At 37.6% G+C, this 72,089-nt stretch overlaps 1 protein-coding gene across 4 annotated transcripts; it reads right to left on the bottom strand.

The window, feature by feature from the left end:
* Nucleotides 1–20,415: 20,415 nt before the first annotated feature.
* On the bottom strand, nucleotides 20,416–47,284 carry LOC140884694 (uncharacterized). 4 transcript variants are annotated; one of them, XM_073291535.1, is made up of 20 exons: nucleotides 47,080–47,283; nucleotides 46,701–46,993; nucleotides 38,340–38,454; nucleotides 38,096–38,178; nucleotides 37,386–37,597; nucleotides 37,167–37,302; nucleotides 36,449–36,531; nucleotides 35,953–36,159; nucleotides 34,187–34,543; nucleotides 33,852–34,023; nucleotides 33,449–33,640; nucleotides 33,106–33,303; nucleotides 25,458–25,550; nucleotides 24,549–24,721; nucleotides 23,856–24,410; nucleotides 23,675–23,755; nucleotides 23,296–23,381; nucleotides 21,836–22,603; nucleotides 20,921–21,071; nucleotides 20,416–20,804 (listed from the first exon to the last, which is right to left on the bottom strand). In XM_073291535.1, the coding sequence occupies exons 1-20, from the start codon at nucleotides 47,198–47,200 to the stop codon at nucleotides 20,732–20,734; spliced, it is 4,149 nt and encodes a 1,382-aa protein (XP_073147636.1). In that variant the 5' UTR covers nucleotides 47,201–47,283; the 3' UTR covers nucleotides 20,416–20,731. The 4 variants fall into 4 exon arrangements, with proteins under 4 accessions (XP_073147636.1, XP_073147643.1, XP_073147651.1 ...); XM_073291542.1 differs by having other exon boundaries at nucleotides 21,836–22,588; XM_073291550.1 differs by lacking the exon at nucleotides 47,080–47,283 and having other exon boundaries at nucleotides 38,340–38,449; nucleotides 46,701–46,838.
* Between the last annotated feature and the right edge of the window lie 24,805 nt (nucleotides 47,285–72,089).

Genomic DNA, 72,089 nt, shown 5'->3' with positions numbered 1-72,089 from the left:
TGAAAATGGTGGAGAAGAGGGTGATGGAGGCGGCTAAGAGGTGAGGCGTGGGTTTGGGAGGGATTTAGGGTATAATATTTAGGATAATCTAGGTTAAATAATTAATAGATAATTAGGATAATTAAATACTCTAATTTTAAAATTTAAAATACATTCTAATTTGATAAAAATAAGTAAATCCCGAAATTAATATTAATGAGATTTTTAAAGCTTAATAAAAGTCATTAAAATGACTTATTTTGGGTAAAAACGGACATATAAATATACATATATATAAATACCATAATTTTCTTAAAATCTTACCTTAAAATAATATTTTAAGGCTCCTAAAAATCTCATAAAATATTTTGGTTGAAAACTAACATCTCGTCCGTCCACAGTCCCGCCTACGCGATCATAAAATAAACTTTCTCAAATAAATTCATAAATAACATCATACCGATTTAAATGCCGAAACAATATTTAAAACATGCCAATAAATCACATAATTCACATAATAACATATAAAATTAATTTAACACATTTTCACAATATTTTAAAATTATTAAATCTCCTAGTTATGCATGCGGATTTACGTAGCAAATTTCCGGACGTCACAGCTAGCATACTCATTATGGTTGCTCACAGTCTAGAGGAGTAAGATATGTGGCACCACCTCGATTGGAAGAGTCGGTGAGTCGTCACATGATCTCTTCCTCGGGATCCCAAAAGCACAGCAGCAATCCTTCGTTTATCAGATTTGATATCCCGGTTTAAAGACATGCATTTCATTACGTTGTTATTGATTGTGTTGTTGTCTTGAAAGCATGTTTATTGTTGTATTACTTGATATCTTGCTTTTACTGGAATTATCATTCTCACCGGTTTATCCGGCTGTTGCTTTGTTTTGTATGTGTACTTGGCAACAGTAAGGGCAGGATCAAGTCAGCATAGACCTGGTTAGCGTCAAGATCAAGAGATAGAAGTGAGACTCGTTTAGAAGTTGAATCAGCATGTCAATCTAGTTATGTTTTGCGAACATGTTTAGTCATTCAAACTTCTCGTATTTGTTTTGTAAGCAAGAATCGATGTAGGTACTATCGAATTGAATGTTTCTCTTCCCTAAACCTTTTTGGTATTGTTATTGGCTTGTAAAATACTTTTAATGCAAGTGTTCAGGTTTTGTTGAGTTTATTTCGGTGCCTCATTATTTCTGGGCGAGAGGACGGCGCGGGCGCTCTTTCTTAGAGCGCGGGCGCGCTGGTTTTTTGCGAAGCATCGGCGCGGGCGCGCTGGTTTTAGCGAAGCCTCGGCGCGGGCGCTCTGACATCAGCGCGGGCGCGCGAGCATTCTTTAAAAGAAAATAAAAAATAATTGGTTGCTTCTAATCTTGGTTCCTCGTTTACTTATCGGTTGTTTTGTCCGAGATTAGTTGATTAGAAACGAGGTCTCACAACTGTTCTATATCCTCTAACCAGTTTTCGCAATCAACAGAGTTCTCGGTTCCTTGTAACGTTGGCGGTTTGAAGGACTGAAATTGTTTCAACAGTGTTTCCATGGGAGTTGAAGTAGCACTCATTGTATCAGTAGAAGTACTACCCTGTCCTAGTTCAGGTGCTGTCACTCATACCTGTGGCACTGTCTGTGCAGCATTAGTCTGCTCTGGCGGATTCACTGCCAATGTCTGTCTAGGATTAGGTAGTGATGGGGAGGCATATCTGATAATCAAACAAATTGGTGCACAATTCATCAATATATCATATACACAATTCTGTCTCAGTCCCTCCTCTAATTATCACTTTCATGCGTCGTCAAGAGATCGAGTTCTGATTCATACTCATGCAATACATGACGTTATTCCGGTCAGATATTCAACTAGCATGTAATTCTGAAAACTGTACGACATATTCTTACCATTTGATCACATAATCATGCGATAATAAAATCTGAAAACAGTAAAGCATATACCATGCGAGCATGAAATCAATAAAATCAGAAAGACTTGATCTACCCCGCTCATCTATCTCAGTCCGAGAAACTTAAGCTTTGATACCACCTGTTGTGGGGCCTTGGGTTGCTAATCTCATCTTAGGGCGATAAACGTTTAATAATCAATTAATCATAAATTAAAATAATACTCAAACCAAGAACTAAATTTTTTTTAAAAGACTGCACCTCGCTTGATCAGTTAAATCCTACCGATCGAGCGAGCAAGAAAATCCATTTCTCGGGTTTGAGCATTATTTGGCCTCGCTCGATCGGTCAAACTCTACTGATCGAGCGAGCAAGAAAAATCAAAGTTTCTGTTTCAAAAAATAGAGGTCTCGCTCGATCGGTGAAATTCAACCGATCGAGCGGCACCTCTGTTTCCAAAAATTCTGTAGATTCTGTTTGCTGTCAAAACCAATACCAACACATATCAACTCAACCAAATCAATTCCAAAGCATGATATCTCAATGCCATACTATGTATCAACATATAAACCAAGCCTCAAGCATAATATACTAGGTTTTACAACAACTACAAGATCACAAACTAGCTAAAAGCATGAAGTTACATAACTTGTTCAAGTGTTCTTCAAAACATAACATGCTAAATTATTCCTAAACATGCTTTCAAGGCTTCTAAGTTCATCGTTCAGCTACAACAAACCAAGTTCACATGTCTAGACTCTCTCTCGAGCTACCCTCGTTGATTCTGGCTAGCTCTTGCCCCATCTGTTTCCATGCACACATACAAAACAAGACAACAGCCGGATAAACTCCGGTGAGAAATCATTCTCAGTATAATACACATATATAAGCGTTAAACAATTTCATAACAACTTTAAACATATCGACTCAAGAATAGAGTTAAAATAACGCATATATCAAGAATTTATTTATTTAAAATTGTTGCCATCAAGATTCGTAAACGATCTTGACATGGATATCCATCTATCGTAGTCGTCTGAATAGAAAACAAGGTTCATCAAACCTTGGAAAGAATCAATTCATATAACATATCATCTCATATCAAATAAAGATCCACTACCTGTGATGGATCAACAACATCAATCATAAAAAGATAAACAAGTATGTGATTTGGCGGAATAACTCAAGAAGCGTCATTCTCGAGTTTCAAATTCCTGACACTCGATGTCGCCTTATACCTTCCGTTTTTTTTTTGTTATTGAACGCTTCAAATCTGAAAACAATCATCAAGAACACATATCAAATTCTATCTGAACTCACAACTCAAACTTCATTCAAGTTTCACAATCAAATCAACTTCCAAAACCTTGATCAAAGTTTTCTCGGTTCAAAGACTACGATGTCGAAGCGATTAATTCCAATACCAATCTGAAATAAGATGATATACAAGCTAAAATATCAGCTATGAGCTCAATACATAGTCATCTCAATCACAAGACATCAAAACAACTTCAAATCATAACCCGGCGGCATAGTAACGGAAAATCGGTAACCGAAACAATATCGAATTCAATATATATCAATCCTCATTCACATAGCAACAATATATCATCAATAATCAGCATAGTCATAGGTGAGAATTTTGAAATACATTTTGAATATCATAACAATCACAAACGATATCCGTTCTTTAATCCGGTTGCGATATAACGATACACATAACGTCAAGAACACACAACCAAGCTCAAAATCTGATTCGTCCTAACATATATTTCGTACACAAGGAATCAAAGAGATTCTTACATCAAGTCGAAGCCCTCAAAGAGAGGATTTCAAAACTATGCTCGGAACTAAAATCGGACTATCGGATCAAAAGTTATCGGAAGTTGAAAGATCTAAAATAAATAGAAATGGAGATTCTCAGCTTCTTCTCTTATATTCTGAATATCTTCCACGTGAATATGCATCAATATCAAGGAAATTAAGATATATATCACATATTTGCACTTTAGTCCCTCACAACTTCAGTGATTTGCAATTCGGTCCTCAGCCCTTATTTTAATTCATTTTCAATCCTAAATAATTTAAGAATATTAGAATTTAAATCTGAAGGATTTGTTGAACACCTTGTGTTGTGTATTACTTTTGTTGGATTCCAAACCTATACTTTGATGTATCAACTACTTGTACGCATGTTTAGATCTTGTTCTTTGTATTTATACGTGTTCTAAACTTGTCAACCATGGATTGGAAGGATCATATTTTGCTGCTGAAAAACAGAGCAAAGGACTGCCCAGAGCTGAGCCTGATCTGCTCTTTTTGGCAGACCGGGCGCAACTCAAAATCCCCAACCCGAGAGTTGGGTTAGGGGGGGCGCTCGGTCGGTGTTTTTTGACCGACCGAGCGCACCCATATATGAATAAAAAAATTTGTTTGATCTTCTTCCTTACTTGGTTTAGTAATGATGTTTAATTACTAATTGCCCTAAGAATGAGATTAGAAACCCGAGGCCCCACAACATGTCGTATCAGAGCTAACGTTGCTCTTGGACCTAGATTGAACTGATGTGAGTGATCGGGGTAGATCGAGTCTATCTGATTGTTTATTTATTCTTGAAGCATGTTTATTATCTGAACTGATTTAAAGCTTTGAGAACTGCATGCTATCTGTTTATCTGATTTGGTTGGAAGCATGTTGGACTGAGACTGAATCAGAACTCGATCTCTTGAGAAGAAATTATCGTGCTAATCAGAGGAGGACTGAAACCGAATTTTTTATATCTGAGATTGAATTGTGTACTAATCTGTTTGATAATCAGATATGCCTTGAAGACTAGTGACTAGATAGACTGTCACAGTTCCTTTGCCAGAACAAGCAGTGATGGAACCGACAATGCCACAAGCAGTAGAAGCACCGAGAGTAGAACCGACAGTGCCACCGACAACAGAAATTCCTAGAAATGAACAAGGTAGTACTTCTAGACATATGGGGGATATGACTGCTACTCCGATGGAAACTCTGTTGAAACGCTTTCAGTCGTTTAAACCACCAACACTGAAAGGAACTGAAAATTTTGTGGAATGTGAGAGTTGACTCGAGGATATTGAAGAGTTATTTGAATCCCTTGACTATGCAGACGATCGTTGAGTCAAACTTGTTATACACCAACTACATGAAGTTGCAAAAGGTTGGTGGATAGCAACACGAAGAGCACTGGAGCATCGAGGTATGGTCATTACATGGTCTGTTTTTAAAACTGCTTTGTATCAACGATTCTTCCCAGTGTCTTATAGAAAAAAAAAAAGGAGCAGAATTTTCTAGCTTGCAGCAAGGGAAATTGAACATCAAAGAATATGTTGCCAAGTTCATGTAGCATCTGCTGAAATTTGCTCCCCATATAGCAGACAGTGATGAAGCTCAAGCTGACCAGTTCATTAACGGGTTGAATCCAGATGCTTTTACTCTCGTGAATGCGGGACGACCAAACAACTTTGCTGATGCTCATAATCGTGCAAAAGGGGCTGAAGCTGGGTTATTGAGACAACGAGGAGCACCGTTTGTGCCATCACCAGTGAGACAACCCCAGGAACAACCACAGATTCCACCACCGCCTCGATTTGAAGGAGGAGGTTCTAGCAGTGGTAAGAAAAATTTTTTTAAAGGGAAAACAAAACAGTTTAAGCGATCTGGAGGTAGTTCTTCAAGCTCGAATGGATCCAAACAGTTTAAAGCTGGACAAAAGTCTAGTGGGTCTGAGGTGTATTGCACCAAGTGTGGAGGTTGTCATGCCAGCGACCAGTGCCGAGGAGTATTTGGAAGTTTTCATATCTGTAACTAGACGAGACATTTTGTGAGAGTGTGCCCACAAAGAGGATCTGGAGGTTCACAAGGTGCGGGATCATCGAGACCAGTGGCTCAATCTGCATCTTATGTGCATTCTTTCCAACCCAAGACTCAGCAGCAAGGTAGATGAGGAGGAAGTCAGACAGTGAGTCAACCTCCGAGACAGCAAGCTTGAGTGTTTGCATTGACTGAGGAGCAGGCACATGCATCACCTGATGATGTGATAGCAGGTAATTGTTATCTTTGCGGTTATCCTGCTTATGTGCTATATGTTATAGGAGCTTCTCATACCTTTATTTCTGAACAATTTGTGTTATTGCATTCATTACCTGTCGTGTCATTATCTGCTATTGTATCTATTTATTCACCTTTGGGAAAAGGTATAGTATCCATGAAGTCAGTTAGAAACTGTTCTTTGCAATATGACGGTAATGAGATTGAAATAGACTGTATTGTGCTTGGTTTATCCGACTTTGATTGTATTATCAGCATAGACATGTTAACCAAGTACAGGACTACAGTTGATTGTGTTCAGAAGGTTGTACAGTTCAGACCTGAGATGGCTAATGACTGGAGATTTTATGGTAAAGGTTCAAAATCTCGTATTCCTTTGATATCTGTTCTATCCATGACACGTTTATTGCAGAAAGAAGCAGAGGGTTTTCTTGTATATGCAGTGGATGTGACGAAAATAGCCCGAAATTTGCTGATTTGTCAGTGGTTAGTGAATTTGCTGATGTCTTTCCTGATGAGATTCCAGGATTGCCACCATATCGCGAGATAGACTTCAGCATTGAACTGATTCCAGATACGCAACCTATTTCTAAAAGACCTTATCGAATGGCACCAGTTGAATTGAAAGAGTTGAAAGACCAATTGGAAGATTTATTGGCCAAAGGGTACATTAGACCGAGTGTCTCTCCTTGGGGTGCACCGGTACTTTTTGTACGAAAGAAGGATGGAACAATGAGATTGTGCATCGACTACCGACAACTGAGCAAGGCAACGGTAAAGAATCGTTATCCTTTACCTTGAATTGATGATTTATTTAATCAGTTGCAGGGTTCGTCGGTATATTCGAAAATTGATTTGAGATCCAGCTACCATCAATTGAGAGTAAGAGATGAAGATTTATCGAAAACTGCTTTTCGAACGAGGTATGGTCACTTTGAATTCATTGTAATGCCGTTTGGTTTGACGAATGCTCCAGCGGTATTTATGGATATTATGAATCGAGTGTTTCAGAAATATCTTGATGATTTTGTTATCATATTTATTGACAATATTCTGATCTATTCCAAGAACCTATGTGATCATGCTGACCATTTGAGAACAGTTCTGAAGACTTTGAGAGCCGAAAGACTATATGCCAAGCTATCTAAATGTGAATTTTGGTTGAAAAAGGTAGTATTTCTTGGTCATATTATATCCGAAGACGGTATTTCTGTTGATCTGAGTAAAGTTGAAGCAGTGATCAGTTGGCCTAGACCAACGTCTGTCCCAGAGATACAAAGTTTTATGGGTTTAGCAGGTTATTATCGTCGCTTTATTAAAGATTTCTTGAGTATTGCCAAACCTATTACCCAACTCACACAGAAAAATGCACCGTATATCTGGAATGAGGCTTGTGAAGATAGTTTCATTGAGTTAAAGATGAAGCTGACGAGTGCACAGTTTTGATTATTCCTTCAGGTACTGGTTATTTCACCGTTTATTGTGATGCTTCTCACAGGGGACTAGGATGTGTGCTGATGCAGCGAGATAATGTTGTTGCTTATGCTTCGAGATAGTTGAAGCCCCATGAGACGAGATATCCAATTCACGATCTTGAATTGGCAACCATCGTCTTTGCATTGAAGATATGGCGTCATTATTTGTACGGTGAGAAGTTTGAAATGTATTCTGATCATAAAATTTTGAAATATCTGTTTACGCAATCTGAATTGAACATGATACAACGAAGATGGTTAGATTTGTTGAAGGACTTTGATTGCGAAATCAAATATTATCCAGGGAAATTAAATGCTGCTGCAGATGCCCTAAGTCGGAAGGTATGTGCTTTATCCTTATCTACTGTAGGTGTATCTCATTTGATTGAAGATTGTTGCATTTCTGGATTAACATTTGAGATAGATATTAGGTCTATTCAAGTTTGTGCAATTCGAGCTGAGCCTGCATTGTTGATTCAAATTAAGGATGCACAAAAAAAGCCCAGGGTATTCAAAAATCAGTTGAAATGGTTAAGTCTAGACATCAATCTGAATATAAGGTCAGTGTGGGTGATATATTATATGTGAATAACCGACTTGTTGTTCCAAATGTTTCTGATCTGAAATAGCAGATATTTAAAGAAGAGCATTGCAGTAGATACAGTATTCATCCTGGTGGCAGGAAAATGTATAATGATTTGAAGAATTATTACTTGTGGAAACAGATAAAATCCGATGTCACTGAATACGCGTCTAGATATTTGAATTGTCAACAGGTGAAGGCAGAGAGAAAGAAGCCTGGTGGTCTGTTACAGAGTTTGTCAATTCCTGAATGGAAATGGGATCATATTTCTATGGACTTTGTGACGAAGTTACCACGATCATCCCGAGGTTGTGATGCGATTTGGGTGATCATTGATAGGTTGACGAAATCAGCTTGTTTTATTCCATACTGAATGACATATCGACATGATCAGATGGCAGAAATATATATCAGAGAAGTGGTAATACTGCATGGAGTGCCTAAATCTATTGTGTCTGATCATGACCCTAGATTTACTTCTCATTTCTGGCACAATTTGCAACAAGCTCTAGGTACTCATTTACATTTGAGTACCGCGTATCATCCTCAAACTGACAGACAGTCAGAACAAACAATTCAAACTCTTGAGGATATGCTTAGAGCTGAGTACTTGATTTTAGTACTAACTGGCAAGATTCATTACCAATTGTGGAGTTCTCTTACAACAACAGTTATCAGACTAGTATTGAGATGGCTTCATTCGAAGCTTTGTATAGTAAGAAGTGCAGATCACCGTTGTATTGGGATGATGTTACAGAGGTACCTGAGATTGGTCCTGATATGATTAGAGAAATGACTGATAAAGTGAAACTTATTCAGAAACGAATGAAGACAGCTCAAGACAGACAGACAAAGTATGCAAACGTGAGACGTCGACCTTTGAGTTTTGAGCAGGGAGACAGAGTATTTTTGAAGATCTCACCTTTCAGGGGTACTGTTAGATTTGGCAAGCGAGGAAAATTGTCTCCACGTTTAATTGAACCTTATGAGATTCTAGAGAAGATAGGCGATCTAGCTTATCGACTTGCATTGCCTCTAGTTTGATCTGGTATTCATGATGTTTTTCATGTATCGATGCTGAGGAAGTATCAGCCTGATTTATCTCATATTATCCAAGTCGATGAAGCAGAACTCAATGAAACTCTTAGCTATTTCGAGAAGCCGATTCAGATTCTCGATCGAAAAGAAAAACAACTCCGAACCAAAACCATTCCATTGGTGAAGATTCAATGGAGTTGGCATGAAGTTGAAGAAGCGACATGGAAAACTGAAGATGACATGAGACGAAGATTTCCCTATCTATTCCACTGATGTGAGTCTTATTTAGTATTTCTGTGATTTCTTTATCTTATGTGCGTACAGATTGCTTATGAATTCGAAGACGGACTCATGTCTTAGTGGGAGAGAAATGTAAGACCCGAGATTATTTGATTTAATCTGATATTATTTAATTTTAATCCTGGATTATTTAATTTGAAAATTTTTAGAGTTTAGATTCAAATTCTATTATTCTTAAATTATTTAGGATTGAAATTAAGTTTTGAGGGCTGATTTGCAAATAATGGAAACTTGAGGGGTCAAAGTGTAAATATGCCTAAATGGGTTGGAAATTTGTTATTTAATTGTCTTACAACGTGTACAACACTATCTTCTTCAGAAACTCAGCAGCTAAGGTCGAAACTTCAGCTTACAACCATTTTTGATATTTCAAACTTTGATATCTTGGGTTTCGATTGTCCGAATTTAATTCCAAAAATAGCGCCGCGATCCTCTCTTCAAGAGCTTTGATTTGATGTAAGTATCTTTATTTTCCAGCATGTATTGAGATGATGATGTTGGGAGAAATCAGAATTGAGCATGTATATATGTTCTTGAGTTTCTATGTGTTGTATATTCGAAACCGGATCGAAGAACGTATGCCATATTCAATTCTTATGATTTTTGTAGCATGTATTCAACCGGTAGCACTTATGATATGATGATAGATTGGTAAGATCTTGATCATTAGTTGCTGATATTATGTTGTTTATGCTGATTTGAGATTGCTATTCGAATTCGATATTGTTTCGGTTACCAATTTTCAGTCGTTACGCTGCCGGTTCATGAATTTGATCGAGTTTGAATATTGTTTGATTGAGATGAGTTTGATATGATGTCTTGCTGATATATTTTGTTGCGAACACTTCATTTCAGCATTTTTTAAGAGTTGACAACTCGAGATTGACGCTTTCGAACCGACGAAGAAGTTGAGCTAGGTTTGAAGTTGTTTGATTGTGAAGAGTGAATGATGATTGAGTTGGAAAATTGGTTAGAGTTTGATATATGTGTTGTTATTGTTGTGTTTCAGAATTGAAGTCGCAAGAACCAACAAAACGAGAAGGTATAAGACAACATCGAGTGTCAGGAATTTAATACTCAAGAATGATGCTTTTTGAGTTATTCCGCAAAAATCACATACTTGTTTATCATTTGTATTTATATTATTGATGTTGTCGATCCATTTCAGGTAGTGGATCTTTATTTGATATGATATGATATGAGATATGAATTGATTCTTATGCCACGGTCAGATGAACCTTATTTTCGAGTCTGATGAGACGACGATAGATGGATATCCATGTCAAGATCGTATACGAATCTTGATGGCAAAGAGTGTGATAGGAATCAATTCTTTATATATGCGTTTACTCTATTCTTGAGTTGAAATATTTAGAGTCGATACAAATTTATTTAACTCATGTATATGTTGATTATACTGAGAATTGTATTCTCATCGGATGTTTTCGGCTGTTGTCTTGTTTTGTATGTGTGCATGACGACAGATGGAGTAGGAGCTGGCCAAAGTCGACAAGGATAGCTCATGAGAGAAGATTAGATGTGGACTCGGGTTGTTTATAGCTAAATCGATGTGTACATAAATCCTAGCAAGCATGTTAGAAAACAATTGAGTTGGTATTCTTGAAGGATTTGTTGAACACCTTGTGTTGTGTATTACTTTTGTTGGATTCCAAACCTATAGTTTGATGTATCAACTACTTGTACGCATGTTTAGATCTTGTTCTTTGTATTTATACGTGTTCTAGACTTGTCAACCATGGATTGGAAGGATCATATTTTGCTGCTGAAAAACAGAGCAAAGGACTGCCCAGAGCTGAGCCCGATCTGCTCTTTTTGGCAGACTGGGCGCATCTCAAAATCCCCAACCAGAGAGTTGGGTTTGCGCGCGCGGGGGGGGGGGGGGGGGCGCGCTGTCGGCGTTTTTTGACCGACCGAACGCACCCATATATGAATAAAAAAAATTTGTTTGATCTTCTTCCTTACTTGGTTTATTAATGATGTTTAATTACTAATTGTTTTAAAAATGAGATTAGCAACCCGAGACCCCATATCCGCAGTGATATTAGCAGCTCCTGGGTGATATTTAATTTCACAGTCATAATCCTTCAGCAAATTCATCCAACGTCTCTGTCTCATGTTCAACTCAGCCTGAGTGAACAAATACTTGAGACTCTTATGATCTGTGAAGATTTCAAATTTGTCGACATACAGGTAATGGCGCTAGATCTTCAACGGAAAGATAATAGCTGCTAACTCCAAATCATGCACTGGATAATTGTCCTCATGAACTTTCAGCTGTCTAGAAGCGTATGCAATAACATGCTCATTCTGAGTCAGGACACAACTTAACCCTTGCAATGAAGCATCAATATATACCACATACCCTCTAGATCCAGATGGTAATGCCAAGAAAGGCTCATAAATTAACCGTCGACGAAGTTCACAGAAATTCTCTTCACATTCTGAGGACCACTCAAAAGCTCCACCCTTGCGAGTAAGTTGAGTCAGAGGTCAAGCTAGCTGCGAGAAATTCGCGATAAAGCGACGATAATATCCTGCCAAACCCAGAAAACTACGGATCTCAGCTATCATCGTTGGAAGGGACCAATTCAATACAAACTCGATCTTGCTCGGATCTACAGCAACTCCTTCCCTGGATATAATGTGGCCAAGAAATACCATCCGATCCAGCCATTATTCACACTTGCTCAACTTTGCGTATAATTGCTTCTCTCGAAGAGACTGCAACACAATCCTCAGATGATATGAATGTTCAGTCACGTCATATGAATACACCAGAATGTCTTCAATAAAGACAACCACAAATTTGTCTTGAAATTCTCAAAATACTCGATTTACGAAATCCATGAATACAACAGGTGCATTAGTCAACCCAAATGGCATCACCAAAAACTCATAATGCCCATACCTGGTCCTAAATGCAGTCTTGGATATCCTGATCTCTGACTCGCATCTGGTGATATCCAGATCTCAAGTCAATCTTGGAATAAACTGAAGTACCCTGCAACTGATCAAATAAATCATCTATACGAGGCAAAGGATATTTATTCTTGATGGTTACACGATTCAAGAATAATATCCTGCCAAACCCAGAAAACTACGGATCTCAGCTACCATCGTTGGAAGGGACCAATTCAATACAAACTCGATCTTGCTCGGATCTACAGCAACTCCTTCCCTGGATATAATGTGGCCAAGAAATACCATCCGATCCAGCCATTATTCACACTTACTCAACTTTGCGTATAATTGCTTCTCTTGAAGAGACTGCAACACAATCCTCAGATGATATGAATGTTCAGTCACGTCACATGAATACACCAGAATGTCTTCAATAAAGACAGCCACAAATTTGTCTTTAAATTCTCGAAATACTAGATTTACGAAATCCATGAATACAACAGGTGCATTAGTCAACCCAAATGGCATCACCAAAAACTCATAATGCCCATACCTGGTCCTAAATGCAGTCTTGGATATATTCTGATCTCTGACTCGCATCTGGTGATATCCAGATCTCAAGTCAATCTTGGAATAAACTGAAGTACCCTGCAACTGATCAAATAAATCATCTATACGAGGCAAAGGATATTTATTCTTGATGGTTACACGATTCAATTGTCGGTAGTCAATACACAGTCGCCAGGAACGTCACCTATTTCGAGAGCGTCGTATCGTCTGGCTCCATCAGAGATGCGTGAGTTGAAAAATTAGTTGCATGATATCTTGGATAAGGGATACATTCAGCCTAGTGTATCTCCGTGGGGAGCTTCTGTTCTCTTCTTGAAGAATAAAGATGGGTGGGGCGCTCGGTCGGCGTTTTTTGACCGACCGAGCGCACCCATATATGAATAAAAAAAAATTGTTGGATCTTCTTCCTTACTTGGTTTATTAATGATGTTTAATTACTAATTGTTTTAAGAATGAGATTAGCAACCCGAGGCCCCATATCCGCAGTGACATTAGCAGCTCCTGGGTGATATTTAATTTCACAGTCATAATCCTTCAGCAAATTCATCCAACGTCTCTGTCTCATGTTCAACTCAGCCTGAGTGAACAAATACTTGAGACTCTTATGATCTGTGAAGATTTCAAATTTGTCGACATACAGGTAATGGCGCCAGATCTTCAACGGAAAGATAATAGCTGCTAACTCCAAATCATGCACTGGATAATTGTCCTCATGAACTTTCAGCTGTCTAGAAGCGTATGCAATAACATGCTCATTCTGAGTCAGGACACAACTTAACCCTTGCAATGAAGCATCAGTATATACCACATACCCTCTAGATCCAGATGGTAATGCCAAGAAAGGCGCATAAATTAACCGTCGACGAAGTTCACAGAAATTCTCTTCACATTCTGAGGACCACTCAAAAGCTCCACCCTTGCGAGTAAGTTGAGTCAGAGGTCAAGCTAGCTGCGAGAAATTCGCGATAAAGCGACGATAATATCCTGCCAAACCCAGAAAACTACGGATCTCAGCTATCATCGTTGGAAGGGACCAATTCAATACAAACTCGATCTTGCTCGGATCTACAGCAACTTCTTCCCTGGATATAATGTGGCCAAGAAATACCATCCGATCCAGCCATTATTCACACTTGCTCAACTTTGCGTATAATTGCTTCTCTCGAAGAGACTGCAACACAATCCTCAGATGATATGAATGTTCAGTCACGTCATATGAATACACCAGAATGTCTTCAATAAAGACAACCACAAATTTGTCTTGAAATTCTCAAAATACTCGATTTACGAAATCCATGAATACAACAGGTGCATTAGTCAACCCAAATGGCATCACCAAAAACTCATAATGCCCATACCTGGTCCTAAATGCAGTCTTGGATATATCCTGATCTCTGACTCGCATCTGGTGATATCCAGATCTCAAGTCAATCTTGGAATAAACTGAAGTACCCTGCAACTGATCAAATAAATCATCTATACGAGGCAAAGGATATTTATTCTTGATGGTTACACGATTCAAGAATAATATCCTGCCAAACCCAGAAAACTACGGATCTCAACTACCATCGTTGGAAGGGACCAATTCAATACAAACTCGATCTTGCTCGGATCTACAGCAACTCCTTCCCTGGATATAATGTGGCCAAGAAATACCATCCGATCCAGCCATTATTCACACTTACTCAACTTTGCGTATAATTGCTTCTCTTGAAGAGACTGCAACACAATCCTCAGATGATATGAATGTTCAGTCATGTCACATGAATACACCAGAATGTCTTCAATAAAGACAGCCACAAATTTGTCTTGAAATTCTCGAAATACTAGATTTACGAAATCCATGAATACAACAGGTGCATTAGTCAACCCAAATGGCATCACCAAAAACTCATAATGCCCATACCTGATCCTAAATGCAGTCTTGGATATATTCTGATCTCTGACTCGCATCTGGTGATATCCAGATCTCAAGTCAATCTTGGAATAAACTGAAGTACCCTGCAACTGATCAAATAAATCATCTATACGAGGCAAAGGATATTTATTCTTGATGGTTACACGATTCAATTGTCGGTAGTCAATACACAGTCGCATAGACCCATCTTTATTCTTCAAGAAGAGAACAGAAGCTCCCCACGGAGATACACTAGGCCGAATGTATCCCTTATCCAAGATATCATGCAACTAATTTTTCAACTCACGCATCTCTGATGGAGCCAGACGATACGACGCTCTCGAAATAGGTGACGTTCCTGGCATTAGATCTATGCCAAACTCAACTTATAGAACATGAGGAAACCCCGGAATCTCATCAGAAAAAACATCAGGGAATTCATTCACAACCGAAATATCCCCTATACCAACGCTCTCAGTGGACAAATCAATCGCATAGATGAGGTATCCTTTTCCTCCAGATCAGAGCTCGACAAGCTCTCAAAGCTGATACTAGTGGCATCGGGGGTCGCGCTCCCTCACCATAAAAAAATCATCTATCACCACCAACCGGGTGAAACTGTACCAATATCTGGTAACAATCCACTGAAGCCAAGTACGTGGTCAACATATCAATTCTCAAAATGCAATCAAAATCCTTCATCGCTAATATCATGAGATTAGGTGTCAAAACATTACCTTCGAACTCTAAAGGACAATCCAATACTAGACGCTTAGCCAACGCGGACTGACCCGTTGGTGTATAAACAGAAAGTACTACATCTAGGGTAATGAAAAGTAACTTATGACGCTTAAAAAAACATGCAGATATGAAGAAATGAGATGCACCTGTATCAATAAGAACAAAAACAGGTATTCTGTAATGGGCTGGGCCCCACCCTCTACTTCTGGGCCATCTGGCCTTCTGCTCTGGGTGGCCCAGACCCATACTCATGGTCTTCTTCCCACCTGGAAAGGGGAGTTTTTGCCCTCTCCAGGGATAGAACGTTGCACCTCCAGACATAAGTACAAGTTCTTATCATCCCTGGTACCACTTGAGCTACTCGATCCCTTAAATCACACAATTTTTCTATCTTATGTGTTTATATGTTTTCATATGCATTGCTTAAGTTGTGTAGCATGATTGTGGGGCTATAGTATGAGATGGTTGTGTATTGTGTCATCTCATTATGCATTTTGAGCCTAAATTTCTTCCAGCCCATTACATATTTCATATAGAAAAAACGTACCCGCTATCACTTTCTCATTCTCCTACACTGCCTGGTCATGCCTCAGAGCAAACACTTAGCCTGAAGTACGAGGTCACATATTAGAACCCCCTGCTGATTGCCTTGGTGGCCTCTGCTGAACAATAGTTTGGGCACCAGAACCAGAACCTACTCCCCCGGCATGTGGACAATCCTTCTTAAGATGAACAACCTCCCCGCATAGGAAACAAGCTCCTGAAGCTTTCCGACACTTGTCATATGGATGATTCTTACCACAATGGTTACACTGACCCTTCCTTCCAAAACGCATCACTCCCCCAGATCCGGAGAAAAAAGAAGAAGCAAACTTCTTGAAAGATTGAGTACGGGGACCCAAAGAACTCGCAGGTCTAGAGGAGAGAAAAGACCTGTTACATCAAATGTTGTCCTCTGCCTAACGACATCGACTACCCAATCCTTCATAAGTCATGTCATCACCCACCGCTACTCGGTCATGGATTTCCGGATTAAGACCCTGGAGAAACAAATTATATTTCGCCTCAGTGCTGCCAGAAATCTGGGGACAATAGGGAAACAACTCAAAGAACTTCTGCTGGTACTCGTCAATCGACATCGAGCCCTGCTTCAAACCCAACAATTCACTAGCCTTCGCCTGTCGGAGTGCAGGAGGAAAATAAAACTTATGAAAAGTTGTGCGAAAATCCCCCCAAGTAACAACTCCTTGTGTTGTGATGATAGGTGCAGAGTAGATCTCCACCATTTTCGAGCACGCCCCTCTACTATAAAATTGAGAGTCTCCATCTTCTGCTCTTCTGTGCAAAGAAATTCCCTGAAACAATTTTCCATGTGTTCTAACCAATTTTCTGCATCCTCTGGAGACTCGCCTCCAACCAATGTCTTAGGACTCATCTACATGAATCGATGCTTACTAAAGCGTCTACGATTATCATGGCGATGGTGATGATGGCCCCGACGATGCTCGTGATCATCCTCAATGCCCCAGCGTCCACCCACGTTACCATGACTACTATTATCATCATATACCTCCATCTACACGATGATTTCAAGGTTAATCCCAATGCAAAATGTAAATCCCAAGATACCATAAATGTAGTGAACCGCACCATGAATCAAGAGCTTAAGCATGCTATTAACTTAATTAAATCATAATCAAAGTAATTCAGCGAAAACTTATAATATAACAACCCTAAGAGAATCAAATCTAAAAAAGTTATATAACCATATCGAATAATTGTATCAACAATTTAAACATAATACTTAAAAACCCCACTGGAACCTATCTCCACTACTGTTGCATCCTGCAAATATGGTCTCCCTGAGCCTCCTGCTCCATCAAGTTTGAGACTTGACCCGTGGAATAGGGTGTCCAACAACAGTACGAAGACGTGATCATAAAACGCTTAGTACAAGAATATGAGTATACAGTATTATGTGTGCATGTATGAAAGTGTACGAGTTACCAAGACTCGAGGTCAAAAATATCAAGATCAAACATGGGCCCTGGGTATGTAGCGTACTCTGCGTTGTCGCCCCAGGAGATGGCTCACATACCAGACAGTGGAAATACTTGGTGACCTGACACGAGTCTACATGTCCAACTATCCACTAACAAGATAGGGTCAACACCCTACTACTGAATATCACAAATATATAGCTCAATATGCTCATGAAATGCAGCATAATACATGAAAATAAGTCATGCCATATAAATAATTCAACACATAATACATGCATACTCAGTCAGGATATCTCAAACAGTACTTTCGTACCTTAATTCTGGCAAGCTATACCAGCTCTATTGTCCAAGCCTATAATCCGCACTACAATGCAAAATACTCATGTATCATAATCTTGTTCTAAAAGACTTAACTAAATTATTGCATACTTCCTAACTATTTATAGGATCTCAAGTGTACCTCCGCCCGTCGTCATCCCTTTGCTGTCGATTGTCCAAGAACTTGGGCACCACTCCGCTGCGACTCCGGAGCACCTTGCCAACTCTCGTACCAAGCCTAGGAAGGCTGGAAACGCCCCAAAATACTTAGGAAAAGAAGAGAAAATCTTGATTTTGGTGTGATAAACTGATTCTCGGAGGGCCTATTTATAGGCGGAGATCGGACGATCTGAACTCCCCATTCGGACTTTCCGATCTCGCATGCAAGCCACGTCACAACATGCACAATTCGGACGCTCCGAACTCACCCTGAGCATCCGAACTGCATCGCTCCTTCCAAAGGGATCGGACCATCCGAACCCTCAAGCTCTTGTGGTTCGGACCATCCGAACTACTCGAACCCAAATTTTCTCATTAACTATTTTTGGACATCCTGGATCCGATTTCTTGGTTCGATTGATCAGATTAAAATCTCTTAATCATGTTTTACTTAATTCTAAACATGATTAACCACTTAATCTTGTAAAATGGGATCGGGCTACTGCATAACTTCTCACCGCTCTTCAATATAGAATCTCTGCATTGGATATCTTCTCACTTAGATGTATTCACTTTCTCTTATGATGTCGCGTTTGTCAAAAAGGGTAAAAAAACAACAGTTCTACTTCGTCGTTGTCAGTTTATACAACAGTTCAGCAATTTATTTTTTTCAGTTTAGAAATATCGAGAAACATCACTTCATCAAATTATCAGTTCATCAGTTTAAGTTATCAAATCAAAAGCGTTGATAAATATCTGAGTTTTGACAAACACCAAAAAGGATAAAATTGTTGAAAATTTTAAAATTCTGGTGTTTGCAAACTAACACTAAGCGGAAGCGCTAAACTGATCTCAAAGAAAAAGACACTAAACTGATAGCATAAAAAGGAGCGCTTTACTGATCTCAAAGAAGAAGACGCTGAACTGATAGCGAAAACAGAAGCACTAAACTGATAAAGAAAACTTCTTAAACTAATCGCCATATCAATTTAGTCATTACAACAAGTTATACTGATCAATTGTTTGGGAAGTAAATTGATTGCCTAAACAATCTACATATTGCATCAGTATACTATCGATCATCTAAGTGGATAAAGTCTTATGTACCCTAACACACTTGCAACATAACTCCGCGATTTCAGATTATACTTTTTGCAGAGAATGACAAAAACAAACAAAGCAATGAGAATAATTCAAATGATTTCTGATGCAATTCGAAATTTTTACCGTTGGAATACGAGCCTATAAATAGGCATATTGATCCGTTGGAGAAGCTCTCTCGCTCACTCACTTCTTCGCACTCAAGAACACCAATAGAGACTCAAAGCTTTGCAAGTTAAACTGATCAAGAAACTCGAAGCACACATCTTACAATTATTATTTTGATCATTCAAAGGATCACATTGTGCAAGTGAAATCGAGTTGTAATACATTTTTCTTTTATCAGTCGAGGACTGTCATTGTGTTGTAACTAGGAGTTCTAAGATAGACAATTGTGTATAAATCCTAATCTTGGAGTGGGGTTTGCAAGTTGATGGTAAAATTCAAAATCTTCTAGTGATATCCTTCCGAAGAAGAAAAAAAGTGATGTAGGTATGAGTCATTGAAATCTCCGAAAATCCAAAAACATCTCTCTGTGTCATTTCATCAGTTTACTTCACTTTATCAATTTTGCATACATATTTAAATTAGTATTCATAATATGCACTTTAACATATTTCCACACATTCTTTGTTTGTCAATCTTCATAGACTCCAAGATAAGACAAGAATTCAATTATTAATCCGTATGAATTCTAATCAAGCTTGATCACTTTTTTTAAGTGCATTCACACACCCCCTCTACACTCAAACCGATCCTATCATTTTTGCATATGAAAAAATTTTGTGTAGTTCTTTTCCTGTGAATAATTTTAACTCTTATTGACCATTACTCCATTTTATTGTTTTATTCAGTTTTTTTTTTAAATCTATTTTCTGACTACATATAAAGAGTTAACATTGTTCAAATATGACTCATTTACTAAGATGGTGTTTGACTAAACTTATTAAAAAGTGCTTATAAGCTCTTAAAGCTTAAAAGCTGTTTTACGAGCTTATAAGCTGTTAAAACTTATTTAAAAAATAAATTGTTAAAGTGTTTGGATAAACTTATTTTAAATAACTTAAAGATTTTGATATGTTTGATATTATAAGATCTTTTTATTGTCAAAATTACCAAAAAGGATATAATTCTATGAAAATAATATTTTGAGTTATACACATACGAAAATAGTTTTAAAATAAACCTATATTAAAAAATTAAATTGTTTTAATTTTTTATTTTTAGAAAAATTTATGTGATTTGTAATTTTTGTTAAATAATATTTAATATTTAATAAGAGGAGGATAAGATAGAGATTTATTAAAATATTCAAGGATATTTTAGAGATATGAAATATTAAAATAAGATCTTTTTTTAAAAAGTACCTCCCCCTTACTTTTTTAAAAATAGCTTATAAGCTGTCAAACAGCTTATCTGTTTGACAGCTTATAAGCTGTTTTTAAAAAATTTTACCAAACACATTTTCAAAGCTTAAAAGCTCTAAAACAGCTTATAAGCTGTTTGAAAGAGCTTTTAAGCTCTGCCAAACATCCTCTAAGTCATGGTTACTAATAAGTTAAAAAGAATACATGTAGTGAACATATATAAAACCAACAGTGCTTTATCATGGCCGGGAAAAAGGGCTCGTCTCCTGCTATATCCCAAACACTATCTATTCCTCTTTCTCTGCATAGAATTCAACCATCTGCATTCCTCTTCCTGCAACTGTAATCTGATAATGATTTCTAGAACCGCAGTGGCAAAAAAAAAAAGGAAAAAGAAAAAGAGAGTAATAAATCAGCTAAACAAGTCTGAAACATTAAGGTAAAAAAACTACAGCAATACACTGCAAAATAATCACCTGCCACAAGTATTAACATCCATTGCCTCTGGCTCAGGCACACTAATAATGAGATGTGCGAACTCGATGAGTCTACCTTGGTCAACCTTCCAGCACCTGACTCGCTGGTCAACACTAGTAGAAAAAACCCAGCTCCCATCCGTCCACACACCTTTGGTTCAGGGGAGAGTAAGGAGAACAAAAATATTAATAAAAAATGTTTCAACATCCTACGAAGTACAGAACTTGTTTGCGCACTATGTTACAAGACTGTTTTGCATATGAACTGTACAATATGAATGGGACCACATATGCAGGGGTGTAAATTAATCGAGACAGTTCACGAGCTTTTCGAGCCAGCTTAAAAAATATTTGATTCGTATTCAAAAGTATTAAATTCGAGCTGTACTTGAACATGTTATAACCTTTTTTCAAACTGAACTTGGGACAATTATTTTGGCAACAGTTCGCAAGCTACTAGTGAGCTTTAATATTTTTTGAAAATAATATAATTTATACATTAAATAAATATATTTCAAACCTTTTGATTATTTAATTTCGAACAATAGCTCGAATGACTCGCGAACATGTTTTCAAAGCTTTGAGCTGAATTTGAACTCGAGCTCTAATTCGAACCAAATTTGATCCAAAAGTTCTAAACTATTTGAGTTTGAATCGAACTTGAGCTCAAATATATCTAATTTGAGCCTTAATTTTTTCTTCGTACTTGGCTCGATTTGGTTTCTTTACACCCTGTTCACATGCCAACTATCAACAAGCCTACTTCCAATCCTAGCAAATTTATCTTGTTAAATTAAATTGCCATGATAAACAACAAGCTCCTCAAAATTTGTCTTAACAACTAAGTTCCTCTGAAAAAATAACAAGCAGAAGGGTAAAGTCGAAATACTTCTGGTTGAATACAGATAAAAGTACCTTTGACAGCAGAGCTGTGTGCTGAGATGATCTTATCCAGACATAAAACCTTCATCTGATGGTTTAGGATTCGACAACGGTTGGTACAATTGCTCAAGCTAGTCGGCAGAGCAACACAATCTAATTTGGCGGCGATATTTTCAGAGTTCTGACTGGTGGAATTTCTTTCCAAGTCACATCTAATAAAATTAATAGATTGATCATCACCACCACTTACAACATAGAAAGAGAACCTAGAGTCAGAAAGTTGGAGGTCCTTAACATCTGAGACATGAAGGCAGTTGACCCCAGACTGGTGGACATTATTCAAGACATGTGCAGCAGCCAATATTCTTGTTTCAGGGATTGATTCATCCTTTTTCTGTTCTGAAACCTGTTCACTGACTTGGGGAGATACCAGAGGATTTGTTTGTTCAGAAAGACTAATTTCAGATGCTCCACACACGTGACTTTGCATTTCAGGTTCCTGGGACTGCACAGAGAATACACCAGGGCTAGTTTGTTTTCTCAAAACATTAGGTTCACCTAATATCTTCTTAAAATGATTTGGAGCATACATGGATCGCCACCATCGACCCCCTTGACTTCCCCTACCAGTGCGTGGCCTTTTCTGTAATTCCATGCAGCTTTCTGTCTGAAGGCTCGAAATCTGTAGCATAAAGTTTTCGACACATTCAGTCAGATTCCAAAATGAAATGCTTCCATCAGTGGATCCACAGATTGCCAAGTAAAGATTTCCAAACAGCATGTTTCCTGAAAAATTGGACACTGAAAGGCAGTAAGAAAATAATCATTGGGATTTCAAGGAAAAAAATAAATCTGGTCGGATCAGCTGTCATAATTTTCCAAAAACACAAATCGAAATACTAGGTGCAGGTTGTTGAATATATTAAGATAATTATTTTAAATAACTGGTGGTTAAGATAGTCTTTATCTTAATTTCAAATCTTTTTATTTTTTATTAGATTGATATCTGATTATATCCCTTAGTTTAGGGAAATTAGGTAGAACTAGAGCCTATAAATATTCTATAAATCTATTCATTCAACATAGATCAAAAAATATCTTATTCCCATGTTTATCTTCCAAAACACTACACATGTAAAACATAAGCATAACATTCAACTAATATACCAACTTGGAACTCTGTGAATAACATTAACTATAGGGATTTGATTCTACACTTCAGTCCTCGAATTACACTAACCACTTTTATTCACATGTTTGTTTAAAACTGTCAAATAAACCATTTTTTGAAAGAGGAGACAGTGAGACACATGAACTAAACCATACTATCACTATAATGCCAGAATCAAGATATTATGAATTTGAAGTTGAGCTCTTATGAGTAAGTAATCAAGTAAGTGAGCTCATAAAAATTTCAGCAGTTAGATGCAACTGTTGATTAACACAAACTAACATTTTCTACCTGTTTTTGGTAGATTAGTACTTTAACTAACCTTTAGATGGTGGAAGCTTAGGAATGACAACATGCTGCAAAGCTAGCACAGGTGATGACAGGGGTGACAAGAAGGCAACAACAAACCTGCCGTTAAATTTATAGAGGCGAAAGAAATTAGTGGGGAAAATCCTCTAACTATTTCCAACTTCAAAAAAGATTCGAACACCAATGGAAGTTGCAGAAAATTCAACCTAAAAAAAATTAATTATTTTAACAATAACTTATTGACAGATCACAGAAGTAGTATTTTCCAGAAAAGACATTTGTATATATTTTAAAAAGAACAAAACAAACAGTACTAAGAAATAAGAACAAACACAAAAAATCCATCGAAATGTCCTAGAAGTAGAACTACTTGGCGGGAATTCAACACGAACCAGCGTTGAATAGGCATCACAAGAGCCCGTAATGTAACTGTGGCATCTGAGCAAGCAACAACAACAAAACAGACAGAAATCCTGCAGAAGAAGAAATCATGATTCTTATAGATAATACACCAGATAGATAATGGAGGGAGAAAATAACAGAAATAAATGTACTCTTGTTACTTTAGCAGACCTGGATCTAGCATCTTTAACAAGAAAAGCAGAGACACCCAGGTATCTCAAGTCATTTTCATGATTATCTTCAAGGTTTAAGTCTGTTTTCCTGTCTTTTGATGAAAGCGATTCACCAGAAATAATGCCAACCGTCGTCAAGCTAAGATTTTCAGCCTTAGCATGAATTTCCTTTGTGTTTTGTATCTTTCCATAAGTGGACAATTTGATTGGCATATCAGTGGAAAGCCACTGAAAGGACAAAGACGGGGTTGCTGCGGTAGATGGACTAGTGAAGTTATTTCCAATTATTTTATTTGATTCACTACATCGAGTGTCAGAGGGTATTTTGCCCCTCCCAATTGTTTGTTTCCATGCAGTTATAACCCTTTTTGCGCCAACAGAAATTAAAATAAAAATTTTCTCCTGGTCCTCAAAGGCCTCCGTGTTTTCGAAAACCCCCTCTGGAATAAACATAAATGACTCTGACACGCAGGCTATTGATCGTACAGCTGATCCTCCAATATGTTCCCCAAGATGCTTTGAAACTGACCAAGTCCTTTTATCTGGTTCATACCTGAAACATTATCATAATATTACTTTGCAAAAAAACTGAAAATTTGGTAAAGTTGATTGATGACTTGGCTGCAAATGACAATCTATCCGCTTGACATTGGATATCTTTGTTCTGCTACGGAGAAAAAAGTTGGCATACCTTGTCAAGCGCACAGTTCCATCTTCACAACCTGTGGCAATCCAATTAGATACGGAAGAGATAAAGCACAAGGAGTGTATCTCCCTCCCATGAAACTGGATATGCAGATTTCGAGGATATAGCTTTCTACAATTTTCAGGAATCCACTGTCTATGAACATAAATAGTATCATCCTGCCAAACGTCATAGAGAGATTAGTGGGCTTATGAAAAAATAAAGCTAACATGCAGAGAACGCTATCACTGAACATAGAACACACAAACTTGAAACTGGATTATCATAATCCAATATAGACATGAGTTGATCCAAGAAAAAAAAAGGTTCAATACACAATCTTGCATTTAACGTCACCGGTCACAGCATCAATTTGCCCAGTATAGACAGGGAAAGTCAGGCAGTATTAATAGTCTGAACTAGAGTTCTTCGCCAATTTAATCCCAATATACGTCCTAGCAATAAACATGACACAGTTTCTCCGAAAAGAATAGCTGGTCTGAAGAAAAACATAAAAAAAAGCTTGTTTCTCAAGTTTTGGATTTCCGAAAGTTCGCTCTTGCTTGATACATAACAAGAAAGCATGTATACATATTACATAGTAAGAAGGCATGAGTTCTTGATGAAAATATAGAAGATAAATAAAGTTCCTCTGATGGTGGACTCAGGACTACCTGGAGTAAAATGCAGAATATGTTCAGTCATCTTCTTACAAGAAATCCACAAATGCATACACCTTTGACCTTTCATGATACCACCAAATAGACATACCTTAAACCCATGCCTCTATTGGCAAAGAAATTTCACTTATGCAAAATTAATTAAATGCTATGACATCTATGATCCCCCAGGAAGAAAGACATAAGAGAGGATATTCAAAACCAGAGAACTTGAGTTAAAAGACACAAAGCAAACCTTAACAAAAGAAAAACAATTTTTCGTTTCTGGCACATCACCAAGATAATATGAATAAGGACGCCGCCATCCACCACATGTAATTTGCATCACCTATATAGAGATGGAACCAAAAACAAATCAGTAGAGTGGTGCAACATCAAAATCATAACATTTATTTAATGATACTGTGGAAAAAGGAAAGAAATATTGTATTTAGTGTCAGGATATTTGATTGATATTTATTCCTTATGGCTTGTCTATTAATTAAGGTTAGATTGTGAATGAAATAAAGAAATAAGTTTTGTATATATAGTGTAGGTTGTATTGTGAGTAATTATTCAGAAAAGAATATTTTTACCACACATATGGCTGTCCCTATTGTTCTTGTTTATCTTCATGGTATCAGATCGTAGTCTCTGTATACCCGCTGCATAAACGAAGACGAAACTAAGATGCCTTCGGGTGAGAGTGGTGGTACGAAAGGTCCTAAAGCACCGAACCTATATCCTCTGAATCTTACTGGGTTCGAAGGCTCCATTCAATTGACCATCCATAAGTTGAATGGCAAAAATTATTTGGAGTGGGCTCAGTCAATCAAGCTTGTCATTGACGGAAAAGGGTGTTTAGGTTACCTGACGGGAGAAATCACAGAGCCTGCCAAAAACGATCCAAAGTGGACAGGCTGGAAATCTGAAAACTCCATGGTAATCTTGTGGCTCGTTAACTCAGTGGAACCTTCGATTGGGAGGACGCATGTATTCCTACCCACTGCCAAAGAGGTTTGGGAGGCTGTTCGGGAGACTTACTCTGATTTGGAGAATTCATCCAAGATATTTGACTTGAAGACTAGACTCTGACAGTCTAGACAAGGAGAAAAAACTATCATTGAATACTATAATGACATGAAAGGGTTGTGGCATGAACTGGATCTATGCTATGATGATAAATGGGAGTGCAAAAATGAGCATGAAATATGACAAGCGTATGGAAGGTGACCGAGTGTACGTTTTTTTTGGCAGGACTTAACCGTGACTTGGATGAAGTTAGGGGAAGAATTCTGGGCAGAAATCCTGTGTGTTCATTAAGTGAAGTGTTTGCTGAAGTAAGAAGGGAAGAAGGCAGAAGGAAAATCATGTTGAGCGAGAAGGCATCATCAGTTTCAGAAACCCTCAACCCTGTTCAGCAAAAATTTTCCTCCTGCACCTCAAAACCGACAACATACTGATCAGCCAAGGAAGGGAGAAGTTGTGTGTGAACACTATAAAAAGCCTTGCATACTGCAGAAACATGTTGGGATTTACACGGCAAACCACCTAACTGGAAACCAAAGTCTTTCAAACAATAAGGCAGTGAGGTTTCAAGGGCTTATCAATCTGGACTGGAAGAACAAAACAGCCTCTTGAAAAATCTTTGGGGGCTGCCTCTTTCAGTAAGGAACAATTAGAGCAACTGTATAAGCTTTTTCAATCCACACCTTTTTCACAATCTACTCCAGCATCTTGTTCCATAGCACATAAAGGTATTGACTTGCAATCTACTGTTTTTAATGTTTCCACCCTGTCTATATGCCCTTGAATAATAGATTCAGGTGCTTCTGATCACATGACGGGATCCTACAGATTGTTTCACTCCAATATGCCGAGTGCTGGAAATCAGAAAATTAAAACAGCTGATGGTTCTTTATCTGCTTTGCTGGAAAAGGGTTTATTGCCATCTCTAAAACTTTGACTTTTCAAAATGTTTTGCACGTCCCTAATTTTTCTTGTAATTTGCTTTCTGTTAGCAAATTAACTCATGATTTAAAGTGTTGTGCTAAGTTTTCCTCAAATTGTTGTGTATTTCAGGATCTGGAATTGGGGACGACGATTGGCAGTGCTAAGGAACGTGGAGGCCTTTACTACTTTGAGGAAGAAAGTCACTCCTGCGGACACGCCCAACAATCTAGTATCATACCAAACTCTAGTTCTAGTAGCGAGGAGATATTACTCTGGCACCGTAGATTAGGACACCCAATTTTTCATTATTTGAAGCATTTGTTTCCAAAGTTATTTCGTAATAAAAATCTTTCGGTTTTTCAATGTGATATTTGTCAATTTGCCAAACATCATCGTGCATCATTTCCTGTTCATCCACATCAAGCTTCGAAACCTTTTGCACTTATTCACGGATGTGTGGGGACCGTTTAAAACGGAAACTCTTTCAAAAAACGAAGGTATTCTCCTACCCAGAAAGGGTATAAATTGTCTTGAACCCCACACAAAAACATTTTTTGTGTCTGTGGACGTCACATTCTTTGAATCTCAAATTTTTTTCACACCTCCTCTTCAGGGTGAGAGTAAGTTGGAAGATACGATATTTGATTTAGACTCAGAGAATGTGGACAGAACTGAATTGTTGGTTATAGATACACCTTTTTTTTTTTTTTAATCAGAAACATAAATATTATTAATAATTAAAATAATGAAAGTACAAATTGTAGACCAGTGATCCACTAATCCTCAAACGAGGTTCAAGTAAATCTAGCTCAAAGCTAAGCTCCAATCCCTATACAAATCTGAAATCGCAAAAGGTTGAAATTCTTTTATATTGTGTAACCAAGTTGATCCGCTCAACTTTATCTTGTCCCAAGTAACTTCAATCGAATCTTATTCATCTTCAAAGATCCTTCTATTTCTTTCTAGCCAAACAATCCAACAAACGCAATGCACTAAAACACCCCACAAAATCATTATACTAGAACACGAGGGGATGATGATAAGTTGTTTGGGCAAGTTTACAGGAGGACAAGACGACCCCAAAGTAAGCAAGACTCCACAACTCCACACGACCAAGTGTTTGAACCAAGGACATAACCTGAAGTCCCGACTCATTTGAACCCAAATCCAGGTAATGTACCCAAATTCTCCTCTAACGTACTAGACTCTTCTATGTCATTAGAACTTTTGCACTTAGGAAAGGTGTTAGAACTTGTACTCAACACCCAATCTCAAATCACATGTCTTACAAAAATTTATCTGTACCCTATTCGAGTTTTATTTCTCAGTTACAAAGTGTGGATGTTCCTAGGACTATATAGGAGGCTCTAAGTGTTCCAGAATGGAAGAAAGCTGTCCTTGAGGAGATGAATGCACCGACAAGAGTGGAACATGGGAAATAATGCACCTGCCTGATGGAAACAAACAGTGGGATGCAAATGGGTATTTACTGTGAAACTTAATTCAGATGGATCGTTGGAACGTTATAAAACAATACTTGTCGCTAAGGGTTTTATACAGACATATGAGATTGACTACCAAGTGACCTTTGCACGAGTCGCTAAACTAAATACTGTTAGAATTCTGTTGTCTTAGGCAACAAACCTTGATTGGCCCCTGTATCAGATGCATGTAAAAAATGCCTTCCTAAATGGAGAATTGGAGGAAAAAGTGTTCATGAATGCTCCACCAGGCTTTGAAAAACAATTTGGAGGAAAATTATGCAAATTAAAGAAGTCTTTGTATGGCTCGTGGTTCGAGAAATTCTCGAAATCAGTAAAGAAGCAAGGCTATATTCAAGGGCAATCCAACCACACAATGTATGTAAAGCATACCAATATGTCGATGACATAATTCTCACGGGAGATAATGAAGAGGAAATAACCTGTTTAAAAGGCGGCCTCGCGTTGGAGTTTAAGATAAAAGATCTGGGGCTCTTGAGATATTTTTTAGGGATGGAAGTTGCGAGATCAAGAAAGGGAATCTATGTATCCCAAAGAAAATATGTTCTAGACCTACTCGAGGAGACAGAAAGGAGTGGATGCAGACCAAGTGATGTACCCATGGATCCAAATCAAAAGCTAAATGAAGTGTCTAGAGGAACTTACATCGAGAAAGAAAGTTATCAACGTCTTGTAGGCAAACTTATTTATCTCTCTCATACAAGACTTGATATTACTTTTGCTGTTAGTGTGGTTAGTCAATTCATGCACTCACCACATGAGGAACACATGGATGTTGTTTACAAGATTTTGAGATATTTAAAAGGCTCTCCAGGAAAAGGTTTATTGTTCAGAAAGAACAATCAGAGAAGCATAGAAGCATACACAGATGCAGATTGGGCAGACTCTATTTATGATAGGAGGTCGACCTCAGGGTACTATACTTTTCTATGGAGTAATCTTGTGTCAAGGAAAAGTAAAAAACAGAATGTTGTGGCTCATAGTAGTACAGAAGCTGAACTTAAGGCTATGGCAAATGGAGTATGTGAGTTACTATGGCTAAAGCTAGTTTTTGAAGAATTAAAGTTAAACTGGGAAGTGCCAATGATGCTATTCTACGACAAGAAGTCAGCAATTAGCATTGCGAATAATCCAATACAACATGATCGTACAAAGCATATCATCAAAGGAAAGCTCGAAGGAGGAATAATTTGTACGTCATTTGTCACATCTGAACAACAGATTTGCCGATGCCTTAAAATGAGTCATTTCAGACCCAAGTTCGAAGATTTCATCTGCAAGTTGGGCATGATAGATATCTTTGCTCCAACTTTAGGGGGAGTGTAGAAAAAGGAAAGAAATATTGTATTTAGTGTCAGAATATTTGATTGATATTTATTTCTTATGGCTTGTCTATTAATTAAGGTTAGATTGTGAATGAAATATAGAAATAAGTTTTGTATATATAGTGTAGGGTTGTATTTTGAGTAATTATTCAGAAAAGAATATTTTACCACATATGGCTGTCCCTATTGTTCTTGTTTATCTTCAGATACTAAAATGAATGAATGTTTAAATAAAATTACATTTTCAAATATTTGATTTGTAATATAAGTCAATCTCGTACACTATTTTCGACCTGTAATGTGTAGAAATGATATAGAGAATTAATCTCGTTGTATTCCTCCAGAAATGTACAGACATTTAAATAACCCTAGGTATTACAAATTCCCTTCAATCAAGGGATAATAAAAAGATATCCTACTAAAAAATAAAAGATATTTAAATCTACAAGATTGATATCAAATATTCACAAATATTATCTAAATCTACACGCCCCCTCAAGCTTGGCCATAGATATTGATGAGTCCAAGCTTGCCTACAAGATATTCATGTGAGTGCACATCAGCCAGCTGATGAGTCGTAGAAACATATTCCACCTTAATCATGCCTTGTTTCAAATTTTTTTTATGAAATGCCTATCAACTTCGACGTGTTTGGTTCTATCATGGTGAACAGGGTTATGGACAATGCTGATGGTTGATTTATTGTCACAATACAGTACCATAGGCCCTTCAATCTCCATGTTTAGCTTCTTCATCACTCTTCGTATCCAAATGAGTTCACACACTCCATTAGTCAGTGCCCGATACTCGGCTTCAGCACTACCTCTTGCAACAACAGATTGTTTCTTGATGCGCCAAGTCACTAAGTTTCCCCATACAGAGGTACAATATCCAGATGTCGATTTTCTATCATCGATGGATCCTCAACCGGAAAGAGAAAGGAGGAAAGTACGGAAATGAGGCCAATGTCGAACAATTGCAATTGCAAAAACATTACAACCACAATTTCCCGTAAATACAAGGCCAATGTCGATGCAAGAGAAAAGTACGGAAATGAGGTGGACGAGTCAGGGGAGTTGATAGGGCAGAATTTATTCTCATCAAGAGTTCCTCAACCGAAAAGAGAAAGGACTTTGTTTCAAGCGTAGAGTCTTACCATCTGTTACACAAATGAGCAAATAATTCCATGACAGTGGTTTATTTCGTTAAGGAAGCAGGGGAGAAACGAGAATTGTTTGAGAGGCAAGGGCGTGAACAAAAGAAAGAAGAGAGTCTAAAGTGGGGGAACCCAGAGTTTAACACACAGAAACTTCCTCTAGACTTTGTTGGTGCAATCAATACGCTTCACATTTGTTTCATTAAGCTTGCTCCTTTTCTCTTCTGGAACATGAGCATAGCAAATACTTTTCTTGGTTTTGATTGGAAACAATATCATATTATATAATAAACAACTATTAATCACAAAGAGTGGACAAGAGGTCAGCACACTAGATAACAAAACCTCGGATCATATTAACAACACATAAAACTGTTGTGAAAGATGGATGAATCATGGAATAGGGAAATCAGAATTTTCTTATTAATCGATCAAAATAAAATATAGTACATACTTATATATCTAGTCAACCAAACCTAAGACTCTAATCTAGTTAAGATAATGCAGAATTTGAAATGCAAAAAAATATGGAATCTTTATCCTAATCCTCCAATGGAGCTGATAATGTCATCCAACAAAAACTCCAATCCCTTAATAAATCCGAAACCGATAATATAGTGCATACTTATATATCTAGTCAACCAAACCTAAGACTCTAATCTAGTTAAGATAATGCAGAATTTGAAATGCAAAAAAATATGGAATCCTTATCCTAATCCTCCAATGGAGCTGATAATGTCATCCAACAAAAACTCCAATCCCTTAATAAATCTGAAACCATGTCTTAAACTTCTTATGCTTCCTTATCCATGTAGATGAACAAATCTTAATCTTGTCCCAAAGCTTCAACCAACTTTGCTATATTGTAAAAAATCCTACAATAAATCCACACTTTTTCGTGGAAATGATCCCCACTCAAGCTACTATTAAATATTAATTAATTTGATTGAGTTGGGACAATTTGGGCGAGACAACTAACCGCTACACTTCGAACTGATTTAGGACAAAATGTAATCTTTAAAATTTAATTTTCAAAAAAAAAAATTGTTCGAAAATTAATCAAATTTGACTACTCATATATTCATTTAAATGAAAAATAAATAAAATAGATTTTAATGTGATAAATATAAATCAAATAATTTACATTATGTGAATTAAGAACTCTACAAATATGTAGGATTTCACAAATTAAGATAAATTTAAAATTCTGAGGGCTCGCACATAGTTCCAATTTCTTAGCTGGAACTAAAATCAAACCACAAGGCATTGATTTCACTATTTAGGAGACAAATTCATTTCGGTTCACGACTTGCATGGAACGTTGGTTGATCTAGCAAGAAGTAACCCACACGAATAAGTGACGGCGCCTGGATGAACGAAAAGATGTAGCATATTGAAACCACTTTAAATTACTATTGGCACTAGTACACAGCATGTCAAATGAGCAGCTGCTAGGATAATTGTTTGATGATCATGCAGAAAGGATATGAGCAAAATATCAAATTTTGAGAACCTTGATATGGGCCCAAAAAACTGTGGCTAGTAACTTGATCATGGAAAAAGTGGTGGAAAACCAAGCATAGCAATTGCTAAGGCATTCTATGTACCCAAACCAAATTTACCCACCACAACATAAAAAACAAGAGGATATTTTGTTCAAGTCATTGCTCGATAACAAACAAACTCAAAGAGGCCAGTCAACGAAATCTATCGGAGAACCACCAAGGATTCACATAGGCTGATTTTTTCAAAGTTACTAGAAAAATCAACTCTCCCAAGATTAATTATTGGCATTTTACTAAAAACTATAAAAATTTGAACTCCTGATAAGGACAGCGTAATAATTCAGACCTCATTGAAGTTTTTTTTAATTAACAATAGGTTGCGGTTGAATACAGACAAAATATAGAAGTTACACAAGCACTTGAGCATTGGGAGAGAGGGGAGGAAGCTAGGAAGAAAGAGCACCTTTGTCTCAGTGCTTAAGTTCCATATTACAAAATTTGCTGACGCAAAACCAATTGCATAGTTGCCAAAGGTAGAATCATCAAATTTCTCAGCTGCTCGGATGACACTTAATTCTTTCACTTGTTTCATTCCTAGAAATTCCAAATTAAGTAGATGTCCGTCATGCTTCAAGTAGCATATACATCCATCTGCTCCAGTCTGTGGATGAAAAGCAAAAAGGAGAATAACCTAGTATATCAAATTCCCACACACCAGTGAAACATTTTACATCTCACATGCAAGAATAATATAATATTCTTAAATTCATGATATTCTGTATCAAGACTCCGGAATCATGCCATACCGAACGTATTTCCACTTGATCAGAACAAAAACCTGCAACAGAAACACTGCATACACTTGATACTCCATGGGCTCCCTTGAAATAGTTCGTCGGAGATATGTTTATATCTGCAGCAGCTGAGTGACTGCTCAGTTCTCCCCTTGGCAAAGAGAACAGTAGCAAATTACCACGTATGTCCCCACATACCAGTACCTGCAGACAATTAATCAACGTGGAAAAACATATCGTAGATAGTAGCATGTGCTATGTTTTCATGTTCAGGCATCCCAGTAGAGGCATTGAACAAGTAGCATTCACAGAATGTGACATGGTAATTAAACTGAAAAACCAACCCCTACCCAAAAAAATGGTGCATAAATTATCACCAAAAACTTTGATAGGGAAAATGAAAGAGAAAAGTCACCTTCTCATCAAATGAGACATCCACACACATTATTCGCAATCCAAAGCATGAAACAAATTCCGCAAACAAGCACGCATCATAACTTCTTGCACCATTGAGAATCGGAAAAGGCATCTTTTGGTATATACTCCAGAGCTTCAATCTACCTCCATGATCAGTAGTGAAGATGAACCTGCATAACAGAGTTACCAAAGAAATAAAGTCCAATATTTTCAATGTATTAATCAAAATAAAGAACACTGTGACCAATATTAATCCTTTTATATGCTTGACATTTTACAGGCAAATTATTATTGGCTTATCTCAAATTCTGCCTGCCATGAAATTATCAATACCTATTTTTTACAGACCGGCACCAAAATATGCCCAAGAGATGTCTCTCCTCTTCAGCAGACCAACTAAAAGTAAGTTCAACATTTGGCCCCGAGACGCATCCAACAACCAGGACAACCGTCATAGTTCCTTTACCATCTCCAACAGCAACCCAGTCTTCAAATCCACCAGAGAGGTCCGAACAGTTTGATAACAAGTCCATGCAAATGATAGGTGCCTCCTCACTGATACGCACAAGTTCAGTCCATTTGACGGCCCCATTGTCACACATACAGGCGTGATACAGATAACCATTATTGGTTGCAACATAAAGAGAATCTTCACTGGAGAAATGCAAGCATCGCACATATTCACTTTTGCTGCAACAACACATAGGAGGTAAGTATTGATGTGAGGGTGTGGTGACAGCAGAATAAAAGCACCAAAATATGAGAGTAGTTTTAGAACTACTGAACTACAACACTTAGTTATATGGAAATGAAAAAGTAATGGGCATGAAAATATTGTTTATATAATTATAAAATCATAAAATAGCTCATGTTTAGAATCATGAAAGAGCTCAAGTTAAATTGAAAGAACACTTTTGAAACTCCAAAATAAATACTTAAACAAAACATAAAGGTTTAATTGAAGTGGTTCACAACACCATAGTTGTAATAGGAGCAAAGTGGTCCAGGAACCTGAGGCCAAGGCGAGGTGAGCACCTTATCGAAACAAGGCACGCTATTTAATTTTTAGAAAAATATATTTATCTACTTCGATTATATGGCAAAATACTACTATTGAAATAGTTTAAGGCTACTAAGCGAAGCACAAATATATTAGATGGCAAAAATATATTTATCTACTATTATCATATGGCAAAAATAACATTTTACAAAAATATATTTATCTTCTGCTATTTTATGGCAGAAATATACATTTACAGTATGCAGTCAGCAGTAATTGAGGGGAATCTTTCATTATTGGCCGATCTCTTCTTTACTTTTATTTTTCTTATACAGATTCTTGGGATATTATTTTAGTGGGTTGTAATTAAGAGAATCTGCCATTACTAGTTTACTTTTTATATTTTTTTCTTATGTAGTTAGTGTAGGAATTTTCTCCATTAATTCGTATTGTCAATCAATTTTGATCCTAGTTTATGGCTGCAAGACAACAACCTATCTCTATATCTATGTAATTTCAACTATTTTAGGAAATAAAATGTAAATAAGATTTTAAAAAACAAGGAACTTATTGCCTTCCCTCGAGCGTGCCTCATAAAAGCTTCCCAGGCACGCTTGAATATTTTGAAAAATAAAGCCTCGATTAAATTTTTAAAAAAGTAAACAATCATTGGCTTTACTCTTTACTCAGGCCCACCTGAAAAAAGCTTCCTAGGCAAGCCCAACAAGCTCAGCAGTCTTGCTTGGTGGCACCTCATGCCTTTTACAAGTACAACTATGCATAACACTATCAAAATACATCAGAAACAACTCAAACAGCCTCACCAAAGGCATTCACTTGCCTAAATTTCCCAAATGACAAATCCAAACACAATACACAAAATCTAGCAAAAGTGGGCAATCTTGCTCTAATCACAGAGTGAGATAGCAGCATCAATGCGCGACAGAAATTTCAATGGAAAATAAGCATTATCTGCTTCGATCGAGTTGATAATTGATTTGTTGGGTAGATTATCATTCAACACTTACTTTTCACTAACAAATATGATTAAGTACATGAAGAATGTCAATATCTTCGATTACGAGATTAAAAATTATACCTGTCCGTGTGGCCACCATGCCCCGAAGATCTGGGTATGGAAAGAGCCACAAGTTTCTTCCCTACATTGAAATCCTCTGTGACCACGGTAGCATCTGAACCTTTATGAGATTTGTAAAGATGGCGGACTTTTATGGCAGAATCGAAACCAGCTGTGACAAGAATCGAAGAGCTGGCATCATACAAACAACGCCATACTCCCCTTCCACTGTAAAACATAACAACAGGAATTAGGTTGAGGAGCCTAATTATAAAGTATCACGTAAGCAAGTCAATGCCAGTCCCAACAAACCTGTGTCACAAAATCAAACAAAACAACAAAATTTGACTTAAAAGAGCATGATGTGTTGAGAATACTTGAGATGCGATAAATTTAAATGCTTCACATGAAGAATAAAAATAGATAAATTGATTATAAATAAATAAATAAAACAAATAAAAGGACCATGAATAGGTATCCATAACCACCAAATTTTAATCAAAATTGGAGAACTTACGTATGCTCCTTGATCACATTAAGTTCTCTACCATCGTGATCCCAGACACGGCATGTGCAGTCCTCACCGACAGTGATGATTAACTGAATGAAGTTTGATGTTCCAATCAAATAAGTAAATAAATTCAGACTATAAAAATCCCTTTGTTCCATATGCAAAATGTAAGCAATTAAATCATGCAGTTATCGTGTTCAGCTTGTTTCCTACTGCTAGAAGTTTTTATGCAGTACAACAAAGACCCAACTGATTGAGTTCAAACTACAAACTGGGCACACTTGAACACTATCCCCAGCCAAGCCTCCTTGGTCAATACCTGTGGTACGTCCATCCATATACTCCTCTAACCACAAGATATGAATGCTTCTGACACAAATTTTCAATTTGAAAAAAGTCACTTAATAAACTTACTTCAGTCAAATCCAGCACATGCAAGATGTTTGGCTTACTTTATTGATGCAAGATAAAAACACAATAGTCAAGGCAATAAGAATAAATAACATGAATATAAATGAAAGGCTATTGAATTCACACAATATCAAAAAGGAAAGAAACTGAAAGGTGTAAAAAGGTACTGAAGCAACTCATTAAAGGAATATTTTATCCTTGTGCATTTCTCATACATTGTAAAGATTTACTTTTCGCGGCAAACATGATACAAATAAATTAAATAATTAACTTTTGCATACAGGAAATCACAGATAAATAACTGCAAACTTACAGAGTCAAATATACAACAATCCCAAATTCTGGCATTGTGACCAAATAGAACAAGGCCTCCCGATTGATTGACCCCATTCTGAACAGAACTAAAGCCAAGAGGTCCTTTTTCCGCCTGAATTTCCCAAATTCGAGCACTGCACTAATGAAGAGATCACATACGGATGTCATGGGTATCTAGCTCCTTGAATAGAGAGTGTGAACCTAAAAGATTATCTACCTACGATCATCAGAAACTGATACAAGTTTTAATCCATTGGAGAACCATGCAAGTCTGAAGATTGAACCTTCATGTCCAATAAGCCTACTAACGAGATAATCCTCATACTCCACACCATGAATCAGGAAGTCCTCATCGATCCGAGCGAGGTCTTTGGCGCTATCTCCATGAATTGTAGCATATTTCTTACAAACAACTTTCCATACAATAATCTGCCAATATCAGATAGATTCTCCAGCTTCACATATATATATATATGCAGCATAAAACTTCTTCAAAATACTGGAAATCACGGCAATGAACGGTGGAAACAATTTAAATTATGAAAAGGGAGCTACAATGGCTGAAAGAGGTACGTAGATAATTTGGACCATAACTCCTGAAAACCCATTCATGAAACTTTAGCAGAATCTCATTTCAATTTTGCAAGAAAATTTTATGTGAAATTCACATTGCAGAGTTTTCTAAGCACAAAGCGTTGAATCTAACCCCGAGGCCATGTAAGTACCTTCGAGATACCTGGGAGGAAATTTGGGTGAACCCAAGCACTTGATTCAATGACAGTTTGGGGGAAAGGACAGGTTGGGGAAATAATAGAAAAACAAAAATAAGTACATAACAATCTAAACAGGTGGAAATGCATGTTGTGGCTTTCACATAGAGGAGTTAGTGGCTGGAATAAATGGATGAGGAAAAGGAAGGTAAGATACCTCATTGAAGATTGTACCAGATGCAATAAGGAGAGATTCAATTTCGTTCCCCATCATTCGCATGGAATACAACAGGCACCTCTCTATAAATTGCATGGTAAGAGAAAAGAGTTGTGTAAATCTAGTAAGTGTAAAAACAATAAGGATATTATTAGTTTTCTTAATCAAATGTGTAGCTTCTAAATATCCCTTTGTTATGCCTCTTTGTTTCAAATATTAAAAAAATATTGTTTAACCAACTAACCTGAGCACTCAACTTCAGAAAGCATATTAACTCTTAAAATATCCCACAAGTGCAAAGAGTTGTCACTACACCCAACGGCAAGATAGCAGGTCTCCGTGCTTGAAGTTGCACTGTCCTAGTAGAATCAAAACTTATTGGAATTAAAAATATGTTTGCATAAATAACGAGTTGTAAACATTAGCTTAGTCGGTTAGTTAGCTTGTTATATGAACCAATTACTATTCATATTTGACAGTTGGCCATAACCGACTTCTTCTTCAAGAGATTAACATAATGAATGAATTTTTTCTCTCTCCCGGTTTCCTAAAGTTTTATAGAATATTGTCGAATTTATATTTTAATATTGTATCAACAGGAATTAACATCACTCCAATCAGTTATATTGATTGATTGTTGAATTTTTCTTCAATCAACTCTGCAGTCAAAATTTTAGGTGTCAACGAATACCAGCTCTAGAGCTCCAATGGCAAAACCACCATTGATGATACAACAGGTCCCTATGTCCTCCATCACTCAGACAGCCTAGGGTTAATCCTCATCCCACAGCTTCTTATGGGTGAAAATTATGCCTCCCCATTTAAAAACAAGACAGGTTTATAGATGGATCAATCAAGAAGCCTGAAGGAACTGATGTTGCTCTTCTTCTTGGATCACGGACCACAATATCGTTATACCATGGATGTTGAATTCAGTCTCCAAGGAGATTTCCACCAGCATCATATTCACAGAATCTACCTTAGACACTTGGATCGATCTTAGGGATCGATTTCGACATAGCATCAAACCACGGATATTTAAATTACACTGAAAAATAACCAATCTTCATCAACATAAAGATTATGTCGGTGTGTATTTTACGAAATTGAAAGCGCTATGAGAATAGCTTAGTGATTACAGACCAAAACAATCTTGTAGCAGATGTACATGTGGAATAAAGGATCTCAACGCATGTTTTGCTCTTCCAAAAGGACCAAAACCAAGTTCCAAAAATCAAACTGAGGCAAGTTGTTCTTACTACAGCCCACATTATCACTTGACTACCATCCAAAACCTGGAACAATCAGACCCCTATGCAAATTCTCTTTTAGTTTTATCCTAATAATATTTGAACCAAAAATATTCTCACCCCTCGAGAGTCGAGTCTTTCGTTGTCCTGATTTTGTTCATGTGTCTAACCACAACACAGGTAAATTAGATCCATAAGCATTGAGCAAGCAAATGTATGCTTGTGGATACTCTACAACACAAAAAAGGCTAGAAATGCTATCATCAGGGATAATCAAACTCTATTGTGGAAGATAAGGCAGAAGATCTACTCTTCCTTGACATACCTGTCTCACATATATATATGTGTGTGTGTGTGTTTGAGGAAACGAGATTATATTATATGATAACCAGCTATTAATTACTAACAGCGGACAAGATATAAGTGCACGAATCACCTAAAGCTCAAATATTAACAATATATAACACTTCAATCCCTATTAAATATGAGCCCATCTCACATACTCATCTCAGCCCAGATCACCTTCAGAAGAGCCATCCCTGTAGCTCGAACTATCCCCACAAGAACCTAACCCTGAACAGTTGAAACAGTCCCTACCAATGACGTGCATTCGAGAAGGAGAGATCCAGAATCTCATCATTTGCCAATCTGAAACTCAACTCCTACTCACGACAATGAAGTATACACAAATTCAATTTCTTCTTCATCTGATAATTATTTACTCATTGCCCTAAGAAAAGGGACAAGAAATTGCACTATACATCCAAGGTATCCTTTGGCCAAATCAGCGTTTTTCCACAGGTTTTCTCCATCTCACAGAAGTTTCTTAGCCAACTTCAATGACATCCCAATTCCTAAAACATTATCTGAGGCTTTATCTGATGAGAAGTGGAGAGAAGCTGAGAGTAGAGATCTTAGGAAATTGTGGAGCTGCCACAAAATAAAATAGCAGTGGGATGCAAATGAATGTTTGCCGTGTTAGACGGGTCTCTAGAGAGATAATAGGTGAGGTTGGTTGCTAAGGGCCATATACAAACCAACGGAGCGAACTACCAAGAGGCATTTTCATTGGTAGCTAATATAAATTAAATATAGTAAGGGGTTTTAATGTCCTTGCCCAAAAATTTCAATTAGGATTTAGAAATGTTTGATGTGAAGAATGCCTTCCTTCATGATGACTTATAGGAAGAGGCATACATGGAGATTCTAAAAGAACCGGATGCTAATTGACCAATTATTTGGCAAAATTTATTAATAATTATTTTAAAGTGCTATATTAGAGAATTATGCCAAATAATTTAATTGTGTTTTAAATATATATATATATATTAGTAAATATCGGTTTACAGACGATATTAAAATACATATTTGAATTTAATAGCACAAGGGAGTTGAAATAAATAGATCGGGTTAAGTTTTAACCCAAAATAAATAAAAGATGACACACATATAACTCACACGTATACCTTTTATATCTAATTTGTTTCTCGCTTCTCGCATTCTTTTTTTATCGTTTTTCTCACTGTGCAAAAAAAAACAATTATTTTCTCTCCACCACTGCCGATACTTGTACTCCGATCAATGCGCCTCACCACATGAAATTTGGATTTGAGCATATATTCAGAAAATTCTTGTTGTGGGCTATCCATTGATACCAATTTTGCAAAGAAATACAACCACCCTTTAGACCTTGTCGCACCCCCAACCCCCGTCGCCCATCTTCGCCGGAAACCACGACGAAGCTTTTGTTTTAGGTTGCCTGGAGCTCAATTTCTTAGCTTTGAGCTAGATTCAAAATTTGGAAGGAAAATTCAAAACTTAGGGTTTCAAATTTGGGCATTTTGGTTCTTTTGAGCTCCAATAATTGATATGTGTTGTACTATTTGTTGTAAGTATAATATTTGAGCCGATTGGAGGTATTGATAATTTTCTAGAATTTATTTGGATGAAATTTCTATTCAGTTTATATATTGGAGATTTTCAAAATAGTTCCAAAAATTGAATTAAAGTTTTATATTTCACATCCCAATATCTTCACAATCCTCAAATATCGAATATCAGTGTTGTAAATGGCGGGGTTTTAAAATAGATAAACTTTGACTAGGATTTTAAAATGTATTGACTTTTGACTAGAATTTAAAATTAGTTGACTATGGACCTTGACTCAATTTAAAAAGCCTTGGCCGCCTCAACCGCTTCAACCGCCCGAGCACCCGCCTCGACCGCCTCGCCGTCCGCCTCGACCGCCTCGCAGCTTGGGCCGCCTGAAACCGCTTGTCTCATGCCGAGGCGTGGCGGTCGAGGGCCGCCTACCGCCTAGGCAGCCGCCTCGACCGCCATTTAGAACACTGTCGAATATACGATTCTAAAAGGTTGAAATACCCAATTCTAGCACAACTAAATTTTCCGAAAATTTGCTAAAAAATTAGAAATTTCTGCAGGTCCAGAAGAAAAGTTTTAACTTGTTTTCGTTGTTTACATTAATTAATCCTTGTTGTTTGGTCATTAAATGTTAATCAAGAGCATTTTAGACACCTATTAAAACGACCAAGTTAGTTAATGGATTTATGCATTATTATATATATATATTAAGATAGTAAGATATTCGGAGTTCGTCAATTGCATTTTTTGAGGTTCTGATTAAGTTCTTTTTCCTTTGTTGCATTTTATCAACTTTCATGGTATCAAAGACCAGGTTCGGTCAAAAACCTGATAGCTCCACAAAAACAATGGTGAGAATGGCTTTGTCTAGTGAATCCAAATCCACGGATACCGACTCTACGCCATTGAAATCTTCAACTTCTTCCTCGTCGTAGAAGGAGCTCGATCTCGGCAAAGCAGAACGCGATAGTTCTTCTAGTTCTAGCAACGAGGTCCTAACCAAAATTCCAATGAGGGATTGCCCATTTTGCACCAACTGCAATTTCCATGGGCATACAATTGATGCTTGTTATAAGATTCATGGTTGTCCACCTTAATATCGTCAAAGTCAACACAACCAACAATCTATCCATCCACTCTATGGCTACTCAAGTTTCAACTCCGCCTATGGAAACTTTCCATCAATTATTGTAAATAACATATTTGATCGGTTAACGATGATCTGTATCAACAATATATTTCCATGCAATAAACTTAGATTTCATCCCGCATCTCACCTGAATTCATCATCAAAGAACCCAAGCCCCTTGTATCACATGTACTTGTTTCTCTATTTTCATGAGTTCAATGCTTTATGATCCAAATTCATCGATAGAAGACTGTGGTGCTTCAAGGCATATATGTGCTCATGCTTTCATATTCATGAGTCCTATATCTCATTCAATTATTACAGTTCCGAATGAAATTAGTATATCTATTGTTATGTGGCGTATATAATTGCATTCAAATTTACTTCACAGGAGATGTTTTCTCCGTCCCCCAGTTCACACTTAATCTATTATTGCATTTAGAGTATCTCATCATAGTTGTCACATTTAATCTGTTGGTGCATTTACGATATCTTCATCATTAGTGCAATTTTTTCTTAACATTTTCAATATTCAGAAAGTTCAAATCTTGAAGAGGATCAGAGATGCTAACGGGACGGGTTTGGCCCAAGACCCGCCACGCCAAGAAAAACTTGGACCCAGGCCCAAACCCGCCATGCCTCAAAACCAACGGGTCCAATCCGAGTTGGACCTGCAAACCCAACAAACATTACAAACATTTTTAGTTCTAGTAAATACACGTGAAAAAATCCAAAATTAATACATTCATCAAAATTATATCTGCAACCATAACATTTTAATAATATGTTCACAAAAAAGGGCGACTCTATTGTGAATTAAGGTTATGAATTAGGGCATTCATTATTTAACAAATAAAAATATATTATTATTAATACATATACCGAAGCGGGTCCACTAAAACTCGTCACCCGCCCCAAACCTATTTCTAGACCCGTTGAGTGGGTCCAGACCCCCTTCACCCCGCAATTCATTTGAATGTGTTTAGACATGTCCCGTTGCCATTTCTAGATATGATTGACAAAAGCAGCAAAGTTGAGGGATTATATGTGCTTCAAAGCAACACATTCAACACTGCAGCATCATCTACTCAACCTTCCAGCTATGTCAACAAGGTATCATTCAGATTTGGAACAATTAGGGGTGCAAATGAGCCGAGCTACTCGTGAGTAGCTTGGTCAAAGCTCGAATCGAGCTCGGTTTGACCGAGTTCGAGCATACAATCGACCTCGAACTTCAAATATATGTGTTCGAGCTACTCGGTAACACACATATATATAAAATATAATATAATATAAATATATAAATATAATGTATATAATATTTTATTTATTCATATATTTTGTATTTATATATATATATATATATATATATATTTATTTATAATTTTCGAGCTCGAGTAGCTCGAGCTATAAACGAGCTCGAGCTCGAGTACGAAACTAACTCGAGCTCGAGCTCGAGTAGTTAAATACAAGTCGAGCTCGAGCTCCTCGGGCTCGGCTCGGCTCGATTGCACCCCTAAGAACAATAGACTAGGACATTTGTCGAATACAAGGTTAGAGAATTTGAGACATCAGTTACAGTGTGATACTCTGAATTCTTCTAATAGAAATCCTAGTTACATATGTTTGTTGGCCAACCAAATAAAGTTATCTTTTGTATAGCATAATCATTTATCGTTGTAACCTTTTGATTCGGTGCATTGCATCATCCAGGGTCACTATCATGTTCTCACCTATTCTATTTATTGGCTTTTTCCAACCTTGGTTGATGATTGTACCCAATTCACGTGGGCTTTTTCACTCAACGAGAAGTTTGAAGCCATCATCATAGTAACCAGATTTTTCAATCTGATCTCTTCTCAATTTCAAAGGCTTATCATAGTGTTCCGCTGAATAATGATAAAGAGTTGGCATTTCCATAATTATTCAAAGAAAAATGGGGCTTCAAAGAAAAATGGGGCATTCACCATTTTTCTTGCGTCGATAGGCCTAAAAAAATTTCGGTGTCAAATGTCAATAGTCCTGAACAAAATTCGGTCACCAACACATTTTGAATGTTCTTACAATTGAACACCATTAGAACTTCTTGATAACAAATTCCCATATCAGCTCTTATATAGCTAAACCAGTTGATTACACATTATTTCGAGTCTTTGGCAGTCTTGTGTTTGCATCTACACCCACTAAGAAACGCAGTCACACTATATTCCTTGCTCGTGCTAGAGTTAGTGCATGTCTTGGGTGTGCCCTAGGAATGAAAGCATATAAACTTAAAAACATTCAAACTCACCAAATATTTGCTTTTCGTGACATCGTTTTTAACAAAGAAGTATTTGTACTTATTCATCTACCACTTGTACTAGTTAATTTTGTGCATCCAAATCCTACCTTCAGGCCTCTATTCAATGCTTAGATCCTAGCATTCAAACACAAAACCAATCAAATTCTTTAGATATAGTCCTAGCCCCTCCATGTCGTTCTTCCAAGAGCATTAACCACCATCTTATTTGCGAGATTTTCGTTGTAAGCTTAATTTCATCTTCTGATATTCCTTCACCAGATTCAGATTGAGTCATTCAACATCTATTATCCAAAGCCATTTCTTATGACTAATTATCCATTCCCTAGAAACACCTCATGCTAAATATATAATCCAAATATGAAACTCAATTCTCAAGTTGTTTTACATGAAGAATGATGTTCAGCTGTGAGTGTTGATATTCACCAAATAAACACAATATTGGATGCTAGTGAATATACAAAATAAAATACAACTATGATGGCTCGATTCAGAATTTCAGAGGCACGAAGCACTTATTGTTGCAAAGGGTTACACACAACAAGGTGTTAATCTTGTGGAAAATGTTTCTCCTGTAGCATAATTGGCCACCATAAGTCTTATTAGCTCTAATATGTATTCAAAAATGAAGTTTGTTTCAATTGGATGTCAACAATGTGTTCCTACATCGTGACTGGTTTAAAAAAGTCTTCGTGTTTATGTTGATGACATTATTATAACTGGTCCTTGATCCTCTGTTATCGATTCATTGAAGAGTGCTCTTAGACAATGACATTTAAATTGAAGGATATAGGACACTTAAAATTCTTTCATCGACTGGAAATAGCTCATTCAAGTGAGAGTATTGTGCTGTCTTAATGCCATTGTACATTACAGTTGCTAGAAGTCGCAGCGTCGCTTGCTTCCAAACCTGTCAATACTCCTATGGATCCTAATATTCACCTAACAGCTGCATATCGGCATCTCATTAAAGATATTTCCCAATACAGATGACTCATTGGTAACCTCATATATCTTACATTAACTAGGCCAAACGTCATGTTTGTGGTTCACAAATTAAGTCAATTGTTTGCGTACCTAGACATCTCATATTCGGGTTCCGTACCAGATTCTATGATATCTCAAACAACACCCTTGTCGAAGTTTTTTTTTTTTCCTCTTCGTCTTCACTGCAACTAAAGATTTTTTTCTGATGCTAATTGGGGTTCATGTCTTGACACTCGAATGTCTACTACTGCTTTCTGTGTATTATTTGGCGAGTCTTTAATCTCTTGGAAGGCAAAGAAGCAATCCACCACTCCTAGATCATCAAACAAAGCTAAATACCCCACCATGGCCACCGTTGATGCTGAATTAATATGGCTTCACAAGCTACTACACAATATTTACTTCAACATCAATGCTCCAGCTCTTTTACATTGTGACAATCAAGCTGCCACTTCGTATTGTCTCAACTCAACATTTCCTTAATGCGCTTAGCTTATTGAAAACGGTTGTCATTTCATCATGGGCAAAGTTACATTGGATCATCACTCATGATCATCCGCTCATGATATCAATTACCAAATGCATTTACCAAGCTATTATCTTTGGCAGTGATCATTCCACTACTGGCCCATATGGGTGTCAAAGATATCCACACTCCATCTTGAGGGGTAGTATCCGAACTAACAATGTATTAGCATAATTGAATAGCTCTAATGTTAGCTGAGTTGGTTAGTAATTAGTTAGTGGGTTACATGACCCAAGTATTAATTGACTAGCTGTAATGTTAGCTTAGTTGGTTAGTTAGTGGGTTACATAACCCAAGCATTATTTATATTTGCCTATTGCACATAACTGACTTCTTCTTCAAGAGAGTAACATCAACAAATCAACTTTTCTCTCTGCTTGTTTCCTGAGGTTTTATCGAATATGTTCAATTTACTTTCTGATAAAACTTACAAGTTACAACCATAACTAGCCAATCCCAAATGCAAAAACTAAAACTTCTTGTGATTTTTTTATTAAAAAAAAACTCCTTTACCAATGTAAAAGTTACCACACCTTCAAGAAGCAGACATCCAACACCCAGTGACGAAATTTTGGAAGCGAGTGAACAAAATCAAGATGCATGTTTAGAAATGGTTGACGAGGATTATCTGATCCAATTTGCAACGTGCAAATTTTCACTCTCTTTTCCCCAAAGATAGCGATTCGAAAAGATATATTACAGCCCGCCAACTGTTCGTAACCACGATCCAACGAGATTCCATGAACGCGAATTCCTTGGAAGACTTCAAACGACTTTGTTACTTCTCTATCAACCAGGTCATACACCAGGATCTGAGAACCGGTTCCTGCAGCAAAGAAATCGTACGAGTTAATCAGAATTCCATACGAAAGATAACCGAGAGGGTGCGTCGCAAGTATTTGAGGGAACAACCGGCAAGGAGGAAAGGGCTGGAGGAGATATGAGAAGGGAGGTTAAGAAGACAGAGGGCTGATATTTCTCCGAGGTAATGCCCGCGGCGGAGCTGCCAGTGGCTTTGCTCCGACTCGCTCATCAGTTCCCGCTGTGGCGATGCAAAGGTTGTACTTAAACCCTGACTAAGCCCAATCTAAAACCTTGGCCATGTACTTTTTTTATCATTCCTCGCACAATCTTTTATTATTATTTTTTATTTTATTTTTTTGTTAGAGCCCTTTTTTTGTTAGAGCCGGGACGGGGGGATCCGCAGTGAGATGTTATACAGCATGAGCAATACTTGTATGACAAGTTCTGAGAATAGCGGAATTAAACCTTAACAACTTGTCAAAAACTAACGTACTATTATTGTAGTTGTTCGATTCTATTTTACAAGATTAAGTGATTTTAAACATATAATTAGAAAATGACATATAATTTTAAAAGTGTCAAAACATGTTTAATGAGTCATTATTTGGTGAAAATAAGTAGAAAATCATATCTGAAACGTCTGAAAATGGTAGGATATGTCCCGGGGGTCCAAAACCAGTTCGGAAGCATGATAAACAGTTTGAAGCTTCCGGTCCTGACAGGTGTCAAGGTGGTTTGAACACGTAGCCGCATGCAGGAGATCGGAGCTTCCGATCGTAGCCGTTTGAAACGTGGCATGCATGCGCAGATCGGAGCTTCCGATCGTGACCTATAAATAGGGGTCCGAGGCCTCATTTTCAAATGCTCATTTCACCTCTCTTTTGGCCCATGTTAGCTCGATTTTAAGAGCTTTTGGGTACTTTTATTTTAAGAGTTGGAGTAGGTAGTTGTTTTATAGCAGACAGTGTCCGCAGTAGCTGTCAGGAGACGGAGCTCTAGCGAGGTGTCCAGGGGTCGTAGCTAGGCTATGCCCAAGCTCTGGGACATGCGTTATCAGCGGGCTGACGACGGACGAAGGTATGGCTTTGGTTCCCTATAGTAAATAGGGAGTATGCTATAGTTTAATTAAGATTTTTAGAGCTTTTTAGGTGATGTTTGGCATGTTAGATAATGCATGGTATTTATGTATTGTAGTGCTGCATGGTAGGCTTGGACCTAGATGGGAGCTTCTAGGATCTGCCTTAGTAAGGTACGGAAATATTATTCGAGATATCCAGATTGAATATGTATGTATTATTTGTTTGCATGGATTATGTGATTGCATGTTTTTATATGTCTTTATATATACAGCATGTCATGACTGTATGATGCATACATGAGCATATTGAACCTTTACCTTAGAGGTATCATGTAATAAGGCGTTCACGCTACGAGTTTATGGATGGTTGGATACGTAAGTCTTGTGTCAGGTCACCTTGATGGTTGGACACATGTACTAGTATCAGGTCACCATTATCCATTGGGTATATGAGCCACCTCTTGAGGCGACGGCGCAGCGAGCTATATACCCTGGTTTCGGTCTATGAGCTTGTTTCTTGACCCGAGTGTCTTGTTACCCAGTTAATTTGCATTCATGCGCATATAATAGTATATACTAATACTTTCGTACTGAGCATGTTAGGCTCACTTTCGATTTTTTTCTATTGGATGGATGCCCTATTCCATGGGGCAGTTGCAGGTAGTTCTCCCAGGGACAGAGAGGTTAGGTGGTGACCAAGGCTGGATAGCAGGGTTGACCACTAGGTTTTGCTTACCTGGTATTTGACTTATTTTAATTTCGCAGTTTCTCTGATTTAGATATTGTTTAATTGCATTCTTAAGTTCTGATTAGTAGGTGATCACGGTGCGGGTCACTACATTTATGGTATCAGAGCATGCAATAAGATTCTTTGGGACATAGTATTGATTTTGGGTTATCCTTTGTAGGATTACAAGTTGGATTCACTGACGATAGCTGTATCAGGAATTGGAATAGCGGGATATCTAGGCTTTTCCAAGATCGTCATTGCCAAGGTTGGCAGCAAAAGTTCGTATTATGTGGATCTCAGCAGGATGTAGCTGGAAGAGAATATCCAATTTTCAATGCCAGGCGCTTCTCAGGGTTGAATGAAATGTGTGAGATGTAGTCATCCATTCTACGTCGACCAAGGAAGCCACCCCGGAAGACTCTTCACTTGTAGTTGGAGAGATTGTCAGGGAAATCTTGTCTCATCTACCAGATAAGGAACCCAAAAATATTGGAAGGATCCGATAGATTAGCAAGATTTAATCTTTTAGATCTTGTGATGAAGAAGGTCTGCTGATATGAGTAGCAAATGATAAACTTCATGTTCAAGATCAGTAGACGGAATGAAAAATTTCTGAAAAATTTAAATACTTTATTAAGTTTGTTGTAAACAGTATTTCTGTTGTAATCAGTTGAATCGGATGTATTTTCAGTTATTTGATGTACTCAGTCATGGTTGTACTGTACATCTTTCAATTGTAATCTTTTAATTAAGTTATGTATTATATAAGATTGTAATAAAGATTGTATTAGAACCTAGATTGGGGGTTCAAGTATTGTAATCTTTTGGATTATCTTGATTATATTGAATAAAGGATCAGTCGTTTGTTTTAACGTGTGTATAATTAAGATTGAATTATGCATGTTTTAAGTTGATTAGTACTAGGTGTTTTTCCTGGGATGACTTAGTTAATCAATTGACTATGGATAGTGTCATGTGTGATGCGATTCATCAGGGGGCTTGAGTGTTTGTTCTAGGCGGGTTTCCTTAAAACAGTTGGCTGTTTTGACCTCTTTAGGTTGTTGCTTTATGATGATGGATTTTCATCAGGATGTCAGGTCAAGTAATACCAAGAGTTGTGGACTGAGACCGGGACTAGACGTGAGGAGGCGCGAACCTTAGTCATAATTTCTCTGGAAGTTTTCATACTTTAGAGGATGTTTGGAGGCCTTTGTGCTCCAGAGACTATATGGGAAAGGCTACTCAGTCTGGGGTTTTGGAAACAGTCACAACAAGGTATGACATTGGATTGGAGAGATACTAGGTGTGGCGCCTAAAATCTAATCTACTAAATCGCATGCATTTAATTTAATAAATATTAGGATTATTATTATTATTATTATTATTATTATTATTATTATTATTATTATTATTATTTTAGTTTAATTGATTTAAATTCTTTACCTGGATTATATGCTATTAAAATATTTTATTATTTGTTCAAATGATTTTATTTTACTAATTATTTAATTAGTGTTTTAATTGTTTAAGTTTATTTGTCTAATTGATTTTATTGTGCAATTTAAATTGTTTTAAATATTTTAAAGGTTTAAGCTTGCATATTAAATGATTTTAATTTTAACTGTTTAAGTTTATTCTTTTAAATGATCTTAATTATTTAGTTTATCCTTTTTAAAATAATTTTTAACTATTTAGCTTATTTGTTTAAATATTTTCGAGTGTCCAACTCATTTATTTTAAATAGCCTGGTTTAGTGGTTAGTTATTTTAAATTATTTTAAATTATTTTAAATATCTAGCTTATTTATTTAAATATCTTTTTAGTGTCCAAATTATTTTAAAGGTTTTAATTCCGCTTGTGCCTTTATTTAATTTGCTTTTAAAACGTTCGTCTAGTTGTTTAAACTATTTTAATCGCTCTATTTATTGTTTAAATTTTATCTATCGCTGCGACATCAAAATATTTAAACTACTGATTTTTAATTCCTAAGTTGCCAATTGGAGTAGAACTTTTTTAAAAAAAGTGTGTAGCACTTTTTCTCCTAATACTCCCACACTCACAATTATATACATACACTTATACTTGCACACTTGAACCTAAATTAAACCCTAGCCCCCAAAATTACACCTAAAACTCACGCACACAGACTCACAAACCCACAAGGACGCGCGATTGCTTGTTCTCTCCCAAGACCTTCCATCGGCGCCTTCATTTCTTCTTCAAGCAATGCCGCAACTCCTCCATCTTCCTTCTTCTCCGGTGGAACGTCCCTAGGCGAGCTGGTCGGAGCTGCATCATTTTCCTTGAGCTCGTTTTCCAGCTCGAAGCAGCTCTATTTTCTTTCCCTACTATTTCAATTTTAGCTCCTTAGGCAAGAACGTGGTTTCTTGATCTCCCTAGTAATTTATTATGTTGTGTGTTGGTTGGTGTTATGGCATTTTGTGTCTTCCTTTCCAAAAAAAAAAAAATAATTTAATTTCGTGCCCTCCTCGATTGGCCTCGTTCATGCCCTGTTTTTGGATTCGAAAGTTTTGTGCAGATTTTATTTGTGATGCGTTGGTCTTTGTCTGTTGAGGAATGATTCGATACTATGCATTCGAATGGTGTTGTCGTTGATACCTTGTTGTGCTTCGAAAATTTCAAACTTTTAGCTAAGCTTGTTGACTTCGATTTTTCTGTGTGCTGTTATATGTGTTGGTTGGTTGGTGATTTAGGCGCTACCATGGGTGGAATTGTAGTCCACATGATAGTGTTTAAGATGGCTTGATGTTAGCTTGTAGATGGAGTTGAGGATCATTGAAGTTTGAGTATGGTTGGGGCTCGGGTTGGGTAATGTTTGGGGCTGTCATTTTCGAGTTATGTTCAGCTGGTTTGGGGTGAGTTCTATGGGGCTAAGATGAGCTTAAATGTTGGTCTTGAACCTATTCTAGTAGCTTGGAACTTGGGGGTCTTGTGGCTAGTTTTGTTTGATTGAGCACAAAGTGAGGCTTGAGCAAAATTTTGGAAATGCATGGGCTGTCCGGAAGATGATTTTTAAAACGGGGTTTAACTCGGGTTTTGGTCAAGGGATCGAGTTTGGAAATGGTCTAGGATGTTAGGAATACGTCGGTTCAAGCGGAAATCAATTCGACTAGGATTTTGTCGAGTTCTAGGCATACAAGTCATGGTGTGCAGAATTTTGAGTCTTAGGAGGAGGCTGTCCGGAATCTGTTTTAAAACAGGGTTTAAACTCGGGTTTTGGTTAAGGGCTCGGGTTTAGGAATTTTTTGGAATGTTAGGAATATGTTGGTTCAAGCGGGAATCATTTCGGTCAAGTTTGGGTCGAGTTTTAGATTTTAGTTGATAAGACGCAGAATTATGTTGAGGCTAATGGGCTGCTGCCCGGAAATCATTATTTTGACAAATGATCGCTTAGGAAATAAATCCCTAGGATGACCTTCCTACTTTGTTCTAACTGTCGTGGTGTCGTGGTTTCAAGCGGTACTCATTTTGAATAAGAATTGGACGAGTTATAGATTTTACGGGCGAACCACTCCGTTTAGTCCTAAGCGCATTTATGGGTTAAACTTCCACCCCTTTGGTTTGCTTCCTAAATCACCATCCCGGTCATCCATGTGTGAGTCATTTGCATGATTATCGATCAAACATTTACATGTACATCATATTTACATATGCATGCTAAGTATTATATTCAATAAAGGAAAGAAGTACATTTTGAACGAAGTGAGATGATTGTGACTACATGTTCATGTGTTTGTGTGGGGCTGAGAGACGTTTTGGCCTCTCTTACCAAATCATTATAGGTTTCCTTACCTTAGCATGTGTTCGTGTGGGGCCAGAGATATTCTGGTCTCCCGTACCAATATAGGGAAAGATCGAGTTGGGTTTCAACTCGACCTCCTTGCGGCATTGTGCACTATAGTCATGATCATGATCGCAATCACAGAGTCACAATTCATGTGTAGTAACCCAAAACTCATTTTAAGATAATAATATGTTAAACATGATTAAGGGTTGGTAATTAACCAATTCTGGGATTTAATCGGACTTCAGAAGCAAGAAATGAAATTTCATTGTCTGAGCCAGTTCAGACGATCCGAAGAGGACTTCGGACGGCCCAAACTTGACCACCGGGGGCTCCGAAGGTGAGCTTGTTGACTTCGGAGTTAAGGCTGATTCGGACGATCCGAACTCAAGTTCGGACGGCCCGAACTCGTTTGTGCCAAGTAGGCATGATTACTCAGCAATGAATTTTGACAAGTGTCGGACTTAGAGCACTTCGGATGACCCGAAGTAGAGATCGGACGATCCAAACTCGACGTGTCTCGCATGCAGACAGTGAGTTGGTTCGGACGATCCGAACTCAGGTTCGGAGGGCACGAACTCGTCCGAAACTTTTCCTATAAATAGGGCTCATTCGATTTCATTTTGAAATACGAATTCCCGAGGTTCCTTCTTCAGTTATATAGTGTGAGATATACACTTGAGGGCCCTATCGGTTATAATAGAGGTTCTGGAATAACCAAGGAGTGGTTATAGTCATCTGGGACTAGCGACTCCAAAGGGCTATCTACGGACGAAGGTATGGTCCGGGAATCTATTTAAGTTTTGGGAGTACTTATTAGCTTAGTTAAGGCTTATAGAATTTATGTAGTGATACGGTGAACTTTTGAATATAGGCTTGGAACCTAGGATCCTACTATACTTGAACTAGCCTAGAGGTACGTACACATTGACTGAGATTGCCAACGAGTATACATGTTTATATGTTGCATTTATTTGGCATTATTATATGGCATGATATATGATTTACCGCTTTCTATATTCATATGTCATGTGCATATACACGTTGAGCCTATACCTTGTTATACCTGACTATAGAGCCGCTTAGCTCTATACTCGATAGTCTGTCACTGAGAGTACCACGAAGGCAGGGGCATTTATGTCTGTCTACTCTAGTGTACTAGACAAGTGTGGTTGCACCCAGAGGTTGATCCGTGCGGTGGCAGCACTCATGTGGCGCCGGTACTGAGCATGACTTTTTAGATGACCCTTTACCAGTCATCATGTTGCATGCATTGTATACATATGTTTACTCATGTATATGTACTTGGCGTTTGCGCTCACGTCCTAGTTGTTATCTTGGACACCCTATTCCATGGGGCAGGTCGCAGGATGGACGGAGCTGGTGGTTCAAGGCAGGATTAGGAAGCAGGCCTAGAGGAGTTAATTATACAGTAGGATTCGATATAGCTGTATAATGTTTACTTTTAAGTTCTTAGATTTGGTTGTATCACTACAGATTTAAGCCTGGATTATGTTACTAAGCTGATATGTAAATTATGGATTATGTTTCCGCACGTTTTTACTCTGTTAAGTATTTTGCTGTATTAAGTTTAATGCATGCTATTAGTTTCCAGTTAGTAGGTGATTCCATGAAGGATCACTACATTTTTGGTATCAGAGCATGCCTAGATTTTGGGATTAGTACTTGGGATTCAGAATTAGTTTTGAGTAATTCTTGCGCATTTGGGATTTTAATGTGCAATTCTTTTCAGGATATGACTGACGAGAGTCACGGTAGTGTTGGCCACGGAGGTGGTCATCATCATCGTCATCATCTCCATCATGATGATCAACATCGCCATCATGAGGGTAGACATCGCTACTCTATCAATAAATTCATGCAAGTAGGACCGAAACCTTTGGTGGGAGGCAAGAATCCTAAACAAGCAAGAAGTTGGATGTCTAAACTCGAGAGTAATTTTCGTGCTTTCGATTGTACTGAGGATCAGAAATTGGAAGTTCTAGAATTTGTTCTAGAGGATCGAACACGTTTTTGGTGGGATGCCAAAGCTGCTCAGGCACGTACTGAGAGAGGACAGGTGACTTGGGGAGATTTCTGTCAGCAGTTCCAGAAACTGTATTTTCCTTCAGCTGTTCGCCAAGCACGATCGATGGAGTTGCTTACTCTGAGGCAAGTATCAATGACTATTGATCAATATCAGCAACGATTTCTTGATCTGCTACCTTTCAGTCCTCATATTAATGAGAGTGATGCATCGAAGTATGATCTCTTTCTACAAGGCCTGAACCAAGATATCTACTCACAGGTTGTTGTCTGTGATGACCCAGTATCTTATGAGACTTTGGTGAACTGTTGCCGTCTTGTGGAGACCAGCAACAGGCGTGCACAGTTGTTGATGCCAGCACAACTTAGTGGATCATTTGAGCCGAGAGCTCAATCTGTTGTGCAATCTGGACCTACATCTTCGTCTACTTCTACTACTTCATCTGGATCTCGTGGTTCACGAGGTATGTTCCGTTTTGGGAAGAAGAAGAAGAAGGAGGAGTTTTGTAGTCACTGTGGAGGGAAGCATCCTGCAGCTTCATGTCGGAGAGCTACTGGTGCTTGTTATATTTGCGGTCAGCAGGGACATCTGTGGAGAGATTGTCCTCAGCGCATGGGTTCTGCTAGTGGATCGGGATCATGGGTTGGATCTCAGGCTTCTACTTTTCCACGACAGCAGCCAGCACCACAGAGTTCTTCTGGTTATCGTCCCCAGACTCAAGGGCAGGTATTTGCTCTGTCTCAAGAACAGGCTACTGAGGGAAGCGATCGCATGTTGGCAGGTACCTTTTTGTTATGTGGTATTCCTGCACTTGTTTTAATTGATACTGGAGCATCGCATTCATTTATTTCTAGTCGCTTCGTTAAGAGACATAGATTACCTTATGTATCATTAGATATGGATTTAGTTGTATCTACTCCGCTGGAGCAGGAGATAGTAACTAAGCGTCTAGTGATGGGTTGCTTTCTAGAGTTTGAGGGTAATGTATTGTCAGCTAATCTGGTGATATTAGCGATGGCAGATTTTGATTGTATTTTGGGAATAGATATACTGACTTTGTATCACGCTACTGTGGATTGTTATCAGCGTCTGGTACAGTTTCATCATGCTAAGGGTGATAGCTGGTATTTTTATGGTGAGGGTGCGCGACCTCCTATGCCACTTGTATCGGCTCTGAAGGCATGTCATGTCTTGGAGTAGGTGGGGAGGGCTGTCTTATCTATGCAGTTGATATGTTCATGAGTAGTACGGGTATTGATCAGTTACCGGTAGTCAGTGAGTTTTCTGATGTATTCCCTGAGGAGATTCCTGGTTTTCCTCCGGTGCGAGAGGTTGAATTTGGTATTGATTTAGTACCAGGAACTACGCCTATATCCCGGGCGCCTTATCGTCTAGCACCATCAGAGATGAGGGAATTGAAACAGCAGTTACAGGATTTGCTTGATAAGGGATATATTCGTCCGAGTGTTTTTCCGTGGGGAGCACCTGTTTTGTTTGTCAAGAAGAAAGATGGATCGATGCGATTGTGTATTGATTACAGGCAGTTGAATCGTGTCACCATCAAGAATAAGTATCCTTTGCCGCGGATTAATGATCTGTTCGATCAATTACAGGGTACTTCTGTCTATTCTAAGATAGATCTGAGATCTGGATACCACCAGATGCGGGTACGAGACTCAGATATATCTACGACTGCTTTTAGGACCAGATACGGGCATTATGAATTTCTGGTGATGCCATTCGGTTTGACGAATGCACCAGCAGTCTTTATGAATCTGATGAATCAGGTATTTCGAGAATATCTGGATAGATTTGTCATCATCTTCATTGATGATATTATTGTCTATTCTCATGACAAGGATGAGCATGCACAGCATTTGAGGATTGTTTTACAGACGTTATGAGATAAGCAGCTGTATACGAAATTGAGCAAGTGTGAATTCTGGCTTGATCGGGTAGTGTTTCTCGGTCATGTGATTTCTAATGAAAGGATATCTGTTGATCCTAGTAAGATAGAGGCAGTGCTGAACTGGTCTCGTTCGACGACGGTTGCTGAGATTCGTAGTTTCTTGGGTCTAGCTGGATATTACCGTCGGTTCATCGAGAATTTTGGACAGTTGGCTAGACCTTTGACACAGCTTACACGGAAAGATGTTGCCTTCATATGGTCCTCGGATTGTGAGGAGTCATTTCACGAGCTGCGTGGACGTCTTACTACTGCACCTGTGCTAGCTCTACCTTCTGGATCAGGAGGTTATGTTGTCTATACTGATGCTCTGGTCAGGGGTTAGGATGTGTCCTGACATAGCATGGACATGTTATTGCCTATGCTTCTCGACAGTTGAAGACGCATGAGAGTAATTATCCAGTACATGATCTCGAGTTAGCCGCCATTGTATTTGCGCTCAAGATCTGGAGGCATTATCTTTATGGCGAGAAATTTGAGATATTCACGGATCACAAGAGTTTGAAGTATTTATTCACTCAGGCGGAGTTGAATATGCGACAGAGACGCTGGATGGATCTTCTGAAGGATTATGATTGTGAAATCAAATATCATCCAGGTTCTGTTAATCTTACTGCTGATTCCTTGAGTCGGCAGGTGAGACTTTCTGCACTTCAGACTAGTGAAGTATCTCATATGATTCAAGAGTGCTGTTCATTGAGTTTTATGCTCAAGCACAAGAAAGGGAGAAATGGGATTCGGTTGTATACTATTTTGTCTGAGCCAGCATTGTATTCTCGGATCAGAGATGCTCAGATATCTGATGACTTAGCGTTTGACATGTTTAGCCAATGGAGTTAATACATCTGGATTTCATTTTCAGGAAGATGGTTTATTGTGCTTATCTAATCGAGTGGTTGTACCTAATGTTGCGGAGCTCAGGAACGATATTCTATCTCAAGCTCACAGGAGTCGATTATCAGTTCATCCTGAAAGCATGAAAATGTATAAGGACTTGCGAACTAGATTCTGGTGGAAAGGGATGAAGAGGAGTGTGTATCAATTTGTTTCGAGATGTTTGGTTTGTCAACAGGTCAAGGCTGAACACCGACGACCAGGTGGATTACTGCAGAATTTTGAGATTCCCGAATGGAAGTGGGAGCACGTAACTATGGATTTTGTTACCCACTTACCTATGACTTCACGTCAGTGTGATGCTATCTGGGTCGTTGTTGACCGTTTGACAAAATCAGCACAATTTATTCCTTATAACCGAGAGTATTCTTATGATCGCATGGCACATTTATACATCCAGGAGATAGTGCGATTGCATGGGATTCCAGTGAGCATAGTCAGTGATAGAGACCCGCTATTTACCTCACGTTTCTGGGGTAGTTTTCAGGAGGCGTTGGGTACCACTCTGAGTTTGAGCACTGCATATCATCCGGAGACTGACGGGCAGTCAGAGAAGACGATTCGTACTTTGGAGGATATGCTACGTTCTTCTGTCATGGATTTTGGCTTATCTTGGCAGGATCAGTTACCTTTGATCGAATTTGCCTACAATAACAGTTATCATCGTAGTATTGATATGACACCTTTCGAGGCATTGTACGGTCGACGGTGTCGTACTCCGTTATTCTGGGATGAAGTCGGGGAACGACAAGTCGAGGGTCCTGAATTGGTGCAGCAGATTATAGACAAGGTAGATTTGATCAAGCATAGGATCAAAGTTGCTCAAGATAGACAAGCCAGTTATGTTAATATTCGTCGCAGGCCACTTCAGTTTGAGCCTGGTGAATATGTGTTTCTACGAGTATCACCTTTCAGGAAGGTGATGAGATTCGGCGTGAAAGGCAAGTTGTCTCCTCGTTTTATTGGACCTTTCTAGATACTGGAGAAGATCGGAGATGTTGCATATCGTTTGGCTTTACCGCCAAATCTTTCCAGTATACATAATGTTTTTCATGTGTCGTTACTTCGACAGTATATAGCTGATGAATCTCATGTGATTCAGTCTACTGATATTCAGCTAGAGCCAGATCTGTCTTTTGTTGAATGACCAATCCGTATCTTAGACAGAAAGGAGAAAGTTCTTCGGAACAAAACTATACCACTTGTGATGGTACAGTGGCAGCGCCGAGGCATTGAAGAAGCAACTTGGGAAACTGAGAGTCGTATGCAAGCAGAATATCCTGAGTTGTTTGCTTTGTATTTTTGATTACCATGTAGTTGTAATTACAGTTGTTGTAATAAAACGTGGTTTGATATTTCATATTGTTATCTTAATTTGTCTTTAGATGTTATTTCGCGGACGAAATATCTAAATGTGGGGAGAATGTAGTAACCCAGAACTCATTTTAAGATAATAATATGTTAAACATGATTAAGGATTGGTAATTAACCAATTCCGGGATTTAATCGGACTTCAGAAGCAAGAAATGAAATTTTATTGTCTGAGCCAGTTCGGACGATCCGAAGAGGACTTTGGACGGCCCGAACTTGACCACCAAGGGCTCCGAAGGTGAGCTTGTTGACTTCGGAGTTAAGGCTGGTTCGGACGATCCGAACTCAAGTTTGGACGGCCCGAACTCATTTGTGCCAAGTAGGCAGGATTACTCAGCAATGAATTTTGACAAGTGTCGGACTTAGAGCACTTCGGACGACCCGAAGTAGAGATCGGACGATCCGAACTCGACGTGTCTCGCATGCAGACAGTGAGTTGGTTCGGACGATCCGAACTTAGGTTCGGAGGGCCCAAACTCGTCCGAAACTTTTCCTATAAATAGAGCTCATTCGATTTCATTTTGAAATACGAATTTCCGAGGTTCCTTCTTCAGTTATATAGTGTGAGATATACACTTGAGGACCCTATCAGTTATAATAAAGGTTCTGGAATAACCAAGGAGTGGTTATAGTCATCCGGGACTAGCGATTCCAAAGGGCTATCTACGGACGAAGGTATGGTCCGGGAATCTATTTAAGTTTTGGGAGTACTTATTAGCTTAGTTAAGGCTTATAGAATTTATGTAGTGATACGGTGAACTTTTGAATATAGGCTTGGAACCTAGGATCCTACTATACTTGAACTAGCCTAGAGGTACGTACACATTGACTGAGATTGCCAGCGAGTATACATGTTTATATGTTGCATTTATTTGGCATTATTATATGGCATGATATATGATTTACCGCTTTCTATATTCATATGTCATGTGCATATACACGTTGAGCCTATACCTTGTTATACCTGACTATAGAGCCGCTCAGCTCTATACTCGATAGTCTGTCACTGAGAGTACCGCGACGGCGGGGGCATTTATGTCTGTCTACTCTAGTGTACTAGACAAGTGTGGTTGCACCCAGAGATTGATCCATGCGGTGGCAGCACTCATGTGGCGCCGGTACTGAGCATGACTTTTCAGATGACCCTTTACCAGTCATCATGTTGCATGCATTGTATACATATGTTTACTCATGTCTATGTACTGGGTGTTAGCGCTCACGTCCTAGTTGTTATCTTGGACACCCTATTCCATGGGGCAGGTCGAAGGATGGATGGAGCTGGTGGTTCAAGGCAGGATTAGGGAGCAGGCCTAGAGGAGTTAATTATACAGCAGAATTCGATATAGCTGTATAATGTTTACTTTTAAGTTCTTCGATTTGGTTGTATCACTACAGATTTAAGCCTGGATTATGTTACTAAGCTGATATGTAAATTATGAATTATGTTTCCGCACGTTTTTACTCTGTTAAGTATTTTACTGTATTAAGTTTAATGCATGCTATTAGTTGCCAGTTAGTAGGTGATTCCATGCAGGGTCACTACATCATGGATCTGAGTTCACTCAAAATTCATATGACCATGTTCTAGTACATTTTATGATATTCATTGAGTTATTTGACTTAGCCTTGCATATGTCATATTCATGCATTTATTCATTTTACATGTTCATCATTTTTAAGTTCAGGGGCACGAACAATTATTTTGCTACGCATTATTTTAAATTCTGTGTGTGCTTGTATTTACGTAGTACTCGTTATCCCCCCCCCCCCCCCCCCATATTCTTGCTGAGTCTTTTAGACTCACTACACTTATTTGTTTCAGACAGGTTAAGTTATCTTTGAGATCGAGGGGCAAGGCTATCGAGTGGACTGCGATGCGGGCACGACACATCCCTCCGACCTATGCCATCGTCCGCTCTATTGCTCGAATTTATAGATCATGAAGCATTCATTCAGTTTATTTGACAAGTGTATATGTAATGTTTTGTTTGAATAGTCCTTTGTCATGTAAATATTAGAATTTTAAACTTTTGGATGTTTGAATGACAAATTACCTTCTTGGTTTTGTCTGAGTATCGAAATTATTTCTTGGGTTCTCGTTCCTTTTCTTAGTCCAGTTTATTTAGTGTTGTCGGTTGTTTTCCTTTCTTTTAAACTTGCTGTCTATGACAGGTGGGTTTGAACTTAAACAAACAGGTCATGCCGAAATTTTTGAAAAATCCATATTTTATTTAAATATTATTTGAAGTAAAGTTAGGGTCGTTTCAGTTGGTATCAGAGCATGGTTCTGGTTGGGTTGTGCGTACTGCCGGTTGCAAGAAACTCGAGAAATGTAGTAGCCCAAACCCAGTTTTAGTGATTAACTGTTATTTAATCCAATAAACACGATTAAGGAGACTTCTAATGGATTAACGGAGCTCGGGATTAGACCCAGAATGATCAGAAATGGTCCGGAGGGTCAGGCAGAACGGAAGCAACGTTCTAGGAACGGATGCAATGTTCGTGCTATCAGTAATGCATCACTGCTTACGTACTTGATGTGACATTGGCACCATCGGAAGCAACAATGGTTAACGGACGCAATGTTCGTCAGGCAGAACAGACGCAATGATGGAGGAACGGACGCAACGTTCGTTGTCTATAAATAGGGGTGCCGAGGCTCACATTTGAGCACACCTTTCATCTCTTCTCTCTCGATTCCTTAGCCTTCTAACTCATATCTAGGGAGTTCTAGGCATCCCGTTGGAAATACAGTAGTGGCATAGCGATCCAAGCGTCGTAGCGGAGCTGTGGCCTAGTTTTGAGGAAATCGACAGCAAAGGGCTAACGACGGACGAAGGTATAGCTTTTGCTTCCTAAAAATATTTAGGAGTATGCAATAGCCTAGTTAAGGATTTTAGAGCTCTTTAATGATATTAGTATCATTTGGCAGTGTAGTGCGGATTATAGGCGTAGACCTAGAGCTGGTAGAGCGCGCCTAGTATTTGAGGTACGAAAGTACTGTTCGAGATATCCTGACTGAGTATGCATGTATTATGTGACTGCATGATTTATATGCCATGATTTTATGCTGCATACATTTACATCTTGAGCTATCTCTATTGAGATGTCTGTTAGTAGGGTTTACCCTATCCTGTTAGTGGATGGACTTCCATCGATTTGGGTCCCGCGTATCCACTGGTATTTTCGGTATGTGAGCCACCTCCTGAAGCGACGGCATAATGTGCTACATACCAGGGCCCGGTCTGTCTTTGTTATCTGATCCTTGACCTCGAGTCTATAGAGAGTTCACTTTGCATGCATGTATACTCATACTCTCGTGCTGAGCATTTTATGCTCACGTCTCGTACTCTATGTTTCTGGATACCCTATTCCTTGGGGCAGGTTTGCGATTGGACAAGGCGGGTGGATCCAAGAGGGGCTAGGCAGTATTCAGCCAGCTGGAGATTCGTCTAGGTTTTATACTGTTGTTACTGGGTTGATACAGCTTTCGATTTGGTTGTATAAACTATTAGGATATTTACAGATTCCTTTCCTTGGGATTGTATAATGTTTATGGTTTCCGCAGTTAAATTCTGATTTTTGTTTAATTAAGTTAATTGTATGCCTAAGTTTTGTTTAGTAGGTGATCTCGGTAAGGGTCACTACAAGAAGTCTCGTCTCAAAGTCTGTAAGTTATTAAAGAATTTTATATGTTAGTCATACCTGAATTGATACTTTAAATGTTTTGATGTCATCCTTTTTTTAAAAAAATATTTTCAAAACTAGATGTTTATTTTGTTTTAATGCGTAGTTTAGTGTTTATGTTCGTTTAAAAAAATTTCTTTTAGTAGTTTAAAGTCTACCATTTGACTGCCTATTTTTATACATGCGAATTCAAGTTAAACGGAGTTGGTCTACCAATATTTCTTCCAGTTTTGGACCGTACGTGGATGTTGTTTGAGTTATTAGGTAATGCTAATAATTTTTATGAGATAATGGATGTTTGTGGAAATATTAAACTTGCGTATTAAGGGATATTGATTGTGTGCTATTATTGTAAGTTATTTTCTTATATTAGATTTTCTTATTGGGTACAACTAAGTGAATAGTTTATTTAGGAATTTCTAGACAGGTATTTAGTCAGTTAAATTTATGAATAAAACTCATGTGAAGACTTGGGATACGTACTTGGTTTTATATTATTATGGATAATTTGAGCTTCCCTTTTGTTATTTGGGCAAATATGATTTCGAGGATTAGTGAGTCGGTTATTATGAGTCTTTCAATTTTGTGAACTATTATTCCTATCATTATTTTTTTATTCTTCAATCGTGCTTGTATCTATTGCAACATATAATTTTGAGCATCCAAAATTTCTTTGTTTGTCCTTTGTTCATTTATGGATTCGTATGACATTAATCACAGTTGAATTCTGTCACTTTGGCATTGGTTGAACTTTTTAGTAAAATCTTGTTTATATTTTACATTTCTTGAAATTTTTCTTCGGTTATAGAGCCACATGTTGATGTGAGTAAGGTTCACCTTGTCTTTATTTTTAGTGATCTACTTATGTTGTGGTTGACATCAGATTTTACTTTGAGACCATTGTTTTTCCCCTGATAACTTGTGTGAACTTCTCTCGACTGAAGTCACACTGATTGCCTTGATTGTGATTTAATTATTTGAGCATGATTTCATTACCCATGGGTCAATGATCCTGAGATTTGTATCTTGTTGGCTCATATTTATTATTCACAGAGCCTCCATTATTATTCACTCATCCCTAGAATTGAATTATGAGTGAGTTGTTTTCACTTATCTAGATTTTTATTTTCAGCTCGTTTGTTTGTAATGCTTGCATTATTTTATTTCATATTAAGCTGCATTACATGTATGTCTGTTTCCTTTCATGATCCACCAAGACAGGGACTTGGGTGGATTATAGTTTCAACTATCATTTCGATTTCTTGTGTAGAAATTTGGCTCGTAACAGCATAGAAATCGTTTAGACTGTTGGAATTTAGTATTAGTAATAGATAAAATCCTATGTTATTGTTGTGATCCGAGGAATGTCGACTACTAGTTATATCTAGTTCAAGCGAGTAGATTGCTAGGTAGTAAATTAATTAAATGGGTTGCTTCAATTTTTAATAGGATTGTTAAGAGAAAACGGATGACTTTGATAAGCTGAATGGGTGATCAGTCACGAGATAAGAAATAGAGTTGCCCCTAGAGACTTTTGAGTACTTTCTATTAGCGTTCTAAGATTTTGTGAATATCAACCAGTAAGACTAATGCACCAACTATGGGCATAGAATGATGAAAAGAATATTTAGGAAGATTTCTGGATAAGCTATAGACTTACTTACCGGTGAAATACTAAGGTACTGGAAGATCAATTAGAAAGCCTTTACGATCGGGCTACATACTCTTCGAGGTGTCCAAATGTATACTAAGTCCTTGGAATATGAATTCAGGTTGTACATGTAATAGTTTGGGAATTTTTGGTTTTTCAGACTTACGGTTAAGTTGAACTATGAATTTGGGATATGCCATCAGACGATATGTAAGAATTATTTGGTATTTGAGACGATTTAAGCCAGCAAGTGGATAATAGCTCGTAGTATATTTTGACTTGAAGTGTAAATATGGATTTCTTAGTCGTTGTATCTGGGATAGAAAAGTGGATAAATCTTTTGGGAAATTTTAATTAAGAATTTAACTTTCGATAGAATCAAAGATGCTAGAGATGAACGTATAAATTGGTGAATGGATATTTGGGATCTGTTTAGTCACCTATTTTGATTCTATATGTTATCGGTTAATACATCAGGGCTAAGCAACAGTGGATTTTATGGTTATATTTTCTTACCAGGGATTGAATTAGATTTATTTATAGAAATAGGTCGATCAATCTTAAGTTAAGGAGAGTCATTATTTCCACTTGAAAGTTAGCCGAAATAGAGTCGTTGCTTAAGGAAATTTTTAATTATCCTTAGAAGCATTGTGAGTTGCAGTAACTAATAAGGGATTGACCATAGTACAGGATCATTAAGTATAGCACTGCTAATGCATGGCATAGACCTTTAGAATTTCAAGATGGATATTAAGTGGTTCTTGAAGGTATCATTGTTCCGTAATATTAACGATTTGGGAATACAAGGAAATTAATTCGTTTTGTCGATCCTTATGCAATTGTCGAGGAGATAGGAAAATTGTTTTATCCTATGAGCTGGCGCAGAGTTGTTAGTGATGCATGATGGGTTCCATGTGTCGTTGTTGTGGAAGTATGAGTCAGATTCATATCCTATTTCGAGGTCTAACGAGATAGAATTGTATAGTTCTTTAGCTACCCTATTTAGAGAGTTTAGTGTTTAATTGCTGAGAATTTTGGGAACTTTTGAATTTCTTAAGAGCTCGAGTCATATATTATATGAGTTAAGTTTAATTGGTAAAGAGACATTAAACATAACTTTGTTGTTAGAAAAGTTTTTAAGTTATGGTCGAGGTCGTCATAAATTATTTATTTGGTTATATGGACTCTATTGCTGGAATTCCGACATAAGGTATAAGGTTAGCAAAATATAAGTTGTGCAATAGCATAAAGATTTAAGAACTTGTATGTTGCAGAACTTATCATTGCGGTATGATGACGTTTATAAGTTGATAAATTTAGATTGAAGGTAAACCGAGGAGTGATAAAAATTGAGGATAAGACCACTTGGGAAGATGTAAGAATTGTAGATTTTGTGTTACAATAAGAGTTAGTCAGTTCTTTGATGATATAGATAGCAGTAAGCATCAGAGCGCAACGAAAGCTGTTTTGGGCCAACTCATGTGGGTGCAGAGTTGGAAATTTAGCTTTAAACTAGTCTTTTGTATTTGGATCTTAGTTAGTAAATTCTGAATTTCGAGGACGAAATTCCACTTAAGGGGGGAAGGAATTATGGCGCCTAAAATCTAATCTACTAAATCGCATGCATTTAATTTAATAAATATTATTATTATTATTATTATTATTATTATTATTATTATTATTTAGTTTAATTGATTTAAATTCTTTATCTGGATTATGTGCTATTAAAATATTTTATTAATTGTTCAAATGATTTTATTTTACTAATTATTTAATTAGTATTTTAATTGTTTAAGTTTATTTGTCTAATTGATTTTATTGTGCAATTTAAATTGTTTTAAATATTTTAAAGGTTTAAGCTTGCATATTAAATGATTTTAATTTTAACTGTTTAAGTTTATTCTTTTAAATGATCTTAATTGTTTAGTTTATCCTTTTTAAATTAATTTTTAACTTTTTAGCTTATTTGTTTAAATATTTTCGAGTGTCTAACTCGTTTATTTTAAATAGTCTGGTTTAGCGGTTAGTTATTTTAAATTATTTTAAATATCTAGCTTATTTATTTAAATGCCTTTTTAGTGTCCAAATTATTTTAAAGGTTTTTAATTCCGCTTGTGCCTTTATTTAATTTGCTTTTAAAACGTTCGTCTAGTTGTTTAAACTATTTTAATCGCTCTGTTTATTGTTTAAATTTTATCTATCGCTGCGACATCAAAATATTTAAAGTGTTTATTTTTAATTTCTATGTTGCCAATTGGAGTAGCACTTTTTTTTAAAAAAGTGTGTAGCAATTTTTCTCCTAACACTCCCACACTCACAATTATATACATACACTTATACTTGCACACTTGAACCTAAATTAAACCCTAGCCCCCCAAATTACACCTAAAACTCACGCACACACACTCACACACCCACAAGGATGCATAATTGCTTGTTCTCTCCCAAGACCTTCCATCGGCGCCTTCATTTCTTCTTCAAGCAACTTCGCAGCTCCTCCATCTTCCTTCTTCTCCCGCGGAACGTCCCTAGGCGAGCTGGTCGGAGCTACATCATCTTCTTTGAGCTCGTTTTCCAGCTCGAAGCAACTCTATTTTCTTTCCCTACTATTTTGGTTTTAGCTCCTTAGGCAAGAACGTGGTTTCTTGATCTCCCTAGTAATTTATTATGATGTGTGTTGGTTGTTGTTATGGAATTTTGTGTCTTCCTTTCCAAAAAAAAAAAATATTAATTTCGTGCCCTGCTCGATTAGGCTCGTTCATGCCCTGTTTTTGGATTCGAAAGTTTTGTGCAGATTTTCTTTGTGATGCGCTGGTCTTTGTTTGTTGAGGAATGATTCGATACTATGCATTCGAATGGTGTTGTCATTGATACCTTATTGTGCTTCGAAAATTTCAGACTTTTAGCTAAGCTTGTTGACTTCGATTTTTCTGTGTGCTGTTATATGTGTTGGTTGGTTGGTGATTTAGGCGCTACCGTGGGTGGAATTGTAGTCCACATGGTAGTTTTTAAGATGGCTTGATGTTAGCATGTAGATGGAGTTGAGGATCATTGAAGTTTGAGTATGGTTGGGGCTCGGGTTGGGTGATGTTTGAGGCTGCCATTTTCGAGTTATGTTCAGCTGGTTTGGGGTGAGTTCTATGGGGCTAAGATGAGCTTAAATGTTGGTCTTGAACCTATTCTAGTAGCTTGGAACTTGGGGGTCTTGTGGCTAGTTTTGTTTGATTGAGCACAAAGTGAGGCTTGAGCAGAATTTTGGAAATGCATGGGCTGTCTGGAAGCTGATTTTTAAAACATGGTTTAACTCGGGTTTTGGTCAAGGGCTCGGGTTTGGAAATGGTCTAGGATGTTAGGAATACGTCGGTTCAAGCGGGAATCAATTCGACTAGGATTTGGTTGAGTTCTAGGCATACAAGTCATGGTGTGCAGAATTTTGAGTCTTAGGAGGAGGCTGTTCGGAAACTGTTTTAAAACAGGGTTTAAGCTCGGGTTTTGGTTAAGGGCTCGGGTTTAGAAATGGTTTGGAATGTTAGGAATATGTTGGTTCAAGCGGGAATCATTTCGATTAAGTTTGAGTTGAGTTTTAGATTTTAGTTGATAAGATGCAGAATTATGTTGAGGCTAAGGGGCTGCTGCCCGAAAATCATTCTTTTGACAAATGATCGCTTAGGAAATAAATCCCGAGGATGACCTCACTACTTAGTTCTAAGTGTCGTGGTGTCGTGGTTTCAAGCGGTACTCATTTTGAATAAGAATTGGATGAGTTATAGATTTTACGGGCGAACCACTCCGTTTAGTCCTAAGCGCATTTATGGGTTAAACTTCCACCCCTTTGGTTTGCTTCCTAAATCACCATCCCGGTCATCCATGTGTGAGTCATTTGCATGATTATAGATCAAACATTTACATGTACGTCATATTTACATATGCATGCTAAGTCTTATATTCAATAAAGGAAAGAAGTACATTTTGAACGAAGTGAGATGATTGTGACTACATATTCATGTGTTTGTGTGGGGCTGAGAGATGTTTTGGCCTCCCTTACCAAATCATTATGGGTTTCCTTACCTTAGCATGTATTCCTGTGGGGCCAGAGATATTCTGGTTTCCCTTATCAATATAGGGCAAGATCGGGTTGGGTTTCATCTCGACCTCCTTGCGGCATTGTGCACTATAGCCATGATCATGATCGCAATCACAGAGTCACAATTCATGGATCTGAGTTCACTCAAAATTCATATGACCATGTTCCAGTACATTTTATGCTATTCATTGAGTTATTTGACTTAGCATTGCACATTTCATATTCATGCATTTATTCATTTTACATGTTCATCATTTTTAAGTTCAGGGGCACGAACAATTATTTTGCTACGCATTATTTTAAATTCTGTGTGTGCTTGTATTTACGTAGTACTCGTTATCCCCCCATATTCTTGCTGAGTCTTTTAGACTCACTACACTTATTTGTTTCAGACAGGTTAAGTTATCTTTGAGATTAACGGTCAAGGCTATCGAGTGGACTGCGATGCGGGCACGGCACATTCCTCCGACCTATGCCATCGTCCGCTCTATTGCTCGAATTTATAGATCATGAAGCATTCATTCAGTTTATTTGACAAGTGTATATGTAATGTTTTGTCTGAATAGTCCTTTGCCATGTAAATATTAGACTTTTAAACTTTTGGATGTTTGAATGACAAATTACCTTATTGGTTTTGTCTGATTATCAAAATTCTTTCTTGGGTTCTCGTTTCTTTTCTTGGTCCAGTTTATTTAGTGTTGTCAATTGTTTTCCTTTCTTTTAAACTTGCTGTCTGTGACAGGTGGGTTTGAATTTAAACAAACGGGTCATGCCGAAATTTTTGAAAAATCCATATTTTATTTAAATATTATTTGAAGTAAAGTTAGGGTCGTTTCACTAGGTATGGTATCAGGGTTTAGATATCGTCTATTTTCATACAGATGTTCTGCTGTCAGAATTAGTCTTGAAAGAAATTTTCATTGACAAGTAATCGTTCTGAGCATATAAGTTTCGGTTTTGATTTGGGATTTTGAGGATTTAATCCAAGAGTTGATTCAACTGGTTTGCTTTTCAGATGTTTGCAGACTCGGGATTTGAGTTGTGCTTTTGTAAGTTAAACAAGTTTTCCTTGACCAATGATTTTGGTCCGGATAGGAATGTTATTCGGTAATGATTTATCAGAGACTCGGGGATAAGTTATGCCAGGATGCTGATGACTGTCGAGTTTTGAGATGGTATAATAAGTGCGACCTTATGCCGGTATACTCTGGAAATATTCTTCTAGTTTGGCATTATAGGAAAACTTACCTCAGTCTTGATGTATGTACAGTCATAGAAACGAGTATAACTATCCAGAGGATATTCAGATTTTATTTGAGTCTTCTAAAGCTTATTCTTGATAGTGTCAAGGATTATGATAAGTTATCATCTGACTTCGTCAGAGATGCAGGTTTTGATTTCCGTGGATAGAATAGTCTTGTAAAGGATTTGTTGACAAGTGTTTATCCTAGACGGATAGTTTTTCGCACGTGATACTGGGGGAGAACCAAGAGGTTTGACCAGTATTGACTGATTCTATCAGGGATGTAGTTATTAATCAAGATCTTGATTAATGAATAAAAATTCTAAGTGATGGATTTACTTAGATAAGTTTCCCTATAAGAACTAGAATTTGATTGTTGGATTGTCAAGTAAAGACAAGTTTACATCAGAACACCGAAATGATTTATACTGGAAGACGTGAACTGTGATCAGGACTAGACTTGGTGGAGTATATTTCCAATGTTATTCTGAAAATCTTTTGTACTTCAGAGGGTTATGGAAATTTACTCAGTCTTGAGATCATTGCAACATTTATGTTAAAATATAATTTGGTGTCAGTTTGATAACCTTGAAAAGATATTTGATCTCTTTGGTAGATAGAACAGTGATGAGATAAATGTTTCATGACTAGGAACATTTTGTCTCAGAAGAGTTTGAGATCTACCAGATGATGGATCTAGTTAGCGTTTGACGAATATCATGAGTCTGCTAACTTACAGCATGGATTCGGAAGTATGAGAATTCACTTGGATAGTGAAAGTTGAGCACTTAGGTGTTCATGTTTGCTTTGAAATAGTTAGACTGGTGCAAGATTAATGCCCAGTGACTATTTGTGACTATCATCTGAGGCGATCAGAGATAGACGTAGTTGTTCCAAGAAATATGCTAGTTCAGCTATTGGGTTTACTATTGATTAAGAAGAGTTGATAAAAAGTTTTACTTCTAATTTATATGTGATAGATACATATGTTGTAACACCGTAATGGGGGAGGTAAATGTTCTTTTATACGAAGAACGATTGAAATTGTTCATTACTTGATGATTAGGAACTGAATTGTGAAATTGTTGATTGGATGAATACATTACTCTGGTAAGCGGTACTCAGAAAAGTTTTTGTAGTACTTCTGGGATTTCAGTGTCAGAAATTGATCTAGCTAGTGTTTGAATTTCAATGGGTACTAACAGGATAACATCAAGTGTTTAGACATGGAAAAAGAACAGTAGCTGAGATCTAAGTTACTAGGTCTAGCGAGATTGTTGTCACTAATTTTTTGAAATGTCTATTGAATGTGTTAAGCCATTAATATGTATGATTTGATGGGATCAAGTCGGGGGTTAGCTAGATTGTTTTGATTTAAGGACTTTTCCAAGAGGGATGAAACAGTTTTGTTCATCTAGTAGCGCAAGTCAAAATTCAACAAGGAATTATTATTATCCATGGCAGGATAATTAGTATTCTCATTTTCAGGTGTTATCTCAAGTTATGAGATAGATGTCATTATATTAGTACTAGAGATTGTACTAATAGACTTTTGAGTCAACAGAATAAATATTGATATTTCCAAGAAAAGAACCTGAAGGGTTCAGAAAATCAGAATTGTGGATAACGACGCTGTCACAAGTGTTATGACAAGTGTTAGTCATTAAGTATGAGAATCCTTTTGGCATACAAGGATCTGCGTACAAGGTTCTGGTGGAAAGGAATGAAGTGAAGTGTGAATCAGTATGTCTCTAGATATTTGGTGTGTAAGCAGGTCAAGACAGAGCACCGACAACCTGGAGGGTTGCTTCACAGTTTGCCTATTCCTGAGTGGAAATGAGAGCTGATCACGATGGACTTCATGACCCATTTACCGGTGACCTCGAGAAATTGTAATGCTATCTGGATTGTGGTGGAACACTCACCAAATCCGCACATTTCATTCCTTATAACGGGGACTACAGTTTTGATATGTGACGTTTGTACATCCAGGATGTTGTTCGATTGCACGGAGTGCCTATGAGATTAGTTAGCGATCAAGACCATGGAGTCTTCAGCTCGCTATGGGTACTAATCTCAGTTTGAGTACTGAATAACACCCAGAGACTAACGGATAGTCGGAGCGCACGATTCGTACTCTTGAAGTCATGTTGCAAACATGTTCTCTGAATTTTGGTCCAGCATGGCAAGATCAGTTGTCATTGATTGAATTCGCATACAACAACAGTTACCATCGCAGTATTGGGATGGCTTCGTTTGAGGTGTTGTATAAACGATGATTTCGTACTCCACTGTTCTGAAAAAAAAAGTGGGGGAAGTGACAGGTTGAAGGATCAGAATTAATTCAACCGAGGATTGATATAGTTGATTTACCAAAAACGTATCTCTAGGGTTTATTGGTCTAATTGGGTTATTGGACAATAACATGAGATATAGTACAAATTTGCATTGCCGATTTATAGGTATAACATCCACGATATGTACTACGTATGACTGTAATGATGATTTTGATAGATGAGTCTTACATCTTGCAATCATTTAAGGTACAGTGGATACATATTT

Source organism: Henckelia pumila, chromosome 1 (assembly GCF_033568475.1).
Source record: "Henckelia pumila isolate YLH828 chromosome 1, ASM3356847v2, whole genome shotgun sequence".
NCBI lineage: Eukaryota > Viridiplantae > Streptophyta > Magnoliopsida > Lamiales > Gesneriaceae > Henckelia > Henckelia pumila.
Note: the sequence above shows the minus strand (reverse complement) of the source record. Positions and strands in the feature narration are given on the sequence as shown.

Coding starts and splice junctions, on each gene's coding strand:
- LOC140884694 (XM_073291535.1), bottom strand. CDS start 47,200: ATGAGCGAGTCGGAGCAAAGCCACTGGCAGCTCCGCCGCGGGCATTAC. Junction 38,455..46,700: donor TGGATGTCTGCTTCTTGAAG/GTGTGGTAACTT, acceptor TGATTCTACTAG/GACAGTGCAACTTCAAGCAC. Junction 24,722..25,457: donor ATTGTTTTTCTTTTGTTAAG/GTTTGCTTTGTG, acceptor GACGTTTGGCAG/GATGATACTATTTATGTTCA.